This window comes from Strix uralensis, chromosome 19 (genome assembly GCF_047716275.1).
Source record: "Strix uralensis isolate ZFMK-TIS-50842 chromosome 19, bStrUra1, whole genome shotgun sequence".
NCBI lineage: Eukaryota > Metazoa > Chordata > Aves > Strigiformes > Strigidae > Strix > Strix uralensis.
This window is the reverse complement of record NC_133990.1, coordinates 2043185-2114984: the sequence shown is the minus strand read 5'-3', so window position 1 is coordinate 2114984 and position 71800 is coordinate 2043185. Positions and strand designations below refer to the sequence as shown.

General features: G+C 47.4%; 2 long non-coding RNA genes across 3 annotated transcripts; both read right to left on the bottom strand.

Moving 5' to 3' along the window:
- Positions 1-29133: 29133 nt before the first annotated feature.
- Positions 29134-30526, bottom strand: LOC141952035 (uncharacterized). The gene is made up of 3 exons (XR_012631536.1): positions 30498-30526; positions 30043-30132; positions 29134-29271 (listed from the first exon to the last, which is right to left on the bottom strand). It is a non-coding gene; the product is annotated as an uncharacterized LOC141952035 (long non-coding RNA).
- A 3041-nt stretch (positions 30527-33567) lies between these two features.
- Positions 33568-51422, bottom strand: LOC141952282 (uncharacterized). 2 transcript variants are annotated; one of them, XR_012631596.1, is made up of 3 exons: positions 51347-51422; positions 34393-34496; positions 33568-33877 (listed from the first exon to the last, which is right to left on the bottom strand). It is a non-coding gene; the product is annotated as an uncharacterized LOC141952282 (long non-coding RNA). The 2 variants fall into 2 exon arrangements; XR_012631595.1 differs by having other exon boundaries at positions 51285-51416.
- Between the last annotated feature and the right edge of the window lie 20378 nt (positions 51423-71800).

Here is a 71800-nt window from a genome sequence, read left to right as displayed (position 1 = left end):
ACTCAACAGGGTCTCAGGACACGGCCTGAGAGCACCAGAGGGAGAGAGGGCTCCTGCCTGGGAGCTCAGGATTCTGCTTGAGGGGGAAGGAGATGGGCACCAGAGGCATGTAGACATTCACAGAAAATGGTGCTGAGCCCTTCCCTGGGCTTGGACACTCACTCCCTGAGTGCCCAAAGGATGTAGGGAATGAGGACTGAGGATAGTACAGTGTGGTGGTTTAGTCCCTGCCCGGGTCTGAGACCATGCAGCCGCTGCCCCTCCCCCACAAAGGGAGTGAAATACAAAGCCCCGGGGCTGAGATAAGGAGAGGTTTAATACAACAGTGCAACAGCAACAAAACAAACAACAACAATAACAGTAACAGTAATAACAAGGAACAGAGCAAGATATGTACTGATACAGCAGTGAGAGCAGAGAGATAGCATAAATGCACGCGCTCCCCGATTCTCCCGCGCTCCCGCGCTTGGGCGCCAGGAGATGACGTCAGCATGGTATTGAATAACCCGGCTAGAGCTTCCCCCCCACTGCTGGGGAAACTTAACCTTATCCTAGCTAAACCAGGACATACAGGGAAGGCCTGGCTGTCCTGCCCCTGCAATTAAGCCGTGGCTCTGCCACAGTCAGGGCTGTGTCAGCCCCTCCTGTAACCACACTCCCATCACCCTCCTGCTTCCAAGGATCACGCAAGTGGCCCAGGGGAGGGTTGGACTCTCCTTCTTGAGAGTCAGATCACTCTTCCAAAACACCCAGATGTGCCCTCTCCCCTTGTTCTCCCCACAGAGGCCTCTGGCCCCCACAGCAACCTGCAGGGAGCAGTTCCACAGGTGCCTTGTGCATGGCGTGCCTCTGCCTGATGATCTCACCAACTGTCCTGAGAAATTGGGGCTGGCTACAGCTGCTGCACTTCTGCACACCATTCCAGCTTTCCAGGCCAAGTTACAGGTGTCATTCCTCAGGTGCTGAGCCTGATGCTGATCCCTTTTGTGTCTTCAGCAGCAGCCTGGACAATGGGGCAGAAAACACTCTCAGCAAGTTCATGGACAACAAACAGTCATCTGGGGCAGATCCAAAGGGGTAGAAGATATGCTCAAGGGGAGGGCTGCCCTTCAGGGAGGCTTTGGGAATCCAAAAGAGAGGGCTGACAGGGCACCTGCGAAGTTCAGCAACACAGGTGTGACATCCTGCAGTCTACTTAGAGGAAACCCACGGAATGGTACAGGACAGTCAGACTGGCCAGGCTGCAGCCCTGCAGGAGTGGATCTGAGTCATCCTGGTGAACACAGAGATGAGCTGGAGTCAGCAGTGCACCCTCACAGCAATGAAGGCCACTCACAGAGTGGCTGCAAAAGGGAGAGCACAACCAGCAGGTCAAAGGAAGTGATCATTGGCCCCCTCTGCCACTCTGGGTTTTCTCAGCCTGATGTTCCATGTCTTGTGTCTGCTCTGTTACCACCAGTGTAAGAAGGACACTGACAAAGTGGTCAGCCACTAGAGGAGGTCATCAAGATGACTAAGGAGCCTGGAGCACATGGCATGCGACAAGAGGCTGTTTGGACAGACCCTCTGGGATCACCCTTAAGTTACAAACAAAAACCCACCAGGGTATTTGTTGAGCCTTGAAAAGAGAAAGCTGAGGACAGGACAATGTGGTTTCCTTCAGGTGCCCACAGAGAGCAGAGAGAGCGTGGAACCGGACTCTTCTCAGATGTGCACAGCAAAGGGACAAGAGGCAATGATTGCAAGTTGCAGGAAGGGCATGAGAAAATAAGTGCTCTTACCAGAGAGGTCGATCAATAGGAGCCGAAGGTTCCCAGAGGGACTGCAGTGTTTCCATCCTGCGAATCGTTCACAGCTCCGCTGCACAAAGCCTTCAGTAACCTGATTGAGCTTAGCCTTTGGCCCTCCTTTGAGCAGGACCGATATCCAGACTGTTGTCTAAAAAGCAGATTCATCGCCCAGTGTGCAATAGGTCTATAATCACACACTCAGGAGAGACATTGCTTGTTATTGCTTATTATTGCTTTACTGCTTGTTGCTTATTAGGGTTGCACAAACCTAAGTGCTCGGTGGTTTCCCACAGATCAAGCACACCAACAGGACTTTTCCTGCTATATTTATACACAAAACTTGCAGAGTTAGTAATTTTCCAAGATCATCCTCTCTACGATGATTGTTAGTAATTTGCATACAATTATAATACTGCTGACACAATACTTCTGTTACTATGCATGCTCGGGGAAGGGTCTTCACCTGGCCAAGGGTCTTCTTGAACTACAGGCATGATTTTTAGTATTGGAATGATGGTTGTTCAGCTAAGGATACATGGACCTTGAGTCTGCTTGCCACACACACACACTCTTGAAGCAGGAATAATTTTCTGCATGTTGTGGGAACGGGTCTGTGTAGATTCAGCAGAAGTTATCACGTTGACAATACCTGTGAAGAAGCCAGGGGAACATCTGCCAGTGCTCTGTGCTGCTGGTTATGCCAAGTGCCCTAAAGCAGCTGAAGTAGAAAACCAGACAACAAATCCAAAGTGCTGCAGAGTGCAGTCTTCCTGATTTGGGCCTTTTTGTTCTAGTTTTAAAGGTATGAAATTGCCTCAATTGATTTGACAAGGAAGTGGCTGAGGAGAAACATGCATAGACTTGTGATCCTCTTTTGTTCTTCAGACCTGCCTCTCTCAGAGCCTCCTCCTGCTAAGTCTCAATGCCAAGGGGAAGATGTCTGGGAACTTAGTCAGGCCCTTGTTGGCCGCATGCTGCCCTCAAGGGTTTCTGGGCATGTGCCCAGGGTGCTCCAAGCCTGCTGAGCTAGGTAGAGAGGCATGCTCTCTCCTTTCCCCTCAGCTTTGCTTAGCCTCAGCAAAACCAAAGCTCTCTGAGGCATTTCTTGTGCAGTTTGACCTTGGACAGCCAATCTAAGCTTGGGTCAGCATGGATACAGCACTGCCTGCCTGCTGGCCTTGAGGTAGAAAGAGCTGTGTTATGCTCTCATCCAATGGGAAAGGCAAGGGGCCAAGAAAAGGTTTCTCTGTCCTGGCGTTTATCTCTCTGTCCTGGCTTTTACCTCTCTGTGAGGTTCCTGAATTGCACTTTGCAGGGAGGGCAGAGGGAGAGAAGAGCAGAAGGGCTTTATGTAACTTCCACCCTTACCCACAGCATTTTTGGCACTGGGTGCTTGGCAAACATCGTTGGTTAGAGCATGTAATAGGATGTAATAGGATGAAGGTTTTAATGGAACTTGAATTCTTGGCCGGTGGTTAAAGGACAAGTGCTCTAACAAGTGCTCTGTGCAGACTGAAGATGTGGAGCAGCACACAGGCTGCAGCCTTTCTTCTCCTCTCCCTCTGCCGTCCCTTCCAGCAACTGATCTAGCATCCTGTCAGAGATGGCAGACACAGCTTTTCTCTTTTCGTCTTCTTCTCCATCAGGCAAGAGCACAACACAGGTCTTTCCAGCTGAAGAACAGCAGGCATGCTGTCTCCCAGCTCGGCTGGTCACCCTGTAAGGCCCAGCAGTGTGTCCCCCAGTCACCTCCAGGCTCCCAGCCAAGGACTTGCCTCCCCAGGAGAAGGTGCCACAGGGGGAGCTTGAATTTTGCAGCACGTAAGCAAGGGTGAAGGGAATGGAGAGGGCCAGCATGTACCCCTGACTGAACAGGTTTTTCCTGACAGTTTGGGGTTAGTGCCTGGGAAAACTTTAGGGCAGGAAGCAGTGGCCACAGCCCTAACAATGCTCTGTGGCCTAAAAAGGCCTTGGGTTTTTTTATGATTGTTTCCATAACCATTGGCCTCTTCTCTCCTTCCCTCCCCTTCCCTCCCCTTCCCTCCCCTCCCCCCATGATTTTATACACAGGGCCCCTTCTCCGGCCCCAGCTCATGGACAACATTCCAATATTTCACACTAGAAAGGACAAAAAGCAAACTGGGAAAGCTGCTGGGACACCACTTTCTGTGAGTGAAGATAGCTTGTCTGGGAGATATCTTCACTCCCTGCCCTTCACTTAAGAAAGGACTGGCTCTTCGAAACCTTCACCACACTTCACCCTGGAGGAGGAGGGACTTTGACTGCTTTAACATGACGTTGCTTCATTTAATTTGGATTTCAGCTAAAACTTCTTCTGGAGCTCCTAAGCTGTCAACACCTTTAGGCAATCATGGCCATGGTTTGCTCTCATGCTTTTCTTTTTATCCATAGAGAACATGTGGGTATTTAGTTTAGTCTGAGGGCTTGGTGGGCACACCTGAGTGGCACAATTCTTGGCTGGTGACTCCACAGCAAGCTTCTGGCCTGTGCTGAAATTTCTTCACGTGTTTTAACCCCTTTGACACCCTAACCCACACCTCTGGTAAGGTCAAGATGGTTGTGATCCTCATGTTCTCCACAGCCCCCTGTGCTGCTACACCACCAGCCCTCCACCCTGTCTTCTCCACAGGTATCTTGGCAGGGTATGAGCCCTCAGCACAGAGTTGAGCCATGCAGTGCAGCCCAGGAATACAATATTGCCATTGCTGATAAAGGGCCATCAGTCTGGCACTGGCTTGTCAAGCTTTCTTTGCATGAAATTGTCTTGACCTGCCCAGAACTTTGTTTTCAGATGGCTTAGCTGTAACAGCAACTTTTCTAATGACCATGTGGCTATCTAATTTTGTTTTACTTTGTATGGTACAACCCTCTTTTTTGTTAGGGAGTTGTATTACTGCAAGAATACAACTCACTTGTATTACTGTATTGTTGTTGCTCCTGTAATTTTGTATTGTTATTGCAACAGTAATAGAGCTATTCTCTGTGAAATGAGACCCTCACTACTCAGGTAATGACACAATGTAGAGGAATAAGAGACTGAGACAGCAAAGGCCTTGAGAAGAGGGAGACAGCATGCAGTGTTGTGGTGTAACAGGCATAGGATGAGAGATGGGGCATAGGGTGGCCCTGGACATCAGGAGCCTAAAAACATCTCACCATTGGACAGTGAAAGAAATGCAGCCCTGGGGCTGGATAAAACCAGTTTCAGGGAGGCAACAAAGAGAACAAAGAACAAATGACCAACCTATGTAGAATACACCATATAGTACCCACAGATGTAGCGTGAACTTGCAGACAAGTGAAGAATGAGCAAGGTGTGAACATATATTAGCAAACATAAAAATGAGATAAAGAGGATCCTAGGAAGAATCACCATCCCCATCATGAGCTCAGTCCTCCTAGGGAAGGAGTGACAGTGCTGAGGACTTACCAGACATTTCCTCACCAGACAGATACCATCAACCTCAGCAATCAACAGAGCAGTGGAAGGGTGGGCACAACAGCACAGAGAGACATAGGCACTAGGAAGTGTTTGCATATCCGCCTTAGCTGTGTTGAATTATTTGAAATTTTTCCATGGTACTCTTTTTCTCCTTTTTTACTTTTTCTTTTTTTTCTTCCTCCCCTTCCACCCCAAATGATTTGATCTGGACTAATAAGAATTCTTTGATTAGACTTGTTTTTAAGTTTACTAAGAATAAGTCCTTGGCTTTACATATAAGGTGTTTTCTCTTTTTGTCCATCAACGTTTTTGAACATAACAGTGTTGTCCCAAAACCAGGGTTCTTCACCTGGTGTGTAAAGAGCCAATTAACACACAGAGTTGAGATATTTGTATTTATTACAGTTCTGTGCAGAGAAGGGTGCTGGGCATTTACAGTGCTCCTGGGGAGGTGGGGAAGCTTTGGGGGATATAAATCCCCTTCTTGAAGCTGCTAAAAGGCAAATTGCCAATCTGAACAGAAGGTAAGTGGCAACCTGTCTTGCAATCCATGATGTTTACAGATTACACAAGGCTGTAAGGAAACATTTTGAAAAAAACAATATGATTGTGGCAGAAGTGGATGTACAATGGCAGGCAGACTTGGTGGATATGCAACAGTTTTCCAAACACATTAATGGTGTTAAGTACATCTTAACAGTGATAGACATATTATCCAAGTATGCATGGGCCATTGGTGTAAAAGTCACAACTAGTTTTGCAATTGTCATGGCTTTTAAAGCAATTTTTAACAGACTGACCATGGAAACGAATTTTTAAACCAGACTTTTAAATAAGCTGTTAAAGCAGTGTAATGCCCATCATTTTTGTTACTAATAGTGAAGTAAAAGCCTCTGTCACTGAGCATTTTAACAGGATGCTCAAAACCAAGATATGGAGATATTTTACAGCACACAACACTTGTCACTACATTGATGTGTTGTCAGAGTTTATAAAGAGCTATAATGAGAGCATCCACAGAACTGTCAGAATGAGGCCTGCAGATATGAACACATCGAACACCACAAGGGTTTGGAAAGCTGCATCTGGGGGTGTGTTTAAAATTAAAGAATCTGCTTCTGACACCTTGTCCCTTGACCAACATCAGCACCATATGCAGGATGCTGCTCACATTGTCCATGTAAGGTGAGATTCTCTCAAATCACGCTGCCATTGTTGTGTACATACACACATTGTTGTGTGTGTAAGCACAACACTTACCTGCATTCAAAAGGCATTTGTACAATAACCCATACAGTAAGTGTCCCTGGCAGCCCGATGGAGCCATGGCATCGCTTATCATCCTGTGTTTGCTACTGGTGATCAGATGAGTTACCGTATAGGCACATCATTGCACACTTTTCTTAGTGCCTGAATAAAGCTTTGTCTTACAATGCATTCTCAGACTGCACTGCTGTTCAGTTCACAGAGTCCATGGCAATTTATTCCCAACCTGGCTTGCAGTAGATTTCAAATCAAATCCTAAATGGGGTCATTAAATGCAGACACTCTCTAACACAGGGTGAAATTTGTTCAGACCCTCTGTGTCAACACTCTTATTTAAGGACATTTTGTGGTGCTTTTGCTGTTGCTGGAGGGAGAACGGGAAGGAATGTTTTGAGTTTATTCTTAGTTATTCAGGTCCCCCTGGGAGCTAAGGAATGGGAAGGAACCAGAAACCTCCTCTGTGCTGTTGTGTTAAGCACCTTGGCACACACTAGTTCTCTGAAGCACCTGCAGGGATGTGCTAAGGCAAACTTTTCTCCCTATGCCCTCTACAGCCGCCTTTCAACACAGAATGCTCAGTGTTCATAGACATAACCCAAAGATTTTCTGGGTCAACACCCAAGGGCTCTGAGCAGTGCCATAAGAAGGCCTTTATGCCTGTTGTCAGTAGCTAGGAGAGAGTGTCTCCATAGCTGGGGATGTCAAGGAACCATTTTGTGCCCTTGTTACCCTGAACAAGAGGCCTTGTTCAGAGTTGCTTAAACTATATGTGCTTACTACTCATGGGAAAGAATGCATTGTTTACCAGGAATTGTAAGCTGAAAAACCATTTCCCATCGCACATTGCAGGCCCCACAAATTCTTCTCATCATACCCAAGACCACATAGTGTGTCCATTGTTATCCATACAAGTGTTTCTCCTCAAATACAAGGACAAATTGGATGCACCAGACAGGTCAGCCTGTTCTTCAAACTGTCAACAATAATTAGTAAGGTACTTCTAATCAGGAGCTGCTGTCCTTGAAGAAGAGAAACATCCTGGGACATGGAAGCTTGTTAAAATTGTTTTACATAAATAAGCTTAAGACCCTGTGGCAGGTGCACCTGCCCAACAAAAACAGGGCTTCTTGGCTGCTGAAGTGTAGCAGCTCCTGATTGCCTTTGTTCTCGGGGCTTCCCAGCAGTTGGGGCCTTTGGCCAATAGGAGCCGCTATTGACCACAGGTCAGATTCGGTCTGGGTATAAATGGAGTCCCCTGGGGAGCCATTTTGAGTTTGTTCCCTGGAGCAGCAGCTGCAGTCAAGGACTCTCCCCTTGGGTCGGGACGCCGCCCAAGGAAACTCCTTGAGGTGACTTGGTTTGGGATGCTGCCCTGAGCAGGTCCTTGAGGTTGAGAGTCCTCACTTGTTAGGTGAGTGATAGAGCATTTTGGGTTGTCATTAAACCCCTAGGAAGTGGTACTTTGTTCTGTGTTTTGGGTTGTCGTTAAACCCTAGGAATTTGTTCTCTTCTCTTCTCATAGACATTCAAACCTGTTATTTGTGGAGAGCTAGTTAATTGTGTTGATAATAAATTTTTAATTTTTGGTGGTTGGTTGTTTATTTGAGAGCCTCTGTAACAGACCTCTGCTCAAATACAGGCCCTTACGCTTTGAGCCTGCACAGAAAGTTAAAAAACCCACTGTATGTTACTAACCAATAAGGGATAGAAGCAATAAGCAACTAATTGATAATCATTATAGAAAACATGTAATCACGTAGTTTGGAGTGTATAAATACTTTGAAGTTCTTTGGTGTAGTGTGCTTGATTTGTGGATGCTTTCCACCTAGCACCCTGCGCAGAATAAAGCAATATCTCCTCTCTAAATTGATTTCTGGTTTTGAGAGTCTTTATTTCAGGTATCAAACTTATACATCTGTCAACACGCATGACTGAGGATGAGGCCTGCTCTCTACCTTTCTAAATGAACAGTGAATGCTGGAAAAAACAGCCATGAGAGTATGTCAGATCAATGAGTTACTTAGGCAAAGAGAAAGTATTAAGTCAATTTGATGGGAAGACTTTCAGGCCAGAATAGTACTATTGAAATTTTCTTCTTATTGAATCAATAACTCCTAAAGGATTATGATTAAATTTTTAAAGGGGAAACAATCTTAAAAATTATTCATAAAAAACCTGATTAGTAAAAGAATTGATTCAAACAAGAATTTGGAAACACAGGGCATTCTTAAAATTAAACTTCAATCAGATTTATTTATTATTTTAAATTGTACTTGCAGAAAAAGACAAAAAAATTCCAGCTGTAGCCAGTGCCAGGGCCTCTGCATGATAACTGGAGCACTGAGAAGGTAATGCAAACAAAAAGCCACAATGTTTGCCCCCAGAATCACAGCCTGCACAAGAGCTGATTTCAGTAAGTTAAAGACCTGGTTAGACTGTTCTTGAGGGCAAAAGGGCTGTGGGGCCCTCTTGGATCTTCAGAGACAACATCCTCAAAGCCAACAAACACAGCAGTCTGATGTGTGGGGAGTTGAGCAGGGCCTGGCAGGAAGCTGGCATGGATGAACAAGAACCCTTTGAATTACTGAGTTCAGGCTCCAGAAGGATGTGCACAGAGTGTGGAAGGGTGAGTGGGCTACTCAGAAGGCCCATAAGACATGGCTTTTGGGTGCAGGGATGGAGCCAGGAAATCCAAAGCTCAGCTGAAGCTGGAACTAAGTGAAGGATGGGTAAGGCAACAAAAAGGGCTCCTGTACAGGTATTGGCAGAATAAGGAAGACTTGGGGAGCTAAGGGAAATGTGGTCCCACTGCTCAGGAGACATAGTGACAAAGACATGCAAAATGCTGAGGAAAACACTGCTCTTTATGTTGTTTCTTCTTGGGTACAACTGCCCTCAAGATTCCTTGGTACCCAAATGTTATAGATATACATGAATACCAATATAAATTATAGAAGTATATATCAATGTATTTAATGTATACAAATACCTGAGGGGAGGATGCAGAGAGGATGGAGCCAGGCTCTTTCCAGTGGTGCCCAGTCCCAGGACCAGAGACAATGGGCACAAACTGAAACACAGGAGGTTCCCTCTGAACATCAGGAAACCCTTTCTCACTGTCAAGGTGAACAATCACTGGCACAGGTTGCCCAGGGAGGTTGTAGAGTCTCCATCCATGCAGCTATTCAAAAGCCAGCTGGACATGGTTCTGGGCAACTGGCTCTAGACCGCTCTCTTTGAGCAGTGGGGTTGTAGCAGGTGACCTCCAGAGGTCCCTTCCAACCTCAACCATCCTGCGATTTGGTGAAATTTTCTAGTAGTATCTGTGGTAGTGAAGTTTCAATCACAGTGGAGGCTGATGCAGCTGAGAAGCAGTGATGCCAGCTGGACACACGCCATAGACCTGAGGGGATTCACCCCAGGTTGCTAGGGGAGCTGGTTGGTATCATTGCAAGTCTGCTCTTGATCATCTTCAAAATGTGCGATAGGTTGACCCTGGCCAGTAGCCAAGAATCCACACAGCTGCGTGCTTACACTCCTGCAGTGACAGAGAGGAAGACAAGAGGAAAAACAACGGTGAGAAAACTCTTGGGTTGAGATAAAAACTTTAATAGGTGAAGGAAAGTGGAAAAACACCCAAGTGATACAAAAAGAATCACTCACCACCTCCCACAATAAGAATGATGTCCAGCTAGTCTCTGAGCAACAGACAGCCTGGAAGACAACACACACCCGCTCCCCCCCGCAGTTACTCCTTTCTCTACCCTAGTTTTTATTGCTGAGCCTGACACCATATGGTATGCATTATCCCTTTGGCTGGTTCGGGTCAGCTGTCATGGCTGTGTCTCCCATATTCTTGCCCCACCCCAGCCAACTTGCTGGGTAGGCAGAGTGTGAAAAAGAGAAAGCCTGAACACTGTGCAAGCACTGTTCAGCAGTAGACAAAACATTGGTATTTATCAATGATGTTTTAGTCACACATCCAGAGCATAGCACCCTGACTCCTATGAGAGATGTGCTTATGAGAGTTATACAAAGGGATAAAATCTCACAGAAGGCTTACACTAAAAATATTGTTCTAGACTACCATATACAACCCATTGGAGTCTACTCAGAGGAAACGTGGTTTATAGCTCTATCCTTTTTACAGAAGGATGTATAGCAAAGTTAATAGTCATTCCTGCTGGAACATTCTTGCCTCTAAATGGGAGATATGGATTTGATGGATGGACTATTAGATGGATAAGGAACTGGCTGTATGGCCACATCCAAAAAGTTACAGTTAATGGCTCAATGTCCAAAGGTCCATACTGGGACAAATACTAGTTAATATCTTCATAAATGACATAGCAGATCGAGTGCAACCACAAGGTTGCAGACAACACCAAGCTGAGTAGTACAGTTGATATGCTATAGGGAAAGGATGTCATCCAGAGGGACCTTGACAGGCTTGAGAAGCGGGCCAATGAAGGTCAACAACTTCGGTTGGGTCAATCTCCAGTATCAGTCCAGACTGGTGGATGAATGGATTGAAAGCAGCCCTGTGGAGAAGGACTTAGGGATACTGGCGGAAGAGAAATTGGATATGAGCCAGCAATGTGCACTTGCAGCCCAGAAAGTCAATCGTATCCTGGGCTGCATAAAAAGAAACATGGCCAGCAGGTCAAGGAAGATGATTTTGCCCTTCTATTCTGTTCTCATGAGACCCCACCTGTAGCGCTGCATCCAGTTCTGGGGCCCCCAGTACAAGAAAGATATGGACCTGTTAGAGTGGATCCAGAGGAGGGCCATGAAAATGACCTGAGGACTGAAACACTCCTCTTATGAAGAAAGACTGAGAGAGCTGGGATTATTTAGCCTGGAGAAAAGAAGACTCTGGGGAAACATTATTGCAGCCTTTCAATACTTGGAGGGGCTTATAATAAGATCGAGAAAGAATTTTTACCAGGGCCTGTAGTGACAGGACAAGGGGCAACAGTTTTAAACGGAAAGAGGGTAGATATAGATTGGACATAAGGAAGACATTTTTTTGTTATGAGTGCGGTGAGACACTGGAACAGACTGTGCAGAGAGGTTGTGGATGCCCCATCATTAGAAGTGTTCAAAGGCAGTCTGGATGGGGCTTTGAGCAACCTGATGTAGTGAAAATCATCCCTGTCTGTGGCAGGGTGTTGGCCCAGATGACGTTTAAAAGGTCCGTTCCAACTCAAACTATTCTATGATTCTACCTTTTGGGCAGCCAGGTTCTCGATCAGTGTAATTTTGAGCAGGACAATAAAATTTCTCTTTCCACTCTACTTGTGCCAGACTTGTGCTGCCAGGAACTTCTTCACATGTTTTCCTTAGCTGTGGTGATGGAACACCCAGACAGTACCACAATCACTATCATCCCTTCCCAAACTCCTTATCAGTCACACTACTGACAGTGGAAACACAGATACAGAAGAGAGACCCATGCACCATCCCAAGTCACAGGTACAGAGTTGCTTTGCAAGATAAAGTGCAAGCTGAGCCACCACAGCACGTGTCCTGATGTCACTGATGTGTCCTACAGTACAGATCAACTCTGGCACAGTCACATCACCCATCAAAGCTTTTTCAAGGAAGACAGCACCCCTAGGGAGAAGTGGAAAGCATGTAATCATGGGCTGCAGAAGGCTGTATCTTGGGCTCTTGCATCCAAATTGCAGAGGGTGAATTGGATACATCTGTACAGTGTTTTCTTGAGTGTGGGGATCTCTCCCACATGGTCTAGCTTTTCATGGCCTCTCCCTTAAGCTTAGCTCTCACAGTGGGAGGAAGGAGTTTATGACAGGCAGAGGCAAAACATGGGATAGGGACTTCCTTTAAAAAGGCTGGGCACAGAAACAGAAAGAAAAACTATGAGCTGAGCACACCTTCCCCTGAGCCGGGAAGTCCTGTGCAGTGCTGTGTCTCATAGTGCAGTGCACAGCATGTTCCTGTTCAGAATGAGAATATGTGAGAAGCCCACAAGACAAAAAAGTCTCCAACCTGATTAAGACTGACTTAAAAACCTCAGTGGCAGGAGTCAATCTGTAGCTCTGACCAGGCAGCCTTTATGTCAAACAGCCTCAGGGTAAAAAGCCTTGGAAATCTTATGCACAGAGCTTTCTTTCTGAACTTGGTTATTTATATGAGCACTTTAGTTGCACAAAAGTTTGCTTCTTAAGAAAAACTCCCCTCTGAAGCACTCTTCCAGTGGAGCAGTGCCAATGCCAGGTCCCAAATTACAGCAGCTTCTCCAATTTAGAAGACACTTTTTACTGAAAAAACTTTGAAAAGCAGCAAGAAAACATCCATTGAATACATTTAGGTTCTCACACAAACCATCAATTTGTGTCTAGTAGCTGGAACCTGGATGAAAGGAACAGAGCTGGAGCCTATGTGCTGGAAGGATTGAGATCACCCTTGGAGAACAACCAGCAGGAAGAAAAGGCAAGAGACTTCTTGGTCTTGGGCTCCACTGACTATGGGCTGAACTGGCTATAGATCTGCACTGCAAACTCAGTGCAAGATAGCCTGAGCTGAGTTTAGAAGGAAAGGCCTTCAAAAGACTTCAAAGGGCATCTTTAGAACAGATCATTTGTTTCATAAATCCATTTGCTTTAGCTATGCTTTGCAACACAAATCTTTCTAGTCAGAATGCAAGGTCTCAGAAGCACCCTATTCCAGTGGAATATCAGAACTAAAGCTGCATCAGTTTAACAGACACTTATCACCCTAACTGGAAAGGAATCTGGAAGACTAGCAACAGTAAATAGTCTTAATTGAATGCAACCTCACACAATCAGTCAAACTGATCCTCAAAGAGCAGAGTAACTACACCTTTGTGGTGGAAGGGCTGAGAACATCCTTGGGCATTATCACAAATCTGCTGCAAAAGGAAACATTTCAGCTAGAAGCAGGTGTTGGTGGAGAGACACTGTGTCTCCGAAAGATCATAAATCATAGAATCATAGCATGGTTGAAGTTGGAAGGGACCTCTGGAGGTCACCTGCTCCAATCCCTCTGCTCAGACCACCTCAAGCATGTTGCCCAGGACCATGTGCAGCAGCTTTTGAACATCACCAAGGATGGAGACTCCACAACCTCCCTGGGCAACCTGTGCCAGTGCTTCGTCACTCTCACTCAGTGAAAAAGGTTTTTCTGATGTTCAGAGGCAACTTCCTGTCTTTCAGCTTGCGCTCATTATCTCTGGTCCTGTCACTGGGCACCACTGAAAGGAACCTAGCTCTGTCCTCTTTGCACCCTCCCTTGAGGTATTTATGTACACTGATGAGATCCCCCTAAGCCTTCTCCAGATTGCACAGTCCCAGGTCTCTCAGCCTTTCCTCATATGTAAGATGTTGGAAAACCAAAGTTGAAAAACTTCTCAGCATTTGTCTTCAGTATCCCATTGACACTGTGTACATCGGGTTGTGCAAGTCTAGGAAGATGCGAGACTTCCTCTGGAACTGGCCTCAATATTAACTCTCCTTTAAAAAACAAAAAAAACCCTGTTATTTTAACACAGTGATGAAATAGCACACACCAAATAACTACTGTTCCTTCCTCGAATACATGGCACACTACCTGCCTTTTCTCAGCTCTGTCTCAGTCCAAGTTCCACCTTTGGACAATTCTGAACAAAGGTGTAATTTTCAAAGAGAATTTCTATCCCCACTCCTCCTGGGATGACAGCTCATAGTCATAGATCTCTCTCCTTTCAAAGAGTAGAGGACTGTGCTTTGACAGTGATCTAGTATCACAAGAAAGCCTTTCCACAATGAGAAGGTTGCACCCCACAGATGAGAATGACACAGAGGAAAACTGCACTGTTACAGTCCCGTTTTATCCAAGCCCTAACAAGCCCTCCACAGCATGAACCAAACTGGTTTGTATTTTAAGGACAGGCAAATGAAAATACCTTTAAAAACCTTTTCTGCAGAGAAGAATGGGTCTCTATAAAAGTAGAACAGGGGAAAGAGATGCTTGTATTTCCTGAAGAAAAACATTACTGCACACTGATATTTGCCTTCACCTAGGAGCAAAGGCTTTGAAGAGAAAATGAACATCTGAATCCACTACTCTCGCTGTCCTTTATGCAACTGCTCACACAGCAGGTCCTGCTTCTATGCATGGTCTCCACAAAAGGCTTAGTCAATCAGCAAATAAATAACATGGTTAGGGATGGGGTCAGGGGAATTTTGTTAATATGAGAGCAGGAAGATTCTCTTCACCACAGCATTAGCTTCACAGAGATTTTTATAATGGAAAGAGTTCCAAGCATTTTTGGTTTTTAACACAGGGGAGAACACTAATTTATGTAATCAAGAAACCACCCCTGTAGTTGTCAGAAATATTTACTGATGTGACCTATCTGGAGGTCCTGGAACAAACTTGTTTTCATGGTCTTCCAGCGCAAGTGAGCACCCTTCAAGATGAAAGGAGTCCAGTTCAGTTCACTGTCTGACACAAAATGAAAGAACCATTTGATTATATCAGCTCAGGATGCACTCTTTCAGAACTATCCCAGTGAAACAGTCCAATACATTGCTCACAAACGCTTCTTCTTGAATCTCAAAACAGTGAAATACATTCAAGTTGTGAATCACTCCACCAGAACATAAAGTTGTTCCTTGGCATATTTGAATCAACTTCAACAAGTCTTTCTTAACTCTAGGTGAGATTGTACACCAAATTATTTCTATCAGGTATTCTCTTGCTTCCTCATTTAACAAGCCAAAGAGGAATTGTACCACTAATATCCAGTTTGTATAATACCCATTATACTTTTCTAACACTTTTTTTATATCCTTCCCTAACATCTCCAATTCTTCTGTTTCCTCATTGTCCTCCAGAGCATAGAACAATGCTCCAAAAAACTCTTGAAAGCTCAGGTGAAGGAAGTTGCAGACACTCACACACTTCATACAGTTTCTTAGAGCACTGTCATGCAGAAAAAGGGAGAGGAGGACTGGATGATTTAAACCATACACCTCAATCAGCTTTTCATGAAACAAGATCTTCCACTTCCAGATTCCATCAGCAGCCATGCAGCAAAGTCTGCTCAGCCTCTTCATATCCTGCTTCAGACTGTCACTCCCACACTCGAGTAAACTGGAAAGGTACAGCACATACAGCTCTGTGGTTCTAGAAGTCTGGACAAGATCTTTCCCTTCATTAAGTGCTTGTTCAAGGACAGTGCAGATGGTCCAACACATGATTGGTACAAGGCACATGCCAAAGAGAGTGTCATTTCTTTTGACAAAGGTAATGGCTTTTATTGCTTTCTCTTCATCCCTGAAGAAATATGCGTCCTTCTCAGCATCTGAAAAGCCCATTATTTCTGCATAATACTCTCCCTTTAAACACTTCCCCAGGCTTTGAAGAGCTGTTGGTCTTGTAACGATGAGCAAGGAGGACTGAGAGAGAAGAGTTTTCTGAAATAAACTGCTCAGAATTATTTCCACTGGCTTCCTTTTCCCACAGTCAGAACACAGTTTATTATTTGGCTGATTCAAGGAAAATCTCATCTCATCAAAGCCAACGATGATGAACAGAAGTTTTTCAGGAGTAGCCAGGATTGCTTCAGGTGGTGTCTTTCCACAAGGACAGAAAGCTGAGATCAGATCCACCATACTCAACGTATCTGCCTGCTGGGAAAGGTTGATTTCACTACAGTTTATGTAGAAAGCATAGTCAAATTGTGCATTACTGGCTTCTCTTGCCCTGTCTAGCATGATCTTTCTTGCTGTCACTATCTTTCCAATCCCTGCACCACCCACCAGCACAATGATCTGTGGTGTCTGGCCTCTTTCATCAGGCCAAAAAAGTGTTTCTACAGTAACCACAGGCTGAGCATCTTCCCTTCTGACTTCTGCATTACGTTCTTTTAGACCCAGAACTTCATGTTCTTGTCCACTTCTCCCCAGAGGGTTCATAACCATCACCATCTTCATATATCTACTGCTTAGAGTCACATTCTCACTCAGACAAGTGTTCACCTCTTTAAATGTACAGAACTCTCTTGTTACATGATCTCTTTATTTCTGCCTGTAATCTAAACCAGTAAGAAAGTACAAGTCCCTAATTAGTGCGGATTTCCCATTAGCTCCTTGTCATTAAAACTATTCCAACAACACACTACCACCACACTGCACTTATTTTACATGACTTCCAAAGACGTTAACAATGGCTCAAGCTGGACACCCCTCTGAACAGGCATCTCTATGCTTTATTTAAGGAAGTGGGGGGACAACACCAGCTCCTCTTTACACATCTCCATTAGATACAGTCAGATTGGGAGGACGGGACACACTGGGGAGTAATACCTTTATGGGAAAGATGGCTGAGTACTTATTTGGAATAGAGTTGCTAAGCATACTCCTCCTTCTACAAAGCATTGTGGCATCTCTACTAAAGAAAGACACTTCCTGTTTCATTTCTCAAATGGAAGATGAATGGTTAACAGTGCTTTGGCCAATCTCCACTGCAATAAATAGGTAATAATGAAAGTTGCTTAGACACCTCCCTTTCATTACATTGCTGCAGACAGCAAGCAAAAGAAGGAAGATCTTTCAGACTAAAATGAAATTTATTAATAGAAAAAGACCGAAAATACATTATTGAAGAACCAGGTGGGTGAAAGTACAATAAAGACATAAATGTGACAGCTAGATATACAGTAAGAATTGTGAGCTCGCACAGACTGTGGGCTTATTTGCACAATTGTCATTTTCTTCTTTTCTCACAGCATAAAGAAAACTTAAAAAAAAAAAAAAAAAAAAAAAGGAGTAAATTACATTTATACCACCTGGAAATCTTTTGTATTTTAGTAGACTTGATGTACCTGAGAATGAACCCTGTATTCAGCCGCTCAAAACCTGTCAGTGTTTCCCCACACCCTGGAACACCCATCCCAGGCAGTATATTCCTGAAGGCAGACCCTGAACTGCCTTATTTACAAGCAGTTGCGTGAACACCACGCTCATCTTTCCCACTGTTCATTTCTGTTCCTCTCTCGCTCTTTCTTTCTATTCTCTCGCTCAAGTTTTACCTGAAGCTGAAAGAATACATAATAGATGTATTAGAACAATTTTAACATCGTTGGAAGCACTTTCAAATTGGTATGGGATGTTGATTCTGTCCCATACATTTGTCTGCCAGTCATCAAGGCAAAAATGACTGACTCTGCATAACCACACGTACAAACACTGATATGCGAGAAGTCTTAAAGGATACTCACATAAACTACAGAATTGTAATAACTTTGTTCTGTAATAGTCCTCATCTTTTCCAAATATTTCAGCCCATTACTTGTCCTATGCTTCATTTTCTCTTCTTTTTCAGTTTTTTTTTTTTTTACAAAAAAGATTTATTTATGAGAAAGTCAGCATTACTTCCTTGCTCACCTTGCACGTGCCAATTCCCTGACTGGGCAACTGTTCAAACAGAAAAAGAACAATTATTTATGGTTTACTTTATCAACTATAACAAAGAAGCCCCATGAACAATGCCCCAGGCTGGTTACAGGTGCCAAAACCACAAAGCTCTCTAAAAGAAGATGAGACCTGGGTATGACTGTACTCTTCTTTTTCAGCTCCTCTCTAATTACTCCGAATTACATTTTTGCTTCAGAAGAATATGGTGGTAGGCTTTAGTTAATTTTTATTATTTTTTTTTCCTCTAAATTTGAAGGTATAAATACAGTGGAAAAGCCAAAACAGTGTTTAGGTCACACTATGACTTTCAAAGCTCTTATCCCCTTCATCATTCTGTAATACGGTTCATGTAACCCCTGTGAGTTGCCCCTTCATAATTACCCAGGAAGAACAGCACAAATACACAAATACCAGATGGGAAGCCCAGAATGGAAGCAAGCATACAGAGAACATCAGGAGAGTGTCTTTATCTTTCAATTTCTCCCTCCCCATTTCAGTGTAAGGACTATGGGAACACACAGACTATGGGAAAAGAGTGACTGAGAACAAACAGCAGCAGAACCAACAGCCTTGTCCTTGGTCAGCTCCAGCAGACAGCGGGTCTCCACAAGAGCACAGCTCCACCCAGACAACGCTTACCCATGTCTGGATGCACTGCCTGGCCACACTGCCATCAAAGGAGCAATTTTTAAAAGGCTCAATATAATTTACTTGTGTTTTACGTTAGAGCAGAATTATTTATTATTTGTTTTATGTTATTTTTTTTTCCCTTCAAACAATGGGCCCTATCACGAACGGTTTAAAACCAAGCACACCTACACACCCTCCCTAGAGCCCTGCCAGCTAAAGGGGTGAGCCTCTGCCTCCTCAAGCACAGGAGACCAGCTAGATAAAGCTGGCCAGCTGAGAGTTCCCTGCTGTGGGCTCAAGTTTACAATTCAAACTGACTATTTTTTGACAGATGTTAAGTTTCCACATGAAGCAGAACATCATGCTATCGTGTAAAAAGGCAAGAAAAAAATTCAGCAAGGTTTTACTGCAAAGCTAATGGGTATGAACATTTCTCCCAGTTCTCACACAGAATTGAGGTGTTTCAGTAGTTATTGGTGTCCATTCCTCCGTTTAGAGCTTCCCTTCAAGCAATCCAAACTAGATGTTATCTCTGCACGAAATAAATGAATTAATGACAAAGACTCCTCAGCATGATAAGAGATAGTGCATCGGGGGTATTAGGATCAGGCTTTAATGCCCAAAACCAGTCTCACAGCCATGCTTGAGCCATAATGGAACTAGAACAAATACCAGTGCTACACAACATCAGCTGTCCAAGGAGTTGGGTCCCTACCCCCACCCAAAATAAAACTGAAGAACAATGCAAAGATTAGACAGGTTAATTCTCCTCCTCTATCAAGAGAAAAATAAGTGTTTCTGATCTCTATTTAAAGCTATTCATAAGCAAAGATACAACATATTCATCTGTAGAAACTTCCTTTCAGATCAGAGAAGAGCATGTTTAACAAGTTACACCTCTTCAGCACTTCCTATAAAATAAATATTACCTATAAAATGAAGGTAGTATTGTAAAGAAAAAAAGAAGAACTACAGGAGGCATATCCCATTGAATTTGGGCAATACCTTCCTGGCAGCTATTTCTGACCCTACAGACTTCTGAACCAACACCTACCACAAAAGGTTTTTTCTTTCTTCAGGTGTTAGCTAGCAGAGATCACTGTTCTTCGAATTTAAGATTGTTTCTCTAGAACAAGTGCACTTTCCACTCAACTTCCTTCCCCAAAAGGAAACACCTTAATGGTAACCTGCAGTGGCAAAGAAATTTATGTGTGCAATACCTCTGGAGGGACCAGACTTCAAATCAAATCTTTACAGAACCAAAATATCTAGGCTGTCTATAGGAGATGAACACTTCAGAGGGACACTCAAACTCACCACCTTAGCTTTCCCCTTTGAGTGAAACCCCAAGAAATTGAAGAAACCTGCGATCCATACACCAGCTGCTTATCCAAACACCAGCACGCACAGACCTTGCTAAGCAGACCCTTTGCTTGCGCTGCGCTATCAAGCATCTAAGGCCCTGTCTGCACTTCCACATCAGTGACTATCCCCAACATACTGTCGCTGTGTCTGATGGCTGCTGGTGGAATCAAAGGAGGCTCCTCTTCTGAGGTCAGAGAAGATTGTGACATGGGCAAAAATGAGGGAAGAGGAAAGGCCAGTGGTGGATTTGGACATGGTTGCAACAAATGCACAGCATAGTGTTTACACAGTGGAAAAGCAAAAAAGACCTCAACACCACCTGCTATCATCTCACTAGTTCCTAGACGTTGAAGGCTGTACCCCACTCCCACAGGGCAGAAGAGCAGAGTCCTTCAGCTGATGGGCTCAGGTGAGCCAAGGAGAGAACAGCTAGAAATAACACTGCCAAGTGATTACAAGTGGTTGTAAATTCAAACACGATTTTGATTCATTAATCTCCAACAGCTAAAGACAAACCTAAAGCAAAATCAACATGATTGTAGACTAAGCACTCATATCCTGGGGCTATTTTTCAGCCCGCAGAGAGAGAATGAGCTGATCAGAGACACACTTCATTGAGAGCAGCCACATTAGTGCTGCTTCAGCAAGCCTGCAGTTACTTCCCATTAACTAACCTGTTTTAGAAGCTGGTAATTATAATTATTATTGGTATATATAATTAGTATGGTATTATAAAACCATAATTAACCTTAGCTTCAATTTGAAGTGAAACCCATCCACCTTCTGATGATATTGCACCTACCCTACAAGTCAGTGCAAGTTTATGTCTGGTGTTTCGGTGGTGGTGTCCCAGTGATGAACTGTAACTCACTTTCCACTAAGGGGCACAAGCATTCCAGACTTCCCTGGGAAAGCAGCAGAGCAGAGGTACTGTTTTGCTGGCTCAGTGTACAGTGGCCAGTTGAAATCCTACCAGGTGACTGCAGGGAAGCCAGGAGCCCACTACAACTGGCCACAGGAGGAGCCAAGAGCCATCAGCAGCAAGCCAGCCGAGAAAGACACAGAGCAACACCACAGTGCCAGAGTCACACCCGCCAAGGCAAGCTTAGTGCTTCAGCAGCAACAACCTGAACCAGCTTAAAATATGAATGGTTTATGCATTTACATTTCTGAGTAGCTTGTTAGGTTACCAATACCAATATTCTGTAGAATTATGTCCCTTAAGTAAACTGATGAGATTCAAAGATAAAGGAAAAAAACAAAACGCCAAACAAACAACTGAAAAAAAACCCTTCAACCACTATTTGTTTAAATCCATCCATCTGAAATCTGTCTTCAGCAGCCCCACCTTCTACTGTTCACTGTTTTGTCTTACCATATACCTGCCCACATATTGTGATAGATCAGTAAATCTTGAGAACATTTACTACAAAATGCAGCTTTCCAGTATTGAATTTCATGTTATTGTTAGCTGATATTCTTCAGGGCTTACATGCATATATACAACTTATTGCTGACAAAAATCTCTCTCTAGTGAGATATGGCACATTACACAGATCAGGTCCTCCACATTTGTAAGAAAAATCCAAAGTTTGAAGAAAATAATTTTGATAAATTTTTCTCTGTTCTGGGGATAATATTTGAATATCACACCAATATTTTCTCTGTAGCAGTTTCACCTTTCAGTAGATTTTGTATGTTGATGCAGAAAGGTTCAGGTACAGTAGTTGGTACATAACTTCTCATGCATATACAAAAAGTTCCTCAAAACTGCCTTCAAAAATCTGTTTAAAGTTTCACTCTCCTTTAATCATTACATTTTAATATCCTAACATTCTAACAAGAGTCATGAAGCACTTTGCCAAATAAAACACAATAAAAATCCCTCTGGACAAAGTTTTTCTTTTTAATGGCTTGCAACACATAATTCATCTGAGAAAAAGCTACAAGGTAAGAAAACGACAGACTAAAGTATCACACTTTCCACTCACGCAGGCACATTGCTTATTGTTGGCATTGTTGTATGACTCCAGCAACACATTTCCTCATAAATATCAGCCCCTCAGAGACACCCCACTTAGTAAAAGAACTATCTCCAAACAACCACAGACAGCCAACAGTGCCTGAAGGTCAGCTGATAGATGGCATGGGTGTTAAAGCCCAGATCTGAGCGTATCATCTTCCCCATACCCCTAAGATACAGAGTTCAGCCAGTGACACAGGCGTCATGAAAATATTTGCCTGTGGTAATATTAATGTGCATCCCTCTATGGGTAAGAGCTGATCCTATAAAGTGAATAGTCGCATTCTCCCCATCAGAAAACCTCCAAGCTGTCTCACCAATATAGAGACTCTCAGTACTTCACTAGGATTCGCATTCACCTTCGTTACAGGTGCCTGTGAACAGCTACGACAGGCAGACACGCACACCCAGCTGTACACATCACAATGCAGAGAATTGCAGGAGGAGAAGAAAAGCAGAGAAACCAGAGAGAGAGATTATAAGCTTTCTTAAATCAATTGATACACTGGAAAAGGATGCAAGTTTTTGGGTACACTGTAGATCAATCTAAATCCAGACTGCTGTCTGTCATCCCACCTCTCCACTCCACAGCTGTGGCTGTGGCTCTGCTTCTCCCCTGCACCCTCAGCAGCGTTCAGGAGCCTGCACATATTCCAACAGTCAGGAAACAGATCTAGCTCAGCACCAATTCAGCACAGACTCTGAGCAAAAGGAGAAAAATCACCTCAGCCTGGGTTAGACCGGTTTAATTGCCACAGAACTACTCTATGAAAATACAGTTTAAGTAAGCGAGAAGGATCTGATCTGTATAAGGTACAGGATTTACCTCGGGGATATTGAAAGAAGCCAGCTCCTCCTCCTCTCTCCTCACAATTCTTCCCTTGGGCCAATATTTCTGACCACAGAGTGACATGATCAGACACTTGAACTGACTTATCAAGACAAAAATTGGCCCAGCAAAGGTTTAAATTTTTAAAAATTTTAAAAATTTTTAAAAAGCCTGAGGGGCTTTTCCCACGCAGCCCTGCGAGGGGCCTGGCAGGGCCCTGGAGGGAACCTGCCCCCCACCGGGGAAAGCTCCTCTCCAGAGTGCCCGGCCTCTGCCAGGGGCAGGCAGGGAGCAGGCGTGGCTGGAGGCTCTGGGGCTCAGCCCTGGGGATCACAGCCCCTGGTTTTGGGGCGGTTCTGGGGGCGGCTCTGTGCTGAGCTCCGCACTGGGGTGTCCCGGCACCCTCCCAGCGGCCTGGCTGGCTGCGGGCTGCCGCCGGCTGAGGCTCTATGCTGGGATGAGGGTGCGTATCCAGCCTAAATGGGGGCAGGGGGAGCGTGGCTTTCTCTGAATGTTCCTAATCAGGTTACTGTGCCAGGGATAATTTTGTAAGGTCTCTCTCAAAATCTCTTTTTTTTCCTGAGAAGTGAAGGTTGACAGTTGGAAATGGATGCTGAAAAGGCTTCTAAAAGTGGCTGAACTGCTGGGCCGGTTTTGCTGGCCTGTCTAAGCAAAGCGAAGTTCATGTCCTTTCCCCTTCCAGCCGGTGTATCCTGACCCTGCGGCAGTAAATCGAGGGGCAGTCACACAAATGTTCTTCCCCAGTACCCGCTCTGCCCGTGCGGTGACACTGATGAGCAATCTTTAGTTTGTAGGTCAGGCTGCATTTGATTCCGTGTGCTTGTTTATCACTGCCCTGGAGTCGTTCAGGGCAGAGCTGGTGACTGAGTGTGCAGTGCTAGTTCGTACTCACTGTTGACACTGACCTTTGGGCTTCTGCACATTTTGTCTGGAATAATGTTTTTTCAGTAGCAGTCTAGCTGCTGTCTAGCAGTTCCTGTCTCCTCGGTGAATTCTGTTCCAGGCTCCTTGTTTTCATGATGCCTGGGTCAATCCCACTGTTTCTCTGTCCTGCTGCATTAATTTCTACAGTCACTTTCTTTGGGTGGAAGAGTCAGGACGGTTCCACTGTAAAAATGCACAGACAGGGTCAGATTAAAGGTTGTTTCTGCCTCACCTCGCACATGACACGTGTTCTGGTTCTCGTGTGATGGGTAGGTATCGGCTTGTCAAATTACTCCGCAGAACAGTTCAATTCCTCAAAGCAGCGATGCTGATGGGAAGAGCTTACGTACTTCATTGCTGGTGGCTCTGTGCTTTTCACTCTGCAGGCTGGAAACGTGATTTGTGAGTGGGCTGTGGCTTTAACAGGGGAAGGCAAAGCTGCTTCTCTGTGTATTTCCTTTCCAGCTCTTCCCTTATCCCCTCCCCTTCTTTCCCTCTCTGAGGCTGTTTTTGTGGTGTACCGTCACTGATGAAATGAGCTCCCACACCAAACTGAGGGAAAGAGAAAAGGGGCAAGGTAAGAGGTGTCACAGTCCTTAGTTTGCAGATTTAATACATACACCCTGTTCAGAAAATACAGCGTGTCTGTGGGTCACTGTGTGGAAGGATAAACTTTTAGAACAATGCAGCAATATTATACTTAGGTCAAGAAAGATGTTATTTGTGCATGTTAAAGCCAAAGGCATCCCTAATCAGCAGAACAAGTCGATAGCCTTCTCTGAGCGAGGACATCCCGGAGCAATTAGACCTTGAAGAGGGTACATTGCCAACTGGGCAAGCAGACTCAAGGTCCATGTATCCTTAGCTGAACTATCCCCATTATGGTGCTAAAATTCACACCTATAGGTCAAGAAGATCCTTGCCCAGGTGAAGACCCTTCCCTTGAGCACGTGTAGTAGTAGAGTATTGTGTCAGCAGTATTTGTATGTAAATTACTAACAAATCATTGTAGAGAGGATGGACTTGGAAAATTACTAACTCTGCAAATTTTGTGCATAAATATAGCATGAAATGTCCCGTTGGTGTGCTTGATATGTGGGACACCACCGAGCACCTAGGTTTGCGCAACCCTAAAATAAATAAGCAATGTCTCTCCCGAGTGTGTGATTATAGACCTATTGCACCCTGGGTGACAAATCTGCTTTTCGGACAACCTGCAGATTTTTATTATTTATAGCCATTTCTAGAAATACAGGACTTCACACAGTGGGTTCACACGGTGCTGTGCTTCCTGTCAAATGAATCATTTCCATCCTTGATACAGTCTAGAGGTACCAAGTGCCACCTGATGGATTAAGATGGAATTGAAAGAAAGTGGTGCCCATGTGATGGTAATCCTGCCACAAGACACGCTGCTCACGGAGCTGCAGTGACTCTGTCAGAGGACAAGGTTTTCTGTGGTGTTTCTGTATGTGATACCCAAGGGATTTTTTTCCCTCTGTGTGTGTTTCTGTGCAGGCACATGCCTGAAGCAGAGGTGTTTCTCTGTGCTGTAAGGGGGACTGGTGACAGTTGGGTGGGTGGAACACGTGCAATCACGGAAGAAACTTCCTGCAGGTGCACTGCGGGGTAAAACAGCTCATCTGGTCATTTACTGCCATCGAGAGCTACCGAGTGATTGGGAAGATACTGGGTTCCCCCTCCTTGTGGTTGGCACTGGTCCTTACTGGGCAGCCTCCCACAGCAGCCAGTGCTGTAGCCCCATCAGTTGTTAAGCAAACATCTGCAGCTGGAAGGTGTGGTATGTTCCTCTGATTCGGCCGTTCCCCACCTTGGGTAGCAACACATTTAAAATACCAAAATCTGCTCTTTTTATTGCTGTTAACATTCAAAATTTTCGTTTGATCTAGACAGCACTGTATCTGGAAAACATCATTGTTGCATTTTTGAGAATAAAATAGGTTCCCAACCTTCCCCCTGCTCCCCAAACTGTAGGATCCAGACGTCTTCCCCCACCCCTCTATGTGTAGCCTGGCTTTGTTTGTTTTGCTGCCTCACACCAAGAATACAGCAAACAGCTGAGATGTATGCTGTACGCTCCAGGCCAAAGGAAGTGTTAAATGGTCCCAGTTTATTTTACACGGCCACGCAGCCACGCAGCACGGTGTATTTGGGAAGGAACACCGAGGTGATGTATCAGAAGTTACTGAAAATGAGGTGATATGGTAGTGGTTTGTTTTCAGTGCCTGGTTCAAGAAAGAACGTACTCAACTATTCTAAGATATGGATCTATCAGAGAAAAATGAGTGCAAGGTAAAAAGCATCATGGTGCATTTACCACCAGATGTATGTTTTCATTTCATTCAAACTAGAAAGTAAACAAAGATTGTACATGCAGAAGAATTCAAATAACTATCTTTGTTTCCCAGTGAACGTACAAGCACTGGGGAGCAGTTTGCAGGATCAGAACGTCAGCCTGCTCTGGGTGATAAACCCTCCAGAGAGGAAAGAGAAACCCCACTTTTTTAAATACAGCTCTACCTACCTTAATATTTATTCTTGTTAGACTGTGTTGGCAGTCAGACTCTAAACATGTGATTACACCATTAAAAAATGAGATATTTAAGGATTATTTACAGTATTAAATCCTCTCACAAGCAGTGCACTCTATTGCCCTGTGTATAGTATAATGGCATGACTGGTAATTTTCCTCTTCTTTTCTCAAACAAGGATACATTTGTGAAGGTGAATCCAGGGTGCAAGTGGTGCCCCACGACACACCAACCTGTGAAAACCCAGACATCTGCTGTTGCAAACAGGAAAAAGCTACAGGCCCTTGCTTCAGACTCTGCAAAAGCTTTACCAAGCCCGAGGAGAGTGACAAAAAGCGAAGAAATGGCACAGCGTCACTACAGGATGGTGGGTGAGATTTCCATCCATGTTTCTCAAACGTAGCAGCCTCATTTTGTTTGCTGTGGCACTGGAACCAACCTGCAAGACCAGTGTTCTTTACTGCCCATGGTACTGTACTGCAAGTACTTTTTAAGTCCCAAATGAAGTTGCCAAAACTCTAGTTAAGCCTCTGCATAAAAACCTACAATTTTCCTCAGTGCATCATTGCTGTCAAAGAGTCAAGTCCAGGTGTGTGGCATATCATTACCCACACCTCATTTGGGTATGATTGATTTTGAGTTCAGGCTTATCTGCTGTTAGAGATTTTAATTTTCTAGTCAAAATGGAAAACGCTGATTGTGTGCATTCTTCTTCTCTTTCACAGAGCATTGGACTATGTTTAGTAATTTGTTGTTTACAAAAATAAATTATGGGTGTCTATGAAGTTGGAGGTACTAACGTTCTTGTGGATGAATGTACCAGTGGAGGTAACTTTTTGCATTTAAATCAAGAGAAGTGTAACTTAATTTCACTTAAAATGGGCTCTTTTGCCATTATACCTTGAAGGAGCAGATTCTAACCTTTTAAACATTTAAAAAAATAAAATAAAACCAAATCCATGAAGAAGCGTAGGTGGAGCACCTGAGCTGCTGAAAGGCAGATAATCTCTCACTGATATCCACAAATAGCAGAACTTTTGCACTCATGGCCTTGAAATCCAGAGACATTAATGTTAAATACTGGCAGCTTAAGAAGCTAGCAGTCAATGTAGAAAAGAATCTTTCCCCCACCACCCTTTTTTCCTTGGGTTTTTTTTTTTTTCATTTTTAAGTTGCTAATTTTATGAATACTGATGTATTTGAAACTTTGTCATATCCTAACCAGTTTATGACAAATGTGTGGCACTTTTCTGCTTAGAGAGATTGTGAGAGATTGAGTGGAAAATGGTTTAATGGAACAAGTGTGAAGGGATAGAAAGGAATAAAAAGTCTTGTATACATTTTTGCCAGTTTAGTGGTATGAAAATTCCTGTAATGAAATTCCTTCAGGCTCTGAAGGAACTGTGAAATGTGATCAATAAAAAGTTTTTCATGCTATGTAGTTGTGATATATGGAAGACCAGTTCTAAAAATCTCAATCCCCTTCATCCCATTCTGCTTTTGCCATCAGAGGAGTAATTTTTATGCTCCTTAAGGTTTATTGACTACACAGAAAGAACAAGTAGTAGGTTTTGGTCTACCTGGCTCCTGTCCCCCAGCACTCCTGCCGGGATACCCCACTCTAGAGCTTCTTGAGTGCAGAGAGATCTTCAACTAACACCTGTCAAAGCAGAGGACAGAGAGCTTGAGAATTAATTAGAAACTAATTTAACCCATTGTTTTATCTATAGAGCCATTTGTTTCTGAAGAAGTCCCTCGTATGCTATGTGTGATTTTTTTTACAGTTATTTATTTATTTGTTTGTTTGTTTATTTTCTGCAGACTGAGTCAGTACCACTGAGGGTGAGCCGGGAGGAGGTAAGAGGAGAAGAAACGAGATGCTGAGGAAGTTTTATTATGGCAGGAAATGAGACGTATGCACTAGCACGATCTGTGCATCCACTCTCTCTCGTAATTATTTCAAAGACTTGATCAAGTTGGGCAGAAGTTCGCAGTCTGTGTCTGTGTGTGCCCCCAGGAGAGAGCAGCAAGGCCTGGACCGGGGATGTTCCTGGGGTGCGGAAGGGGCTCTCCGACAGGCCGGTCAGACGGGCTCCCCACACCCGCTGCATGGAAATTCTGGGTTAACCCACAAACAGCCAGCCTGGCTGCTGGCAAGGTGCCAGACCAAACCGTTCTATCTGGTCCTCTGTCCCCACTATCGGGAAGGTCATGGAGGAGCTCCCACCCCCGGGCCCTGGGAGCCCCCAAGAGCTGTCCCAAGTGTTGTTGGTGGCTCCACACCCCCCGCCGGCAGGCTGGGCAGTGGCCATGTCAGCGGGCATTCCTGCCCTGCCTCCAAGGGGTCTTCTTCACTTTGGAGACCAATCTTCTACACTGATCTGAACTGCCACATCATTTATTTATTTCCCCCTGTGGAATGGCTGGAAAACAAAGGACATATTGTGAGCAATCTAGACCAAGGGGCCTCACTGTAACAGCAAGCTGCAGCTGTGTTCAAGGACATAAGCAAGGCCAAGATAGATTTAGAAACTACATTCCTGGGCAAAAGATAAAGAAGTTGGACTGTTGAAAGCAGGTTGCCTACCTAGTGGGAGAGCAGCGCGTGGACACCACACCGGGACCAATCATAGAGGGCAGCGTGAACAACTAGCTTTAGCCTATTAGCAATAAGACAGCGGCATGTGAAGCTTGTGATAATGTATAAATTGCTGTGTATCCTTTAATAAAGTGGCATCAACTTGATCACATTGGTCGTATAAGTTGTGTCCGGGACTTCTGCGTCAACATCCCCCCACTTTTCTTTTTTATATCCGTTCTTCTTCTCTGATTTCAGTCAAGGCTTTCTGGTTTTGCCACCACCCCGTGCACCCTCACTCAGTAATTGCAGGTGTATGCTGGGTTTCCCCAGTTGCTCTTCACAAGAATTTTGACGTGTGAAAAGGCTCTGGGAAATGACTCGTTCTGTGAAGACACGAGGGAAAAGGAAATGGAGGTGTTAAGAGCGACAGTGCAGTCAGTATCTCCCTGCCAGCCCTGCTCCTGCTCAGGAACCAGCTCCCGAAGGCGGGTGGGAGTGGCTGCTGCCATCGGGGTCACTGCTGGTGCCGGGGCTGCTGGGGAGGCCGGGGCACGGGATGGGGGAAGGCTCCTGGCCTCCTCTGCTTGCCGGCCCGGCTGGGGCTGCGTCCCCCTTCCCCCTGCCCCTTGCTCTGCACCGACAGAGAGGCCAGAGAGGGGCTCTGTGCGTGGGGCAGCTGGTGCGCAGCCCCCCAGGCCCCGCTGCCTGCTCTGCCTGCCTTCCTCCTGGCAGGGGGGAGCACTGCAGAGAAGGGGACGCTCTGCTGCAAGGAGAGGGCCTTGTCCAGCTGCCAGGGGGCCACGGGATGCAGCGACAGTGCTGCCCAGCAGCTCTGGCCACCGGCCGTCCCTGTTTCTCCAGGGCACAAAGGCGCCGTTTGGTGGAGGGGCCGTGTGTGCAGCTGGCCCTGCTGAGGGTGGTGGCTGCAGCCAGGGCTCTCTCAGGACTCGTGCTCCCACAGCATGACACTGCCCTTGCTCCCCTTTTGCTGGAACCACCGCCTGCTACTCAGCCCTGCCAGCCCCGCCAGGTCTCTCTGGGCACTGGCCCGGGGCCCTGTGCCCAGGGAGGAAGCGTTCACACACCCCCTGCCATGGACTCCCAGTCAATCCTGGTTTGCTCCCCGGCATCCTGCCCCCGCGCATGGAGCGTACCTTCAGAGGGAAGGTCTGCATGGCGTGTTTTGTCACGTCATAGGTGAACGTCATGAGCAACACTTCCTCCTCTCCATCAGGGTCCACTCCCTTGGGGACATAGCACAAGGAGAGCAGTTCAGACTCGTCCCCACAAAGAGGGGACGTGCGCACTGGCTCAGCCCTGTCAGGTACCCAGCCTCTCCCGGGCTCCAGGAGCAGTCTGTGACTGGCCAGGGCGGAGGTCGTCCCCGCCTTGAGCCTTTTGGTCAAGAACCCTGAGGTGCTTTGACCAGAATATGTCCTGAGAGGGATGAAACTTCTGGAGCCCTTGATGTATCCCCACAGGGCAGCGCAGTGTTCAGCAGAGAGCAGGACACACACCCCAGAGGGTGCACAAAAGCCAGCAGGCAAGTCCCTGTCATGGCTTTTCCCCAGGGCCAGACCCCCACCAGAAGCGCCCAGCAGAGACTTACGAAGACAGCGACGTCTCTGGGGGCGCTGGCGATGCTCCCAGAGACACCTCTTTGTAGATGTGCTGCAGAGTGACGGCAGTCAGACAGACTCGTGCTGGAAGCCTGATGACCACCTGGCCCTGGTGCCCTGGGAAAGGCCAGCAGTTCCCTGGGGACACATCCAGCTGCAACTAGAACGAGAGAGCAGTGAGGGGTGAGAGTGAGTTGGGGACAACACAACTGCTCGTGCCGCTTGGAGCACAGGACCAGTGTGTCTGGGGAGGCTATTGCAGCTCGGAAATGAGGCACCTGTGAGGACACAGACAGAAGCAGGAGGTCACCTTCCCTGCCTGACAAAGGGAGCTCTCAGTGTTATGGAAAAGAACACTGGTTATGAAACCACCCAGTCAGGACCTTACAGAAACACCTCTCTGCCCAGCAGCTCTGCAGGGCACCCCCCACCTCCCACCTCCCACCCCTGAAAAGGCACCGTTAGGGACAAGTGTGGAAAGGGGGTCACCAGGGAGAAAGTCTTTCACTCAGCTGGGACAGAGGCCTGTGGGCAAGGTGCAGCAGTTCCGCTCAGTTCAGCTCTGTTCCCCTCCTGAGGGGAACCGCTGATCTCTAGCAGGCCCAGCCCTGTGTGTGAGCTTTGGTTTCAGGAACCTGATCAGCACTGTGGGCTGGAGCAGCACTGCCGGGGGCAGAGGGGAGAGCCCTGAGGTCGGTTCCAGTTTCACAGGAAGGAAGGAAACCAGCACTGATGAATGAGTTGTGCTACGGTACCTGCAAAATAGCATCAGGAGGTTTGGATGGAAAGAACAACCCCACAACCCTGCAGCCCCAGTTCTCTCTGCAGGGTAGGTCTCCGAAGTTCTCTGCGTGTCGATGGTGGCACCTATAAGGAAGGGAGAGCAGGTGACTGCAAGAGGCCACAGACCAGGAGCACTTGGTGCTCAGACACTATTTCTGGTGCCGCCAAGCAGCTCCACATCTGTCAGTGCTGTTCTCATCCCCAGGCCGTGGGGGTGCTCGGCTGCGCGGGGCAGGGACGGCATCCCTGTGCCTGGTGACTGCTGCTGCCACGGCGCCACGAGGAGAAAGTCTGAGGGTGCTGGGAAGCAGCAGGCGCTGGGGGAATAACAGCAGAGCAAAGCTGAGGGCTCACTGCGTGGGCAGCAAAGGGTGACCCAGCCATTCCCTTTCCGGATGCAGCCAGAGGAAGAGCCCCTCCATCAGCACAGGAACATGTGCGGGGGCAGCGCCAGAGGCACCCGTGCAGGGGCCAAGGGCAGGACTGGGAGGGAGCCCAAGAGAGCTGCTCTGCCACAGCCTGGTTCTGGGACCCCATGGAGCATTTCAGCTGCCCCATTTTGGGGAGCACAGCCTCCTTTGGGGAGTGCTACAGACAAGCACAGGGCAAGGAGACAGAGCTTCTAGTGTCCTTACCAGAGCTTTTCAGGGCCCAGTCAGATATTGTGATATAGACTTTTGAAGGCACTGCCTGGTTGTCTTCCTGAACTTCCTGGAAAAGCTGTGAATGAACACAGGAAAGGACCATGTCAGTGGGCAGTTCAGCGTGGCTACTAGCGCCTGCAGAAGCAAAGGGTCAGTGTCAGAGGTGCAAGTCAAGCCTCGTCCACAGAGCCAAGAGACACTCTGCTGCTGGTGTGAGCCACGAGGACTGAGGAACAGTATCTGTGGCTGTGGCTATGGCCCCGAGGAGTGTTGATGAGGGTCCCCACCCTCCTGTCCCCACCCTCCCATCCCCACCCTCCATGCTCTGCAGGTAAGCCAGGAGATGGGCTCAGGCCCCGCCAGCGATGGGTGACCCCATGAGCACGCCTGGGTCTCACCACTGCCTCCGGGGCCTGGCCAGAGCAGCCAGAGGCCCCAGCGTGCCAAAGGAAGGCTGTCGGATGCCTCCACTGCCTGAAGCAGCCCAGATAAACTGGGCCCAGAGAAGGACCTGTGCAGCACAGAAGCTCACCCAGCAAGCCCCTGGCAAAGGCTGGCTTGCTGCAGTCAGCAGTCTGAGCCCAACAACCCCCCCAAGGAGTGCTTTCTCAGAGGTTCTGCCCAACCAACCCTCCTTCCCCAAAATGCAGGGTCACCTTCTTTGCACTGTTGAGCTCCGCTCTCAGCCGAGCCATCTTCTCCAGGGGAAGCTGCCTCTTTTGGGTTTGCTCTGTCAACAAAGTGTGCAAATTCCTGCAGGAAGACAAAAGCCGCTCTTGCCAGAGAGCTGCCCATCTGGGGAGTGTCTGAGCTCAGCAAGCAGCAGAGACACGTCTGCTTTCCCAGCTTTGCATGTGCTTCCCTTCCTCACCAGGTCGAGCAAAAGGGAAAGGCAGGAGGGAAGTACAAGAGCCCTGGCTGTTAGGAAAATGAGTGCAGGTAGCACGAGGTCAGCCAAGACTTCTGCACAGACCCAATTCCAGCTCAGGAAACATCTCTTACCGCAGGGTCTCCAGGTGTGCTTCATACATGCGTCTCAGCTCCTGAAAGGGACGAACACTCTGTTAAAGTATCCACTACCAGAGCTGCCAGGGCTTCCCAGGAGAGGCTTCCCTAGGAAGACACGGCAAAAGCTGCTGCTTCTTTGGGTCATCCTGCGTGGGAGCAGAAGAGCCTGTGATTTATCCAGCCACTGTCAGCAACGCTCCCTTGCAGGAGGTCCCTGTCCCACCAGAGTCACCGACCTCCACCAGTCCCGTTGCGCACTTGCTCCACGCTGGCAACGAGGTCCAGCAGTAACCACCAGCTGCAATTCAAATCACCAAGAGACAGTTATTTGCCTGGGGTTGCTGGCAATGCCTGCAGTCACCTTGTCTCCTCCCTGGGGGCTGGGGCAGCAGGTTAGCTGAAAGGTGGGTAACGCGGGGTGCAGAGAGAGGACGTGCCTCTGACCAGGAGCCATCCCCCCAGGCTTGAGGGGACTGCGCAGGCATGCTCTTCAGGTGTGCTCAGTGCCCCAGAGCTGCTCCCCATTTCCCCTCACTGCTTCAGTGAGCACCGAGACCAGGCTGCACAGGCTAGGAGAGGCACCTCTCTACCAGTCCCCCTGCACGGCCTCTCTGGGAGCCCCCAGTTTGGGTTTGGAAATACCTACACCCTTCTCTCGCAGGTTTGCAGACTGAGCAAGCCATTTGCACCAGTGGCCAGAGCAGCAGCATGGCTGGAGACTCCCAGTCTTACTGGTAGTCCAAAAGCAAGTCCCAGTCAAGGACATACCCAGGAAGAACTTGGGCCACGGGAGTTTCCACACATAGTGGCCCAGAAGGAAAGCTGGCCAGCAGAAAGCTGGCACCCAGCATGTTCGCTCACACAAACTCACCAAGAGCCACTGCGAACAACAGGAAGGCGGCTTGCAAGAACCTCTTTGTGAGGCCATCTTTTGCCTGAAAAAGAGGGAGTCCTGTGTCTGTCAATGAGCAAAGTCTTGAGCAAACCCCGTCACAGGTGGATTTCCATTTTCAGGCTGAAAAGCCTCTGTTTTGGAAGCCTGCTGCTGATAGAGCTGACAGAGCAGCACCCAGGAGGAACATGATTTCCATGTGCACACTGTTCCAACACTGCCGGCAGCTCCCGCACCAAAGTTTGGGCCTCTGACAAATGTGTGGGAGCAAAGCTGCAGAGGGGCTTGGCTCGAGCTTCTCCCTGAGAACGGCCACAGCATGAGCAGTGCCCGGCTTCGATGCCCAAGTGGGACCCCCGAGCTGCTGGCTGGGGAACACCCCCTGCTCTCCCTTTGGAGAAGCGGGCACCGAGTCCTACGCGCTCCCTCCCTGGGGCAAAGAGCAGGGCAGCCCCCACTTCTCCTGCCACTTGGGACATTTGGCCAGAGCTCTGGCACAGAGCGGCTCTCTGAGTTCACCCCCCAGGACTTCCCAGCAAGCAGCAGTGCTGAGCTTACTTGCAATTTCCATGGCCTTGTTGCAATTCGCAGGCTCTTGAGTGTCTGAGCTGGGAGTTGATGGCAAAAAGAATGTCACCCGCTTCACCTTCGTGCAGGGGCTCCTATGAGAAAAAAAAGAGAGATGCTGATTGCCGAGCATCCCCATGCTGTGTGAGCTGAGGCCTGGGCCAGAGGTCGGCCTTGGGAAGCCTCTGAGGGGGCCACCCCCGCTGCATCGAGAGAGGGCAGCACACCTGGGCTGTTTCCAGGGTCCCCCCCCTCTCCCCTCCCCATCCTTTGCTCTATAGGCCTGCAGTGGGAGAAGAGGAAGCAGGCTGGCAGCAGCAGCCCCCGCTGTGGGAAGCCCACTGGCAGCAGAGCCCATTTCTCACCCCGTCCCTCCATGTTCCCTGGCCCCTGGCACCAACCTGCCCCTCGGCAGGCACCTCTCCATGGCCGTTTGCAGAGGGCGCACAAGCTGCTGTCCCCCACCAGGACTCCCCACTGCTTCCCCTGGGCACTGGTGGTCCTCCGACCCCTCTCCTCCCCACAGAGCTGCCCTCCTCAGCCAGGCAGGACAGCGCCTCAATGGCCAGAGGGAGCCAGTGTCAGGCCCCAGGGACTCGGCCTCCCCATGCAGAGACACCTCCCCGTGTGGCAGCACCAGGTCCCCACAGCCCCTGCTGCACGCCGGCTTTTGGCCAGGAGAGCCAGCCAGGCTCTCAGCCCAGCCCCCCCCACAGAAGGGGCTTCGCAAGCCACAGGCTCTTCTTCAGAGGCCCCTGGCTCTTCCCCATGCTGCTCCGTGCCCCACTGCCCATGTTGGGCTGCGTCCCTGCTGCCCCCCTGACCCAGCGCCCCAGGCAGCAGCAGCCCACTTCTTACCCACTGCTCCCTGCCGCCTTCCCCGTGGGCTGCGGATTTGTCTTGTTCCCCAAGGAGCCTTTGGAGGCCCCTCGGCATCTTCTCTGGGGTGCTTTTGTCCTCACCATCTCTGGTCTAAGGCAGCTCCCTGCTCCACTCGTCCCCTCAGCCCCAGCAGTGTCACCTGCCCAGGGCAGCAGCCGCAGGGCATCTGTGGGCTCCTGCCCGCGCACCGCGGGGCTTGGTGGGTGCCAGCTCTGACCTCACAGTGGCAGCTCTGATGTCACAGTGGCAGCTGATGTCACAGTGGCAGCTCTGATGTCACAGTGGGGCTCCCGAGGGCTGACCAGGGCGGGGAAACCCTGTGGGCTCCCCCAGACAACACAGTTGCTGCCCACCCAGGCACAAACGGACTCCCAAGAGAGAGGAATGACATCTAGAATGGGGAAGTTCTTGTAAAGTTTTTCATGCTACGTAGTTATGATATATGGAAGTGAAGGGAAGTTGCTACAAGTGTACTTGAAATTACAAGACCTCGAGTTCTTGCTAATGTATAGGGACTAGTAAAGTCAGACATTTAGTTTTAACTTTAACTATCATTTGTGTTTTACTAGCTCATATTTTTCCCGTGTTTTACTGCAATGTATATAATTTCATTTATACTCTTCCTAACTAGTCTGTAGTCATTACCCACTTGTAAGATGTTTTGAAACCTGTAACTCCTTGCCTAATGGAGATAAGACAGGCCTTGGACAGTCTGGTAAACTCCCTGAGTACATCCCTGACAACAGGGACCTAAAAACAAGACTCCAGTGTCGAGATAAGCGACTAGAAGCTGGTTTAAACCACCCCCTTGGAACTGAAGGAGCTGAAGGATGGATGAGGTCACTCCATGGGAAACCTAAAGTTCAACTAGTGGACAGTGTGAGGAAGACAATGTGGACCACCAAGGGGGGGAGAAGACCCTCAGTCTATTTTCACTACGCATGCTCAGATTATGTAGATGAATGCTGAGAACCCATTAACATAAGACTGCCTTTTCCAGGGAATCTGATGCATATGTGTGCTTTTTGTGTATATTAGTCAGAGTGTTTTGTTAGTAAGTGTGGCACTCATGGTGGAGCGATCTCCAGTGCTGCCCAGCGGTGCGAATAAAGAATCCCTGCTGAACAGTTATACTCAGTCCTGACTGTGGAGTGAAGCTCTTCGTTTCAGAAGTGTAAGTTCTACAAGAGCACTTCATTTTATGGGGGAACAAGAGACACCAGCTTAAAGAAACAAAGTTCATGGACGTGTGTGGTGGTTTAGCCCCTGCCGGGGTCTGAGACCAAGCGGCCGCTGCCCCTCCCCCACAAAGGGAGTGAAATACAAAGCCCCAAGACTGAAATAAGGAAAGGTTTAATACAACAGTGCAATACCAACACAACAAACAACAACAATAACAATAACAGTAATAGTGATAGCAATGAACAGAGCAAAATAGCTACCAAATACAGCAGTGAGAAGCACGATGTACAAAACCACGAGTGCACCGTGCTCCCGTGCCAGGAAAAATGTGACCTGCCAGGATGTGACGTCCACATGGTATCTGAATAACCCGGCTAGAGCTCCCCCCCCACTGCTGGGGAAACTTAACCCTATCCTGGTTAAACCAGGACATAATCCACCCCTTTATTCTATACCATGTGCGTCACATCCAGCTGCCACTTAGCAATTAGCATTGACAAAGAAAAATTAACAAAAGCACAGTATAACTCACAGTGTGTTTTCACCCACAATCAAGTCCCCTTGTGGCACGCATCGGACCTCTCCATCCTTCTGCATCACCCACCAGGTGCACCCAGGTCCTTGAGCAAAAAAATCCCGTGGATGGGTTTGCCTTTGCCCAGCGCAGGACTAACCCAGACCATTTTTCCCAGCAGGTCCCTCATGCGCACCACAGGGACTCTATCCCCGTCCACAACACGTGGAAGTTTTGACTGAGTCGGGCCAGCTCGATTGGCAGATCCTCTTGTGTTCACTAACCAAGTGGCCTTTGTCAGATGTGTGTCCCAGTGTTTGAAGGTTCCACTCCCCATTGCTCTCAATGTAGTTTTTAATAGTCCATTGTAGCACTCGACCTTCCCGGAGGCTGGTGCATGGTAGGGGATGCGGTAGACCCACTCGATGCCGTGTTCTTCTGCCCAGGCATCTATGAGGTTATTTCGGAAGTGAGTCCCGTTGTCCGACTCAATCCTCTCTGGGGTGCCGTGTTGCCACAGGACTCGCTCTTCAAGGCCCAGGATGGTATTTCGGGTGGTGGCGTGGGACACTGGATAAGTTTCGAGCCACCCAGTGGTTGTTTCCACCATTGTGAGCACGTGGCGCTTGCCTCGGCGGGTCTGTGGCAGTGTGATGTAGTCGATCTGCCAGGCCTCTCCATATTTATATTTCATCCATCGATCTTCATTCCGCTGGGGCTTCACCCATTTGGCTTGTTTGATTGCAGCACACGTCTCACATCCATGGATGATCTCTGCGATGGTGTCAATGGTGAGGTCCACCCCTCGATCTTGAGCCCACCTATATGTTGCATCTCTGCCTTGGTGGCCCGAGGTCTCATGGGCCCACCGGGCTATGAACAGTTCACCTTTACGCTGCCAGTCCAAGTCCACCTGAGCCACCTCAATCTTAGCAGCTTGGTCCGCCTGCTGGTTATGTTGATGTTCATCAGTGGCTCGACTCTTGGGTATATGGGCGTCCACATGGTGCACCTTCACAACGAGGTTCTCCACCTGGGCTGCAATGTCCTGTCATACTTCAGCGGCCCAGATGGGTCTGCCCTTGCGTTGCCAGTTGTTCTGTTTCCATTGCTGCAACCACATCCACAGGGCACTTGCCATCACCCACGAGTCAGTGTAGATATAGAGCCTCGGCCACTTTTCTCGCTCAGCAATCTCCAAAGCCAATTGGATGGCTTTCACCTCTGCGAACTGGCTCGATTCACCTTGTCCCTCAACAGCTTCAGTGGTTTCTCGTGTGGGATGCCACACTGCGGCCTTCCATTGTCGATGTTTTCCCACAATGCGGCAAGACCCATCAGTGAACAGGGCATATTGTTTTTCTTCCTCTGGCAGCTCATTATATGGTGGGGCCTCCTCAGCACGTTTCACCTCTTGTTCCAGTGACATCCCAGCATCTTTGCTCTCTGGCCAGTTCATGATCATTTCCACTAATCCTGGGGGGTCGCGGTTCCCTATTCGAGCCCGTTGTGTTATCAACGCAACCCATTTACTCCATGTGGCATCTGTTGCATGATGTGTGGAGGGAGCCTTTCCTTTGAACATCCATCCCAGCACCGGCAGTCGAGGTGCCAGGAGGAGCTGTGTCTCAGTGCCGATCACTTCTGAGGCAGCTCGAATTCCTTCATACGCTGCCAGTATCTCCTTCTCAGTCAGGGTATAGTTAGCTTCAGAGCCTTTGTATCCCCGGCTCCAAAAGCCTAGAGGTCGGCCTCGGGATTCCCCATCTGCTCTCTGCCAAAGGCTCCAGGAAGGGCCATTCTCCCCAGCTGCGGTGTAGAGCACGTTCTTAATCTCCTGCCCTGTCCGGACTGGCCCGAGAGCCACTGCCTGGGTAATCTCCTGCTTAATTTGTTCAAAGGCTTGTTGTTGCTCTGGGCCCCATTTAAAATCGTTCTTCTTGCGGGTTACGTGGTAGAGAGGGCTCACAATCAGGCTGTAGTTTGGGATGTGCATCCTCCAGAACCCCACAGCGCCCAGGAAAGACTGAGTCTCCTTTTTAGTGGTTGGTGGGGCCATGGCTGTTATCTTGTTTATCACCTCCATTGGGATGTGGCGACGCCCATCTTGCCATTTTATTCCTAGGAACTGAATCTCCCTTCCAGGCCCCTTAACTTTCTGTCGCTTGATGGCAAAACCAGCCTTCAGAAGGATTTCAATTACCTTCTTTCCTTTCTCAAAGACTTCCTCAGCTGTGTCCCCCCATACAATGATATCATCAATAAACTACAGGTGTTCTGGAGCCCCACCTTTCTCCAGTGCAGTATGGACCAGTCTATGGCAAATGGTGGAGCTGTGTTTCCACCCCTGGGGCAATCGATTCCAGGTGTACTGGATACCCCTCCAAGTAAACACAAACTGCTGCCTGCACTCTGGTGCTATTGGAATGGAGAAAAACGCGTTAGCGATGTCAGTCGTGGTGTACCACTTGGCTGCCTTCGACTCCAGCTCATACTGGAGCTCTAGCATGTCTGCACTGCAGCACTCATTGCTGGCGTAACTTCATTCAGGCCACAGTAGTCCACGGTCAGTCTCTATTCGCCATTAGGTTTTCTCACTGGCCATATAGGGCTGTTGAAAGGTGAGTGAGTCTTGCTGATCACCTCCTGGCTTTCTAGTCGACGGATCAGCTGATGGATGGGGACTAGAGAATCTCGGTTAGTACGGTACTGCCGCCGGTGCACCGTCTTGGTAGCAATTGGCACTCGCTGCTCTTCAACCTTAAGTGACCCCACCACCGAGGGGTCCTCTGAGAGGCCGGGTAAGGTGGACAATTGCTCAACCTCCTCCAGGGCAGCTATACCAAAGGCCCACCGGTACCCTTTTGGGTCTTTAAAGTACCCTCTCCTGAGGTAGTCTATACCTAGGATGCACGGGGCATCTGGGCCAGTCACAATGGGGTGCTTATGCCAGTCCTTCCCAGTTAAGCTTACTTCAGCTTCTAATAGGCTCAGCTGTTGGGACCCCCCTGTCACTCCGGAGATGCAGATGGATTCAACCCCACTGTGGCTTGATGACATCAAGATGCACTGTGCATCAGTGTCTACCAAGGCCTTATATTCTTGTGGTTCTGATGTGCCAGGCCATCGGATCCACACCTTCCAGTAAATCCGATTATCCCTTTCCTCCACCTGGCTGGAGGCAGGGCCCCTCTAATCCTGCTCACCATCACTCACTTGATCTAAGAGTGACTCCTGCAGGAATGACTTCCTGGTCCCCTCAAGAGGGTCAAGCATACTGTTGGCCATTCTATTCTGTCTGGGGGATTTCTGACTAGACACTGGAGCTGCATCTCTCTTGGAAGACTCCCCTTTCATGGTGGTCTTCCCTTTCAGTTGCTGTACTCGTGCAGCTAGGGCGGAAGTGGGCTGTCCATGCCACCTTCTCGTGTTTACCCCATTGTCGCGGAGGAAGAACCACAGGGTGCCCCATGGTGTGTACCTTCTACTGCCCTTCTCTTGTGTGGGGAAACGCCTGCTTCTAATAGCTGAGACATCGGCTCGTGCAGGTGGAACATAGGACATGTCCTGTTCCACTTTCTGGAGCCTCTGAGACAGTTCCTCTATGGCTGAAACCAAAGCATGTTGGGAGGAAGGGAGACTTCCCTCATAGTGCCGGAGTTGCATAGTCACTTCATCCACTGTCTGAGTGTCTCGCCACCAGGATGCTGCTGCTAATGCTTTGGAATGTCCCTCTGGTCCACTTTGCAGGAACTTCCGCCACATCAGCTGTGTGCAAGGGACCTGATCTGGATCCATTGGTGACTGCTCATCATTCAGATCACCATAGATCATGTCAAACACAGCCATTTCCCTGAGGTTTTGGATGCCTTTCTCCATGTCAGTCCACTTGCCTAACCAACATAGAGCATCATCCTTGTAGGGGTACCTCTTCCTCACAGCGAGCAGGAGTCACTTCCAAAGGCTGAGGGTTTGAGCCTGTTTCCCTATTGCCTTGTCAATACCAGCCTGCTTGGCTAAAGGTCCCACCTGCTTGGCCTCTCTCCCCTCCAATTCCAAACCAGCAGCTCCACTATCCCAGCACCGGAGCAACCAGGTGCAAATTTGCTCACCTGCAATGCGGCTGAAATCCTTCCACATATCTCGCAACTCACTGAGGGATAGAGATCGGATGATTACCTCCGGCTCTTCCTCCTGCTCTCGTGATGGGCCTGGTTCATTATCACCCTGTGCACTGCGAGGGGATTTTTTGGTATATTTGGTTTTCCGTATTGGGGCAACTGATATTGGTACTCCTTGTCCCTCCGGCTCAGCTGCTGTGCTGGTGGAGGCGACCGGTACTGGTGCTGCCTGTCCCCCTGGCCCAGCTGCTGTACCAGCAGGTTCACTTTCAGACCCTGCAGCTCTTTCGCCCCCTTGAGGGCAGTGATCAGTGTTAAGGGCGATGCGGTAAGCATGGGCAAGCCCCCAGCACATTGCAGCGAGCTGCATCTCCTGGGGTTTGTCAGATTGGCAGCACACCTTTTCCAAACACTCCACCAGTTTATCAGGACTCTGCACTTGTTCAGGAGTAAAATCCCAGAACGTTGGGGGTGACCACTCACTCAGGTACTTGCCCATCTTCTCCCACATACCTAGCCATTTATAACTATCTGCCCCCGGGGCAGGTTTCCTGGTGGTGCTATTGTTGGAGAAGTACCGCATGGCCCAAAACAAGATCTGGCAGACATTCAGAAAGCACAGAGCCACAAGCACAGTGGCCTGGGTGCTCCAGGGATAGCTGAAACTCTCAAAAACCGAGAGAATCTCTTCCCTTGGCTCACCCATAGAGGGGGTGAGACCCCAAACAAAAGACCAGGCAGCAAACAGGTATCGGTTCACCCCCACAAGCAGCAAAACAAGCCCATTATAAGCAGACAGTAACCAGTGTAGCAAAATAAAGCCCTTGACACATTTTCCACCGACAATAAATGCCAGTACTAGGAGCACAGAGTGGACATGAGGATTAATCCAGCCCCACCACGCAAGCAAATTGGCCAGCATTGCAAACATTTCTTATCAAACAATACAAGTAAAACCAGAAAAAATTATACTTAACAGATTGCTCTAACACACTTCTCCTTTTGTCCTTATTTCAGTCTTCTCCAGCCTCACATTGGAGCGCCAAAGTTGTGATGGTTTAGCCCCTGCCGGGGTCTGAGACCACGTGGCTGCTACCCCTCCCCCACAAAGGGAGTGAAATACAAAGCCCCAAGACTGAAATAAGGAAAGGTTTAATACAACAGTGCAATACCAACACAACAAACAACAACAATAACAATAACAGTAATAGTGATAGCAATGAACAGAGCAAAATAGCTACCAAATACAGCAGTGAGAAGCACGATGTACAAAACCACGAGTGCACCATGCTCCCGTGCCAGGAAAAATGTGACCTGCCAGGATGTGACGTCCGCATGGTATCTGAATAATCCGGCTAGAGCTCCCCCGCCACTGCTGGGGAAACTTAACCCTATCCTGGTTAAACCAGGACAACGTGTCATTTCATCAGTGCCAAAGATATGCTGACAATGCACAAACTACACTATACACACACCCCCACACCTCTGTGGGTGTGATCCTAATCCTTTCTGTATCCAGAGGCTTTTGAGCAGTGTCACCATGTTCCTGTGTTAAAGAATGCAATTTAAGGCAATGAGAACCACCTCCCGGTAATTCTGGCACACGTCGCCTACCAAAGACTGACAGAAATCTGTACAACACAGACCAACTCTGTCACCCCAACCAAAGCCAAATCAAGTGCAAGCACCTACCACCAGTGCTCTCAAACATAAACCCCAGATTCTTCTAGCACTCCTACCCCACAGAATGCACTGAAACAACCCCTGAGAACAGGTTACCTCAGGGCAGGATTTCTCTCCTCCACTGATGGTTCTACCCCTGTCCCTGTAAGTGGCAGCCTGCGAGTCTGCAGAGCGGGGAGGAGGAAGGCAGCCTGCTGCAGCAGACACAATGTCGTTGCATTCCTGGAACAAGACACAGCAGACAGAGCCAGCAGTGCCTTTTAGTGTGTCCAGTGCACACGAGGTGCCACCAGGAAGGACCTGCAATTTCACACCTGAAGCATAACGGTGATTTCTGGTGAGCCCCATGAACTTCTTTCACTGGAACCATGACTGCCTGCACACTCCAAAATTATTAGCTCACACTCATTGCTTAATAGCTCCTCAAAGTCTGCTAACAATCTCCTGTTTTAAGCAGTTATGGATGTATCAAAGGGAGGTTATCAAGCAGACCAACCAAGAGATAATACCAAAGAAAAATGGACAAGGCTATGGAGGATTTCTTCCTAGGTTCTTCCATTACAGTGCTTCTGATGGTCTCAGGCAATGGCACAAACATCTGAAGAAGCTACTGAGGGGTACTGAGAGATCACATTTCAGATAGTACTTGCTAACCATGTATGTTCTGCACACTTCTGGAATTATCTTCCGTTTATCACAGCTGAGGAGTTTACAAGCACCCATATTAACAACGGACCAGATGACTTTTGTCCCTGATAATTCGATTCCCCCATCCACATCTCAATATCCCACAGAACTTTTGTTTCTTTGTTTGTTGAGCCCCTGGGGTTATGTTCATCATGGATATTTATTTACTTTCGTAACTACAGAAGATCTCATCATCCATACACACAGGTAAGCATTGTGGTGTACTGTAGCAATGAGTTCCATACCGTAGCTATTCATCATGGCAAAATAAACTTTCTATAGTATTCAGGTAGGTTAAAACCCTTTAAATTGCAAAAACATTGCACAGTGTTTAGTTACAGGTCAGTCAGAGAGGATTTTGTCTCTAAAGCCCTTGGCAGAAGTCTATTTCTTCCAACACCTCAAGCTCCATAGCACTGTAAAGCGTAAAGCGACAATCAGGAATCTAAAACCCCGGCACACAGACACACGCACACGGCTCTGGTCGGTACCTTAACCTCTGAATATGCTTGCAGCTGCCTGATGAGACAGGACATTCATTATTGATTTGCTTTTAATTCATTTAATTAATTAATTTAAGCATTGAAGTGTAGTGTTCCCTGCAATCCATGATCCCACTGACTTTAGTAGGTTTTGGGACAAAGTTCAACACTCTGCAAGTGCTACCGGTTTGCCCTGCATGGGGTACGAGAGGATCCGCTCAGTCTGGATCCGAAAGAGGTGCACCAGGATCACTCATCTCTGAGCTGCCTCTCATCATCCTGCCTTGCAGGCTGCCTGGGAGAAACTCCCAGCTTGTAACCACCCGCCCTGTCCCAGGCAGAGTATCCTCCACCTGCTTCCTGCTTCCCCCCAGCTCCTTCCAAGGGGAATAAGGATGCTCCTTTCCCACTCCGTGCCCCTCCCCCGATACATACTTTTAATCCAAGGATGTCACAAAACTCTCCCATTTCAGTATTAGATCTGCTGTCAGCCAAGCATGGCCCAGCCACTGTAATTTAAAGTCAATCACACTTTTCCTAATTTGACTGCTCCAGACAACTTCCAGGTTTCCACAAACACAGTTCTTGAACACACCCAGCATCTTCTGCTATATAACTGCTTTTCTGTAAACAATTCCTTATTGCAGCAAGGAGATTTCATTCACAATTACTGCCTAGTGTAATTTTCAAAGGATTTCTCAAAGAATAGACAATTATTTATCTATGTGTTTTTTCTGCTGAAGACTTAAACATCATCCTCTTCTACAGGAGACAAACACTGAGCTTTTTGCTGTTATGAAGATGAGTGTGAGCCACTGGATATTTACCAGGCAGTAAAATTTGTTATTTCCAAAAAAATCACGGCCCCAGATGACAGGCTCTTCTCAGATATGCACTGATCTCCCTGGATGCACATGGAACCAAGACCACACATAAGAAACCAAGCAAATGAGAAACTGTGGAGGAACTCAGCCTATGGAGCCATGCAGGGAAGTATCAAAGAAAAACCCAGCTGCCTGTCCTGGTTTGGGGAACCACAGAGGCAGAGGTTTCAGTCAATGAAGAGCAATCTAAAGTTATTGATATGATGGTGCCAAGAAATGCCATGTGATAGGTTACGTACACATCAGCAGTTACTTGTTAAACAATCCAAGGGAAGGTATGTGTGCATCATCTGTGCAAAGACATTTGCTGGACAAATGCCTAACGCTACAGAATTAGTTAATGCAGTGAAGGATAAAGCTACAGGGTACCTGAAGCCAAGAAAAATGCACCTCTGTGATCACGTTCACTTGATAGTGACAGTGCAAATGTGACAACATTTAGCAGGGAGCCCAGAGAGCTGCTCCACGGACACCAGCGTGCGTCCAGATTTGCCTTCCCACACTGTGATGGACCCACGGCCACCACTGACAGCAGCACGAACACACCCTGAGCCAAGAGACTCTCTCTTAGAAGGGAGCTGGGAGCGTCAGTGCCAAGGACTGCAGGGATCTGCCAATCCCCGCTGCAGCTGCTCTCAAGGATCCAGATTCTCAAAGGTTTTGAGGTCTGAGAACAGGCTGAGACCAAAAGTCACTGCCGTGCGAGCGGTTGTGTCCAGAGCCCCTGAGCACATACTCCTGCTGGGCCTGTCCCAGCTGCGGAGGGGACACGCGGCTGTTTCCAAAGGGACAGGTTTGACAGTCCTGACATGCTCAGTGAGGTGAGCGGAGGGTTATGTCACGTCTCACACAGAACGTTCTGTTCGTGTTAAAGAATGAGCCCAATGACTCAGTTCACCAGAGGATGCTCATGGTGGAAAATTAATCCTTCACTCTAAGAAGTGTCATTTCCTGGAATAAGAGATAATAATATCAAATATATTCAAAACGCAAGAGTGTCCAGCTGGTAGCTCTGGATAGGTGATCTCTGCAGGATGAGCTGTTGCCTTGGAAGTAAAACAGCAGTAGAGAATCTGTGAATAGAGAGTATTTGTTCTGCTACACCCAGAGTTACTGGGCTCGTAAGTAACACAGCAAAAGTATCAAATTTTTTCAGTGTTGCATACATTAAACTGAGTGTATATATACAGCTGCATATTTACAGAGCTGCATGTGGTTTTATTGCACTATTCAATTAAATATATTCAATATTTCTGTGTTGACTTTTCTGAAATAGAAAGAAATACACAATGAAATTGTTCCAGAGTGATGCCACAGAAATATTTACGCTACTGAGAAGATGTGAGGCAGGATCTAACAGAGAAGAGGAAAACTATCACCAAAAAACTCAGATGTCACAAAGTTTAATTAGAATGGAAAACAACGCACATTTTCTGTCTAAATTTCTATGATATTTATTTCCTGTGGACTGTTTGTACACAGCAATCCTGAAACAGGCTGTCATTCCCAGGTCCACCTGCAATTAAGCTGGTTGTTTCCACATGGAGTGACCCTCTTGGAAATTAAAACATTCCAGAGAAGCAGAGTCTCTAACAAGCAGCTAGGAAACTGCTTTAATGAACACTGAATCTCAGATTTAACTCCTTTAACAACAGAGCAAAGGAATACTCCAGCTATTATTTACTACTAGACTGTAGGGATATAAATGTTAACATCCCCTTTTTGATTTTTTTTTTAAAGAAATCATACTGAGAACTTGTTTACTCCAGGAAATAACAGATATCATTACACTCCTATAATTATGCAAAACATTTCTCAGGAATGGGTAAGCTTACTCCAGAAGGGTGGTGGCTTTTTCCGTTTTAGCTTATTTTGCTTTGAAGACAATTCACTGCAGAAAATTCAGCCACTGCTTTAAAATTATTAAACCTTCCAAAGCTAAAGTCTCTTCTGTCTGTTTTTATAACTGAGGATTATTTTTACAAATTAACCTCTCATGTAACAATTTTGTCCTTGCTGATGCAGGACACATAAGCAGTACAGCACAAAGAGCTGCCTACATCTGCTAGACAAACTCAGATACGCCTGCTCAGATCCATGTGTGCCCGCTGGTTCAACCAGATGCTGAATTCAAGAATGAAGCCAAATCAAATGGTTTGACCCCACTTAGGACTTTGCCAAATCCAGTTTTCCACCAACAGACATTTCGCGTGTGTGCAGCCAAAAAAAAAACCAGCCCACCTAGTAATGAGCAAAGGGAAGAAAAGCAGCCTGATGTTATAGACCCCGAGCTACCGACTGGCCGGAGCTATGAGGGCACCGCACGGGCCGGGTCGCTCCTCTCCGCGGGCACTCAGCTCTCATGCTCTTCTCTTTGCACCGGCTGGCGCTGGGGAGGCCATGGAGCAGCCTGGGCCATTTCCTGCCCGACGGCCGTGGCTCCTGCGCCCTGAAATGCCGTGAGGGGTGCGCAGCACCCCAGCAAATGGGGGCAGGGGCCTGGGATGGGGCCACCACGGGAGACAAGACACCGGCGAGCCGGGGTGGGCTCCAGCATCACCCTGCGGGTTTCCCCCGCAGGCAGGAGGCACAGACCCCTTCCAGGCAGGGGACGGGATGTCCACGCCTGGTCGCTTCATTTGGCTGGGAAGTTGGCTCGTGTGCACCTGCAGAACTAGTTCTGTCAGTGCTAATGGAAAAATAGATACTGAATGTTTTGTTAATCAGACCTTCTCAATCTTCAGAAATATGTCATGGGAAAAGCACTACCATGGAACAGCCAAGGGCCTCATCAGCTATAGAGGGCCCCCAAATAACCCACATACGCTGCTGGTAGATTCACTTTCCACCTTTTGCATTTTCTTTTACCTTCCCCACCACCACTTCTGAAGCAGCACAGGCACTGTGCAGTTGCTGCTTTATTTCCTTCACCACCACCACCCTCCAGCTGCAACATTTTCTTCCAGTTCCAGCAGAGATCACACCTGCGCTGGGCAGCACAGACTGGCCAAGAGCACAGACACATCAAACCAGTGATACCAACCTGCCTGTGCAGCATCCACCACCAGAAGCCACAAATAGGAACAGCAGCAACAACTGTAGTGTCGCTGCAGTCAGACACAACACCTGTATCAATCTGTCTGTGTTTGTAACACAGCAAACTGCACTACACCAGTAAAGAGAGCAATCTCATCTTTATAAGGATTAGAGGTCTTTTCCAAACAAGAAAAAGCACGTTTGGATTATCTTCTTCCTGAGAGTTTTCAGTAGAAAAATTAACATTCACCATTTTAACTATTTCTACACATAACAGAGCATGGCAGAAATATGAATTCTAATGCAATTATTTTCAGGAAGAGAAGAAATATCCCCAAACACTTGCTACACATCTTTAATGGAAGAGATAGAAAGTACTGCAAAACACAGGGCCAAGCTGAGTGCTCTAGTCAAGAAAAAGGCTTCACATCTGTACAATTGCTCTATAACTGTCCTCAGAGGGGTTTTGTCCCCTCCTCAGAAACACAAACTTCCAGTCACTCGCAAATACAAAGTACTGACCTGAGTGAACCACAGTCATTCCCAAATTATTTCCCCAGGGCAAATTATATCTAGTAAGGAAGCTGCAAGTAGTTTCCACAAATTACCAAGAAAATTCCACCCTCCCTTTTCCTCATCACACCCAGTCACCTCGTAAGGGAGGAGCGGCTTCTCTGGGGCAGAGGAGCAAGGCTCTGCTTTTATTTATTTTCTAACATGAACAAAACCTGCTTAGGGATGTAGAGCTCCAAAAAAATAATTTCTATAACGCTATCCAGGTTGTACTTCCTCTCTCTCTGCCTCCAGTATCACCGACACAAGAACACCCCACGTTCTCTTTCACACGCACACTTGAGACGCTTGTTGCAGAGACAAACCCCTGCAGGTGAGTAAAGCCTCAGCTCCTCGTGGAGGCAGATCAGATGCAGCAGTCCCGCCATCCAGACCCCTCTCAGCACAGGCCTCCCAACAGCTCTTCAGACACCCCTGCAGAATTCCTACTTCTCATTTCCGACACAGCCATCCACAAATCCCCACCTCTGACTCCACTCACCCATACACCATAAATTCTCTCATACAGTTTGGGTCCAAAGAAGTGACTGCAGAAGCCCGGACCTTAAGTACCATAAGCAGAGGCTGAGTAGGGCATAAATACAGAGCACCTTTTCCACCTTATGCTTCAAAGTTACGACAAATCCACAAGAAGAGATCTCGACTCTATTCAGTCCTTCCTTCCCCCTCCATCCAAGTTACAACAGCCATCTCCTCCGGTGCTCAGATGCTGGAAGTCTCCACTCCTGCGTTCCTAGATTAGAGGTTCAACTCAGCTTAGGTACATCAATGCTTTGCTTAAAATAAATGCAATTGTAAAGACTCATATTGGCTTAAAATCTCCCTGAGTCAAACGCACACTTGTGAGAGAAAACGGGAACATACATAAAAGAGTATTTTTAAAGAAATTTCTAGGTAATTATTTGATAGAGAATGAACAGAAGTTTGTTTCCAAGATTACAGCACAGCTATATAAGGAGTCTAACAGCAGTGGACACTGCCAATTTGATGCTTCACACACCACCTCCACAGTAGTTAAATGAAGTCAGCAGAGTGCCAGCTTCTCCATCAGCAGAAATACATGGTATGACCCCTGCAGTGGATGTCATCATGTCAGTAAAAGAGTTTTGTACACTTAGAGCTTGTGCTCACTTCTTCCTGGCTTAAGGCAGCTTTATATCAATGCTAGAGAATGAGAGCATGACTTCAGAAAAAACATGCCAACTAATGAAAGTGGCACAACACTTGTATCACCTAGGAGCACGGCAGGTGTGGTGCTTCCTCGCTGCTAACTCCAGACCAGGGGTAACAGGCTCCAGCAGAGTCTTCCAGCCCCAAACTGGAACAGAGAGACTCACCGGCTGCAGCTGCAGCTGCAGGGGAACACAGACATGCATGGCAAGAGACAGTTCTCTGTCAAGTCAGCAGCTGCCTGACCAAAGCCAGGCTGACCTAGGAACCTGCGTGCAGAAACACGTTTCAGTCGGTTTTCGTGGCTGCCCTTGTGTGGTCTGTAACTGGCCGCTGCGTCCTGAGCAGCCTCTGTCCCAGACGACACTCTTGCTGAGAGCAGGACATTTCATAGGTCAGACGAGGCTTGTCGTGAGGTCAGTGACAGGCGCAGTTTATCTGGGTATGAGAAAAACCCCACAGCCAGGCAACAGACCCCTGAAGGGGAACTACTTAACACAGAGGCAGGAGCAGTGGAGACTGAGCCTCTTTTGCAAATACACCAGATGGAATCCACAGAGATACCTGAGCTGTGGTTAGGAGCATCAACACAATCCTCAGACATATCCCTGCTCATCTGGTTTTGTATCTGCATGACTTTAAAGTATACTGAAGCCAAATATTTTGAGTCACGATCAATCAGTACTTCAGAAACACACACAAATCACTTTCAAAAGTATTCTATTTCCCCCCCCCCCGTATCCTCCTAAGAGTATCAGAGTAGCATCAACAAACAGCAGGACAGCAATTCTCCAGTAAATAACCAACCTCATGGGTATTTCTCTTCAGTCATATCTGTGTGGGTGTGTGCTCAGATTGTACATCCATGATGCAGCTTTTCATACTCAAGTGTAATGCTTTTGGTTTCTTCTAATGTATCTGTGAGCACAGTTTACTTTTTATACATTCCTGTAACTACAGAACTGACACATTTGTGAACTGTTCAGAAAAACTCCTGTTAGTAACAAGGGAGTAGGAGATAGGCCACAGGCAAATTTGTTAAATAACGTAAAAGAAAATTCTATTTCTCCTTAGAAGTATTACGTCCTTAGGTGCAATCACTAGCTAGAAGTGTATTCAGCTTAGTACCTCTTGAGAAGGGGATTATTTTCTAAAGTGCCCAAGAGAAGTAACAACACGCACACATGCAATTCTGGTAGGTAACTCAACCGAGCAGTTTAACCACTCTTCTGTTTCATTCTCTTACAAAATCACCCCGTAGGACTGAGATCTTCTCTGGCTTTAGACATGTAAAAGTTGACATGACTTTTTAACTTCTCTAGGAAGCGACAGACACTCCTCAGAAACAATTTATCCCACTTGCTCTCATACTGGTCTCAGGATGTCCTGTGGCTGAGCAAATATTCACTTTTCTAAACTTGTTTATGCACACAGCAAATGGGAAATTTAACTGGACACGTTTACCTTTCTCATTTTCAGAGAGGTCAAGAGTAATTTAACTGATCCTTCAAAGAAGAATCAATTACATATTTTATTCATATAAAGTTCAGCTATTCTCCGCATCCAGTGCACCACTTCTGCTGCTGTTTTCAGTCTTTCCTACAAGGTGCTGGGGACAGGAGCCGGACCTGTTAACTTCCTCCGTAATCACAACTGCTTTTGCACTCACCCTAGACCTCCTGCACCAGCACGCCTCCCTCTGATTCCAGGGCACATTAGTGTTACACTCACGTCTGTGCCTGGACCATAAATACTCTCCAAAAGCACCACATGCCACTCCGTGCTGCTCAGCTCCTATGCCAGAGTCTGGAATGCAAACCAGCAGCAAACAAATAGAACTAATAGAAAACTTTTTGACCTTAAAAGGCTTTTGGTTTAAGAAAACCTCCACCCCACAACAGGGAGTGCCCTACTACCAAAGCTCCAATACACCCCGTCCCCTTCAGCCACTTTCCCACTCTTCTGCTGGTATAGATTGAATTTCATTCCACCTGCTGATCCCTGTACAGCCCCTCCAACTAATCTGGGCAGACAAGTTCATTGACCTTTACACAGCAGCCTGCTTGGTAAGGGGCAGGTTGGGATACTGCTGGACTTTGGGAAAGTCAGCTCCTGCTCCAAGGTCCCGAACAACCTGGATCATCTCTCTGAAAGGGAGGAGGGAATTTTCTGCACCATCCTGATGTATCGCCGTTGAATGTTAAATTACTTTGTGACCTGTGTAAGGCATCTGGAAGCAGAATATGATCACTGAGATGGCAGATCCTAATGCGATATACCCATCACTATTTGCTGCTGTGGTTACAGTTAGCAAAGGCCACAATAAGATGCATTCTACTAGATTAGGGGGAAACAAGAAACTAATGATTGCCATATCATTGTCCTATCTTCTTCCACTAAAGAGTTCAAATTGGTTTAAAAATTGGTATTATTAGACCTGACTTCAAAGGCAAGAGGCATTTTATCACTCAACATTTTTACCAGTGATAGAGCAGAGAGAGTACAGCAAAGCTCAATGGGGAGGAAGAAAATAACTTCTTAAGAAAAAGAGCAGAGGCACTTTAATTCAATTTAAAACTATGCATAGCCTAGCAGATACACACTGGCCAAAACTGACTCATGTCTTTTAATGCATAAAACAGCACTGAAGGCTGCCCTGCAATCAGACAACTACAGCTGGTGACTTGAGCCATGATGTTAACCACCGGCAAGTCAGGCTGGGTAGACGGTCTCAGAGCTCTTCTCCCACCTCTGCCGACTAGTGCCACAGCAGGCAGACCCCCCCGGCAGGCTGAGGGCCCTGTGAGTGCCTGCACCCACCACCTCTCTCCAGGGGCCAGAAAGAGTCTGGAGATTCAAGAGATGCCCCCAACCTCAGGGCAGCACAAGAGAGAAGCCAAATGTGCAAAGTCCTGCTCAGCATGCAGCCCTGACCAGGTCTGCAAGAGCAAGGAATGAGTTTACCCAGGAACTCTGGAATCATCTGTGACTCAGAAGTCCTGCTGTCAAGCAACAAGAGGAAGAAAGTGGTTGACTAAAGAAAAACCTCTGGCCTTCTGTGTTCCCTAAAACATTTTTTTTACCCCAGGTCTTGACTGAACTCCCATGTTCTCTCCTCCCACACTCAGTCCCTCTAAAAACAAAAAAAAGAAAAGTGTGCCGGTCTCATACAGCAAGGCTCTTCTACAATTTACGTTTATTTCCATGTGCCAAGATCAGACAGAATGAATGACAGGCTCACTCACTGTCACCTTTTCATGTGTTATTTCAGAGTTAACATATACATCAAGCTTCTGTACACCCAGCTGCTTGACATAAGTGCCCAGAGGTTTATTTTTCAGCCTGCCTAACACTCTTTCTAATCTTTTGGATTAGTGACATACAGCATAGTCTTCAGTATTTAAGATTTTAAGTCCTCATGACATCTGCCAAGAAAGGCAGCTGTGGTGGTTTGACCTTGGCTAAATGCCAGGTACCCACCAAGTCGCTCTATCACTTCCCCCCCTTTCCCCTTTTTTTCTCAATAGGGCAAAGAAGGGAAAGAAAATAAGATAGGAAAACAAAACAACCCTTGTGGGTAAAACAACAGCAGTTTTAATATAAGCAAAGCGAAGCAAAGGTCCGCGCGCGGAAGCAAAAAAAGAAAACAGATTTATTCTCTACTTCCCATTAACAGGCGATGTCGGGCCTTCTCAGGAAGCAGGGCTCTGATACGCGTAGCGGTTGCCTCGGAGGACCAAGGGTGACCCCACCCCCTTCCTCCTTTCTCCCAGCTTTATACTGAGCAGATGTCATATGGTCTGGAATATCCCTTTGGTCAGTTCGGGTCAGCTGTCCTGGTTGTGTCCCCTCCCAAGATCTTGCCCACCCCGTCCCACTGTGGGGGGGGGGAAATGTCAGAAAGAGCCTTGGTGCTGTGTAAGCACTACTCAGCAGTAGCCACAACACCAGTGTGCTATCAACACCCTGCCAGCTCCCAGCATAAAACACAGCACCATGAGGGCTGCTACAGGGGAAAACCAATTCTGGCTCAGCCAGACCCGATACAGCAGCTCAGGTAATATTTTGAACAAGATTAATCTTAGAATCATTTATATAGAACAGGCGCAACAACAGAAAAGCATGCAAGATTGGAGGGAAAAAATGAGCCTCAAAAAAAGGATGCTGCCAGGATTTAGCAATGACCTTAAAGATTCAAAGCAGCAGGAGAAAATAACCAGAGCATGTAATGCCCTGCCACACCCTCTCCTTCTGCCAGACACTACAGGAAGGGAAAGTAATCTCAGAGGACCCTGCTAATGGCTCTCCAGCCTTTTACACAGTCAATGCAATACAAAAATCCAGAAAATAGGGGTTCTCCTGCATAATTCTTTATTCATAGGCATTCTGCTTTTTCTGCTCTGCTGCTAACCTTGGTGTCAATCTGAAAATGCTTTCTGGAGCATCTATCTGTAAGGATGCATACTTGTTTGCAATATCCCCAGTAAAATTATCTGAGCTATTCATGACTCGGCTCAAGTCAAGGCTTGACCCAGCTGATCAGGAGCCTTCGGTGCTCACCATGTCTGCGGATCATCCTCTGATGTGGCTGTAGCAGAAGACTGCCTCTCCTCCCAGGTGGAGCAAGAAATCACCAGAAACAGAAAAGCCCCAGGAGGTGGCAGGAGGAGGAGTGCTCCAACACTTACCCAGCAGCCACAGAGCATCTGCTTGGGCAAGTGCCCTACCTGAGGGCAGGTACAGACACATCCCTGTGCAGAACCCCTGGTGAGGCAAGCTCTCTCCTGCAAGCCGCTCCTGGCATCAGGATGCTGTGGAGGGATTTGAGGCACTCACACCTCCCAGAGCCTCTGCCTCAAGCAGCTGACCTAAACTGAAGCATACTTTGTTTTCCAGACTAATTTAAAATAACTGTGCAATCTAGAGTTTTCTGTTTCCATTAAAAAAGGAAAAGGAGATTCTGATTCTCAAGTCTCCTGATAGGAAACAGTTTCCAGGTTTAAAAAGGGCTCGAGTGTTTATAGTAGGATTTGGGGTCAAAAATCTTAACTCTGCATTGCTGACACACCCTGGTGAGCTGCCACAGCGGTGAGAAATGGGGCACCTTGTAACCCAGCTGGCTAACGCCCTGTTGCGCTCCAGCTGTGAAGCCCATTGCCATGCTGCAGAACAAGCACAGGCTCACCTCGGCGGTTCCGAGAGGACTTCCAAAGCCACCTCGGTCCAGAAACCAGGAACTTCTCTCTGCCACATCCCCCTCCCTGGGATCAGAGAGCTGTCTGTAGGCACCTCACTGATGTGGGCACCATGGACATGGAGACCAGGTTTGACTCCAGTCCTGAGCTGAGCACAGGGGTCACCACGTGGAGATAAAAGAATGAAAAGACCGCAGCTCGGGTGCAAGGGCAAGGAAAGTGGGGAGAGCTGCTTCTTCAGGAACTCCAAAGGATAAGAGAAGTCTTGTTTTGTTAAAACTATGCATTGTTTCTACTGGCAGATGCTGTTATTTATCTGCAGGGTTCTAGGGAACTGACATTAAGAAATCCCCATCGAGGGGTTTTCAACATGCAAAGAAAATAAGGGATTTTGAAAAAATATAAAAATCTTACACTTTCTTTGTTTCTTTTTTCTAGGACACCTCTGTAACAGGCTGGCAGCACCCTGTGTGCTGTGCTCACCCAGCAGCACTAACCTGTCCTTTCCTGGCAACCTCTGTTCATACCCCAGCTGCGAACAGTCCTGGGGGCAACAACAAGAGCAATGCAATTCAGCATCATTTGCTGCTTGGGCAGGCTTTTGAGGAGAGGGATGGTTTTCTTTGACTCATTGACACTAAACATTTGGTACGTTTTATTTCTGAACAAGGCTCAGTGAAACAAAAGAAACTGCTGAAGTAGAAAAAACAAAATCACGTGCATATTTCTTTCACATTGCTACTGATTGTTTCCAAAAGTCTAAGCATCTCTGATTTTGTTGTTAGGAGATGTATCTGGACAGCTGAAAAAGTTACTCCAACCTTTTAGATACTGCCCCCACAGTTAGTGTGCAAGAATATTTTATCCATGTAAATATTATTTGCATATGCAAAGGAGGTTCATGTTGCTTCAGTCAGTATTTGTCCTTCTCCAGATCACCCCACGATTGGGGGTCTCTATTGCTCTGTAACACAGCACTTACTACGCTTGGAGGGCAGATGTATCGGGCTGAACACTTCAGACCCTTGCCCAAACCAGAACCTACGTAGCAAGGTGGGCAGGTTGGTGGATGTCACAGGAGTATAACACAATCCTGCTAGTAGTCCAGCCAGAATGATTGATTACTAATACTTTCCAAAAACCCACAAACAAATGTGTATTTCAAGCCCTTAGAGATAATAACTCACTGCTGCTGTTGTTTCTGGGGTAATAAGACAAAACAGTATTAATAATATAATTTAACAGCTAAATAACAGCAGCACTCCAGCTAATGTGCTAGCCATGTCCCCATTAGATAGAAACTGTGGTGTACCAAAAACTCATTCAAATCTGGGCAACCATTTGTAAATATTGTTCTAGCTTCAAATGATGGCAGAGATTATTAATGATCCAGTTGCAGGGCTACATCTGAGGGTAAAAAATTTCTTATTCCTCATTGGAAAAGAGTAATTGATCCCACTGGCTTTATAATGTTGTATTGAGTCTGGCTGGGACGGAGTTAATTTTCTTCACAGCACTTTGTATGGTGCAGTGTTTTAGATCAGTGGCCAGAACAATGCTGATAACCCCCTACTGGTTTAGCTGTGGCTGAGCAGGGTTTGCACAATGTTTCTCACTCTGCCCACCCCCCCCACCCCCCCCCCCCCAGTGAATAGACTGGGGGTGCGCAAGAGGTTGGCAGGGGACACAGCCAGGCAGATGACCCCAACTGACCAAAGAGATATTCTGTGTCATGTAACACCACGCTCGGCAGTAAAAAGGGAGAGGAGGGGATTTTAGGGGGGGGAGCCATCTTTTGCTCAGGAACTGGCTGGGCATCAGTCTACCCAGGGGAGGTGCTGAGTGATTGCCTTTGCATCACTTTACTTGCTCTCTCTCTTCTTCCACTTCTCCTTTGCTTATTAAACAATTATTATCTTGATGCACAAGTTTTCTTGCTTTTACTCTTCCTTTCCTCTTCCCCTGTCCCACTGGGGGTCAGGGGGAGCGAGCAAGCAGCTGTGTGGTGCTTCACTGCCTTGCAGGGTTAACCCACAACACGTATGAAAACCTAATGGAGTCAGAAAAGGTTAAAAAGCGTGACTCAATAATTTTTGCCTCCATACTCCTAACACCCACCCACCTCACCCCCAACATGCACAGAGCTGTGTGTTTAGGTTTGAGATTCAGGCAGAAATCCCAATTCTCACAACACCCTGCAAGAAACATCTCTGCCTGGATTTGGGGAAGGCCCCAAAGGCTGCCCCTAGTCATGGCTGGGCTGACAGCTCCACTAATAGAGAAAATATGCTTCCTGTAAGCTCTTCTACATTAGTGAGAGGAAGCATTTGAATATCAACAATGTATCAACTATATAGCTAGAGCTGATAGAGCATATAGAAATGCTTCCTCTTCACTAATACAGAAAACCACAGCAGTGCCACACACCCGTTTTGCCTCTCATCTTGCACCAGCAATGCTTACATTTTCAGAAGTCTGTCTTGAATTCCATTTCCCTACACCAAAGCAGGATGTGAACTTATAGACAGTTTTCCTCTGAACACAAGGAAGTAGTTGAGAAGGGTGAGTGCAGAAGCCCACAGTATGTGTATGAGGAACAAGAGACTGCTGGGCTCTGCAGATGACAGTTTTGTACCATCCAGAATTTGCACATGAAAGAAAATCTGTCAGTCCAAGAAAAAACTGTCTTCTCCTGGTAACTTCATTTAATTACTCTCATTAAGAATAAAATTCAACTCCTCCATCGGCCAGCTCAATGCTGATGCAATGCTCCAGTCCTGACATAGGGACACAGAAGCAAAGGAGTTTTATGGCTCCAAGCAAGTAAATTTCCCCCTGATCACAGAGGCAATGGGAGCCACATTCTCATCTGCATTCCAGGATAACCATACAAAATTCTGCTATTACAAGGAACTCCTCTGTCACAGAGCCACAGCCTGTCAAACGGCACAACGGTGTCAGCCCTCAAGGCTGCATCTACAGGGCTCAGTAGAACCAGGCCACAGATGGGTTTCTGGCCCCGAGGCCAAGGGGCAGAGGCTGCCCTGCCTGATCGCCTGTGGGGCCCAGTGGCCCCCAGGCACACCCACCAAGGGATCAACCCTGGGCCAGTGCATGACCACCGGTGAGAACAGCCCCTTGCATGCCACCACCCAGCCCCATCCAGACACTCGCACGGGCCAGCAGCACACCAGGAACCAGCTCGGAAGAACGGGTGAGCAGCGTCCAAGCTCATTCCTTTAGCAGAACAGGTACAGTCTGAGAGGACCTGGGAACTCTGCATGAGAAAGTACAGCACTGACAAAACCCTGAATGCTCCATTAGATACCGCACACTGATGCTACTGTGGCTGTAGAAGTCACATGGCAAAAACCCCACCCTCCAGATGGGACAGATTCCTTGGCCCATGCAAAATGTGCATCTGCAGCAGCTTTGCTTCTCCTTGAGGTATTTGAAACAGCCCAAAAGGGATATCAGAAACCAAAATCTGGAGGATTATATGCAGGGCATAGGAGACCAACATATGCTGAAGCATGCAGTTGTATGTAGGAATCAGGAAAAGCCTAGGAGGGAAACAAACTGAAGGAGGATTCAGCTTTATGTTGCATTAGCAACAATATAAGTTGTCTGTTGCAGCTCTGTGCATTCACACTTACAGTTAATAATAACTAACAAGTTCCCTTCGAGACCCACTGCAATAAGATGAGCGCTTAATAATAGCCCAGAACAACAATCCTTAATCATGCCTCGTGTTGTAAAAATCCCAGTGTCAGGCTTTCATGTAATTACACCCTTGATAGGCAAATGTGAGTCACAAGTGTTAACAGCAACTACACAAAAGCACGTTCCTCTCTGGGGTGGCGGGGGTGAGCAGACCAGAAAGACCTCCATAATTTAGAGGCAGAAACACAAATCATGAGAAGATGCAGACAGGGAAGAATGCCTGTATCTTTCCTCATACAGTTTTACAAATTCCACCTGAACACTTTAAGGAAACCTGTGAATTCAATACAGAAAGGAAACCTTCACCCCCGACCTGTCACCCCCTGACACTCACTCCCATGGGGAAAGCCCATGCAGGTACAGGCAACGGCACTGATGCACGCTCTGAGGGCAGCCAGTCTCGTCGCCTTCCCCCTCCCCAGCAGCCAAAAGAGATTCCCCTGAGCCCTGACAAGGGGCACAGCACAAGAACCACTGCAGGAAGTCAGCCCCAAGGTCCCTCAGCCCAGCACACTGCCTGCAGCGGTGGCACAGCCTCCCAAAACGGGTAATACCAGCAGAGAGGCACAGCTGCCATTTTCTCAGAAGAGCTTCCCAACATCCAACATGCTCTTCTTGCCTGCCAGAAGCTAATCTGAAAACAGATCCAGAAGGGAAAGAAAATAGGATGGGCCTTATTTACTCAGGAAGGAGACTGAAACTGTTGCTTACAAAAATGCAGAGGTGCAAACATTCAATTTAAATTTCCACTAGACACACACAGTCAGTGGACCTGCTGGCTCTCCAAAACCTCAGACAGAATAAAGCTAAATTTCCTATCACGGGAACTCAGTGTACATGAGCTGCTGAAACTTGGACATCTATACACTGTGCATTCAGCCAGCCAGGGCTGTGTGTGATCCTGGGGCCTTGAGAGGAAGCATCTGAATATAACAAGCTGTGAATGGAACTCTGCGGCACAGGTAAGGAGCAACGTGCTATTGGCACATTTACTACAGTGAAATACTCCTGTGTTTGTTGTTTTGGGTCGCCAACAAGAAAGAAAAAAATACAGCTGTCAGTTACATTGTGCAGTTACATTGGCAGGGATTTTGTTACTCCTTTCCTCTGGGTTTTTAAATTCTAGAAATAAATTCAAACATTTAATTAGACTTTGATGCCTCCAAACTTTGACAGTGGAGAGCTGGGTGAGCCTTGTGGTGTTTTTGTCTTTTTAGAATGCACCAAGCAGTTCAATACAGGTCCCAGGAAAAAGGTAAATAAATCACAAAATACGTAATTAAAGCACCTGCCATTCTTACAACTCAACCTTAATTCCACACCATCACACACTGACAATAGTCACTGGCAGTGTCTGGGTGGCTTCTGCCAGATTGAACTCACCATCAAGAAAAAAAATTGTCTTTTATTTTACAAATAAGGCACTGGCATTACTGCTCATGAGCAATCCACAGACATCCCCCACTGTCTATTTCTGCTATTTCCTCTATTAACAAGAACCTCGAGAGCATTTCCAGTGCAGGTCATGGGCACCAAGTCACCTATATCCAGATCTGCCGTAATCTCCCAGATCCCATAAAGGGCCACACCACCGGCTAGATGGAGACCCTGAATAAAACAAGGGAGAACTGATTTCTGTGCCACTCTGCCACAAACCTTGGCCAAGATGCTTCAGTCCTGAGCCCAGCACATGTGTATCTGCTACTGCCCAGCTGCAGGTGGCAGCTCCTTCAGGCCCAGCACCTCATGCCCTTTCAGCTGGGTGCTCTGCTTTGAGCTCCTCCTCCATCAAACAGGCATCAGGACTTTTACTTTCCTTGGAAAGTCTTCCAAGAGTTAGTTAGTGCTTAAAACTGGGATCTGTGCTTTTATATGGACTACAGAAAAGGGCATTTCCTTCCTTAAAACGCTACTGTGGGACCAAGGCGAGGCCCCAGCTGCAGCCCAGGACTGCCTAACAGGCTGCTCAGCTGTTGCATGGCCGGGCCTATGGCAATGCGAGCGGTCCTTGCCTCCACCCCCATCCTGCCCTCTCGGCAGGCAGCTTCCAAAAACTGTATCCCGAGAATTGGAGACAAGGAAAAAGATGCCCTGAAACACGGAAGGAGCATCCTGAACTGCTGCTGGGCCTTGGGAACACTCTCCTCTGGACTATCTGGTCATCCCCAGGGAGGGCACGTCTATGCTGTGTGGCCCGAGCCAGACAGCCCCTGTGGTGTGAGACCACGTCCTGTGCTGGCTCTGCCAGCCTGCACCCCAACGGGTGCACGTCTATTTGGGGAACACACTCCCCAGGGTAATCAGTCCAGCCTAAGATAATTAGCCAAGCACACTTGGTCCTGGATTTGCTACTGCATACAGAGCCAGCTTAAGCCTCTCAAGGCTCAGAAGGCAGACTTCTCTTCAACAGTGTTTATCCCCAGGCTCCAACCTAGCCAAGGAAGGTGACACTGATACTTTCAATAGGTTTCATAATTCAGCTATTTTCAGATCTTTGTGCCAAACTAAAGATCTTCATTTTCTGAAACATGATTTCAAAAAAGAACAAACAACCTCCCTCCCCCCCAAAAAACCAAAACCAAACCCAAACCAAAAATAACTTCACCAAAACAAAAACTTTCTGCAACCACACTGACACATCAGGGCTGATCTAAAGTGCTTTCCCCAGCTCCAGAGCAGGCTGGCAGATTGCTTACCAGTCCAGGCACAGCAAGAGCTGGCTGCTCCTCAGGGACCGGGCTCTCAGGGCCAGCAGGGCCTATCCAGTAAGGCAGCGGGGCAGCCCCAGAGCTGGCTACAAGTCCAGATCACCAGGCAAGCCCATGGTGGCAGAACAGGTCCCATACCTGAAGGGAAGCTGCTACAAGTATCATACCGAGCCAGGAAGCTCAGTCAGGATCATGGCCAGTGCTTGTAGCCGAGGTCAGACACAGTCCCACAGTAGCCAGGCAAGCCCACAGCGACAAGAGAACCGATGAACAGCCAATGTGCTGGGGCCTGGGGCCAGGAAGTGCAGCGCTCCCACAGCACTGCTCAGGGAGGGAGGGAGAGTCTCAGGCTGAGCCTAAATGGAGCTGCTGGGCTGCGGGCAGGGTGGGGGAGATCCTGGTGATGTCTCCCTGAAATTTTCTACTCTGCTCTGCTGAAACAAGAAATAGAACAATGACAGGGCAAGTTACTGATTTAAGAATGTTGTGGTGAAAAGACCAACATGGAGATAAGGGAGTGAGTTGCTCCAACTTTGCATAATCGATGCATGGCTTGCTAAGGACTGTACCCTTGAAAAGGAGCTAAAAGGCTGCCAGTGGGAACTAACTTGCAGGAAACAGAGTCTACAATTCAGAGTTACACAGCAGGTATGTTTTACTCCGGCGCCGGGGTGCAAGGGATTTCTCCGCAAAGCTTGCACCCCAACAGCACATTTTAACAGAAACTTATCGAGTGTGGATATACATATTCATTGTATTACATAGCACAAATATCCATATGCATAAGTGAGGCTGGGTTAGCTCTAGAGGCTGGTGTCAGCAGTTTATGTTCTCTTTGCACCTGCGCATTGCCTCCTGGGGGGCGTCTTCGGGGTCTGTTGGAGGAAGGCTCACAGTCCTCCTCACCTTGTACTGCGTCACAGGCAGATTATCTTCAAACAAATCCTTTGTCTCCTTTTCCAGTGAAAACAATGATATATCGAGCACGAACTGAAAGATGGGATGAGGAAGCGAGGACTGAGTTCAGCAGGCTGCATCAAAGGAGTCGGGGAACTTGTTGCAGAATTCAGGAAGAACTGACCCGTGGAACTGAAGCCCTCTCTCAGAGCAAGAACTTTCAACTTCTCCTACTGAAATGGCAGATTTGTTCCGGAGCTACAGAAAGCATTTCCTAAAGAACTGGAGGCAGGCAGCTGTGCAGCTGTAGCCTGGCAGGTTTGACACCAGTGGTATGCAAGGCTCTGGGGAAATTGTGAAGGGAAGAATTAACCAACAACATGAAACTAAGTAGACGGAGTCCTGCCTACGTTCAGTCATGATTCGCAGAAACAGACTCTACAACTCAGAGAGAGTTATACAGCAGGTATGTTTACTCCGGCTAGGGTGCAAGGGGATTTCTCCGCAAAGCTTGCACCCCAACAGCACATTTTAACAGAAACTTATCGAGTGTGGATATACATATTCATTGTATTACATAACACAAATATCCATATGCATAAGTGAGGCTGGGTTAGCTCTAGAGGCTGGTGTCAGCAGTTTATGTTCTCTTTGCACCTACGCATTGCCTCCTGGGGGGGGGGGGGCGTCTCCAGGGGCCTGTTGGAGGAAGGCTCACAGTCCTCCTCACCTTGTACTTTTCCTCGGAGCACGCGCAGATTCTCTTAACCAATTTCTTGAATAACAAGAGTGTTTTCAGCCAGTTTCTATCTTATCTAAAAGTACCAGTGTATCCACTTCTACCGTCCATATATGGCTATCTATTAATTACCAAGACTAAACTAGTTAGAGCACATCTGCTTTCCAAGGACAAAACATATTTTTTTGCTGAACACTGCAGTTCTTGGTAGGTTTCACAGTAAACTGCTTTGTTTTGATGAACACAGTAGTCCTTTGTAAAATTCCACAGAACAGTCTGGACAAGCAGGATTATTAAGCAATATTCAGAGATCATTATAAGTTGCTATAAGTAAATAAGTTGCAAAGCAGGTGATCATTTCCTTGTATCACCAACAACAAATCACGCCTGGGTGACCGACATTTTAGTGAGAGTAAATGACAGATACACTCTCTAAGTACATGAACTATGGTAGATCAAATCTGCCTGGAATGGGATAACATACACAGTGACACAAAAATACATTGCTTTTTTTAAGGTGGAGATACTGGAGAAGTAGTACAAGAGCTGGGACGTGGAAACGGGATGCCTTACAAAGCCATTTGAAGGGAATGTGTAATAATGGTGTAGGCATGGGAATTAACATCAGGGCAATTCTGGAAGAGAAAAGAGGCTGCATGGGATCAAGGAAAACTCACAAACATGGTGTGATTTGGCGGAAAGGGGCAAAAACCAGAGTGTTACAGCATAATAAGGTGTTTACTGATATATAAAAATTCTGATCCACCTTGCCAGGCACAGAGAAGGTGCTAGCAGGGAATTCTCTGCCTGCCTTTCCCCAGTGCTCTGCAAGCTCTCCAGGACAACATAAAATCTGGGGCTCTGTGCTTTCTTTCGTTCTGAACAAGTGTTACTGTTTTCTGCACAAAAGCGATTCTGCCAAGCAATGTGAACACTTCTCCTTCCTAGGCACAGAGAAGGTGCTAGCATGGAATTCTCTGCCTGCCTTTGCCCAGTGCTCTGCAAGCTCTCCAGGACAACATAGAATCTGGGGCTCTGTGCTTTCTTTCGTTCTGAACAAGTGTTACAGTTTTCTGCACAAAAGCGATTCTGCGAAGCAATGTGAACACTTCTGCTTCCCAGGCACAGAGAAGGTGCTAGCAGGGAATTCTCTGCCTGCCTTTCCCCAGTGCTCTGCAAGCTCTCTAGGACAACATAAAATCTGGGGCTCTGTGCTTTCTTTCGTTCTGAACAAGTGTTAGTGTTTTCTGCACAAAAGCGATACTGCGAAGCAATGTGAACAGGCACAGAGAAGGTGCTAGCAGGGAATTCTCTGCCTGCTTTTCCCCAGTGCTCTGCAAGCTCTCCAGGACAACATAAAATCTGGGGCTCTGTGCTTTCTTTCGTTCTGAACAAGTGTTAGTGTTTTCTGCACAAAAGCGATTGTGCGAAGCAATGTGAAAACTTCTGCTTCCCAGGGACAGAGAAGGTGCTAGCATGGAATTCTCTGCCTGCCTTTGCCCAGTGCTCTGCAAGCTCTCCAGGACAACAGCAAATCTGGGGCTCTGTGCTTTCTTTCGTTCTGAACAAGTGTTAGTGTTTTCTGCACAAAAGCGATTCTGCGAAGCAATGTGAACACTTCTGCTTCCCAGGCACAGAGAAGGTGCTAGCAGGGAATTCTCTGCCTGCTTTTCCCCAGTGCTCTGCAAGCTCTCCAGGACAACAGAAAATCTGGGGCTCTGTGCTTTCTTTCGTTCTGAACAAGTGTTAGTGTTTTCTGCACAAAAGCGATTCTGCGAAGCAATGTGAACACTTCTGCTTCCCAAGAACAGAGAAGGTGCTAGCAGGGAATTCTCTGCCTGCCTTTCCCCAGTGCTCTGCAAGCTCTCTAGGACAACATAAAATCTGGGGCTCTATGCTTTCTTTCCTTCTGAACAAGTGTTGGTGTTTTCTGCACAAAAGCGATTCTGCGAAGCAATGTGAACACTTCTGCTTCCCAGGCACAGAGAAGGTGCTAGCACGGAATTCTCTGCCTGCCTTTCCCCAGTGCTCTGCAAGCTCTCCAGGACAATAGCAAATCTGGGGCTCTGTGCTTTCTTTCGTTCTGAACAAGTGTTGGTGTTTTCTGCACAAAAGCGATTCTGCGAAGCAATGTGAACACTTCTGCTTCCCAGGCACAGAGAAGGTGCTAGCAGGGAATTCTCTGCCTGCCTTTCCCCAGTGCTCCGCAAGCTCTCCAGGACAACATAAAATCTGTGGCTCTGTGCTTTCTTTCGTTCTGAACAAGTGTTACTGTTTTCTGCACAAAAGCGATTCTGCGAAGCAATGTGAACACTTCTGCTTCCCAGGCACAGAGAAGGTGCTAGCATGGAAATCTCTGCCTGCCTTTGCCCAGTGCTCTGCAAGCTCTCCAGGACAACATAAAATCTGGGGCTCTGTGCTTTCTTTCGTTCTGAACAAGTGTTGGTGTTTTCTGCACAAAAGCGATTCTGCGAAGCAATGTGAACACTTCTGCTTCCCAAGAACAGAGAAGGTGCTAGCAGGGAATTCTCTGCCTGCCTTTCCCCAGTGCTCTGCAAGCTCTCTAGGACAACATAAAATCTGGGGCTCTGTGCTTTCTTTCGTTCTGAAGAACTGTTACTGTTTTCTGCACAAAAGCGATTCTGCGAAGCAATGTGAACACTTCTGCTTCCCAGGCACAGAGAAGGTGCTAGCAGGGAATTCTCTGCCTGCTTTTCCCCAGTGCTCTGCAAGCTCTCCAGGACAACATAAAATCTGGGGCTCTGTGCTTTCTTTCGTTCTGAACAAGTGTTAGTGTTTTCTGCACAAAAGCGATTCTGCGAAGCAATGTGAACAGGCACAGAGAAGGTGCTAGCAGGGAATTCTCTGCCTGCCTTTCCCCAGTGCTCTGCAAGCTCTCCAGGACAACATAAAATCTGGGGCTCTGTGCTTTCTTTCGTTCTGAACAAGTGTTAGTGTTTTCTGCACAAAAGCGATTGTGCGAAGCAATGTGAAAACTTCTGCTTCCCAGGGACAGAGAAGGTGCTAGCATGGAATTCTCTGCCTGCCTTTGCCCAGTGCTCTGCAAGCTCTCCAGGACAACATAGAATCTGGGGCTCTGTGCTTTCTTTCGTTCTGAACAAGTGTTAGTGTTTTCTGCACAAAAGCGATTCTGCGAAGCAATGTGAACACTTCTGCTTCCCAGGCACAGAGAAGGTGCTAGCAGGGAATTCTCTGCCTGCCTTTCCCCAGTGCTCTGCAAGCTCTCCAGGACAACAGAAAATCTGGGGCTCTGTGCTTTCTTTCGTTCTGAACAAGTGTTACTGTTTTCTGCACAAAAGCGATTCTGCGAAGCAATGTGAACACTTCTGCTTCCCAGTCACAGAGAAGGTGCTAGCAGGGAATTCTCTGCCTGCCTTTCCCCAGTGCTCTGCAAGCTCTCCAGGACAACATAAAATCTGGGGCTCTATGCTTTCTTTCCTTCTGAACAAGTGTTACTGTTTTCTGCACAAAAGCGATTCTGCGAAGCAATGTGAACACTTCTGCTTCCCAGGCACAGAGAAGGTGCTAGCACGGAATTCTCTGCCTGCCTTTCCCCAGTGCTCTGCAAGCTCTCTAGGACAACATAAAATCTGGGGCTCTGTGCTTTCTTTCGTTCTGAAGAACTGTTACTGTTTTCTGCACAAAAGCGATTCTGCGAAGCAATGTGAACACTTCTGCTTCCCAGGCACAGAGAAGGTGCTAGCATGGAATTCTCTGCCTGCTTTTCCCCAGTGCTCTGCAAGCTCTCCAGGACAACATAAAATCTGGGGCTCTGTGCTTTCTTTCGTTCTGAACAAGTGTTAGTGTTTTCTGCACAAAAGCGATTGTGCGAAGCAATGTGAAAACTTCTGCTTCCCAGGGACAGAGAAGGTGCTAGCATGGAATTCTCTGCCTGCCTTTGCCCAGTGCTCTGCAAGCTCTCCAGGACAACATAGAATCTGGGGCTCTGTGCTTTCTTTCGTTCTGAACAAGTGTTAGTGTTTTCTGCACAAAAGCGATTCTGCGAAGCAATGTGAACACTTCTGCTTCCCAGGCACAGAGAAGGTGCTAGCAGGGAATTCTCTGCCTGCCTTTCCCCAGTGCTCTGCAAGCTCTCCAGGACAACATAAAATCTGGGGCTCTGTGCTTTCTTTCGTTCTGAACAAGTGTTACTGTTTTCTGCACAAAAGCGATTCTGCGAAGCAATGTGAACACTTCTGCTTCCCAGTCACAGAGAAGGTGCTAGCAGGGAATTCTCTGCCTGCCTTTCCCCAGTGCTCTGCAAGCTCTCCAGGACAACAGCAAATCTGGGGCTCTGTGCTTTCTTTCGTTCTGAACAAGTGTTACTGTTTTCTGCACAAAAGCGATTCTGCCAAGCAATGTGAAAAATTCTGCTTCCCAGGGACAGAGAAGGTGCTAGCAGGGAATTCTCTGCCTGCCTTTCCCCAGTGCTCCGCAAGCTCTCCAGGACAACATAAAATCTGGGGCTCTGTGCTTTCTTTCGTTCTGAACAAGTGTTACTGTTTTCTGCACAAAAGCGATTCTGCGAAGCAATGTGAACACTTCTGCTTCCCAGGCACAGAGAAGGTGCTAGCATGGAAATCTCTGCCTGCCTTTCCCCAGTGCTCTGCAAGCTCTCCAGGACAACAGCAAATCTGGGGCTCTGTGCTTTCTTTCGTTCTGAACAAGTGTTACTGTTTTCTGCACAAAAGCGATTCTGCGAAGCAATGTGAAAAATTCTGCTTCCCAGGGACAGAGAAGGTGCTAGCAGGGAATTCTCTGCCTGCCTTTCCCCAGTGCTCTGCAAGCTCTCCAGGACAACAGAAAATCTGGGGCTCTGTGCTTTCTTTCGTTCTGAACAAGTGTTACTGTTTTCTGCACAAAAGCGATTCTGCGAAGCAATGTGAACACTTCTGCTTCCCAGTCACAGAGAAGGTGCTAGCAGGGAATTCTCTGCCTGCCTTTCCCCAGTGCTCTGCAAGCTCTCCAGGACAACAGCAAATCTGGGGCTCTGTGCTTTCTTTCGTTCTGAACAAGTGTTACTGTTTTCTGCACAAAAGCGATTCTGCCAAGCAATGTGAAAAATTCTGCTTCCCAGGGACAGAGAAGGTGCTAGCAGGGAATTCTCTGCCTGCCTTTCCCCAGTGCTCTGCAAGCTCTCCAGGACAACATAAAATCTGGGGCTCTGTGCTTTCTTTCGTTCTGAACAAGTGTTACTGTTTTCTGCACAAAAGCGATTCTGCGAAGCAATGTGAACACTTCTGCTTCCCAGGCACAGAGAAGGTGCTAGCATGGAAATCTCTGCCTGCCTTTCCCCAGTGCTCTGCAAGCTCTCCAGGACAACAGCAAATCTGGGGCTCTGTGCTTTCTTTCGTTCTGAACAAGTGTTACTGTTTTCTGCACAAAAGCGATTCTGCGAAGCAATGTGAAAAATTCTGCTTCCCAGGGACAGAGAAGGTGCTAGCAGGGAATTCTCTGCCTGCTTTTCCCCAGTGCTCTGCAAGCTCTCCAGGACAACAGAAAATCTGGGGCTCTGTGCTTTCTTTCGTTCTGAACAAGTGTTAGTGTTTTCTGCACAAAAGCGATTCTGCGAAGCAATGTGAACACTTCTGCTTCCCAAGAACAGAGAAGGTGCTAGCAGGGAATTCTCTGCCTGCCTTTCCCCAGTGCTCTGCAAGCTCTCTAGGACAACATAAAATCTGGGGCTCTATGCTTTCTTTCCTTCTGAACAAGTGTTGGTGTTTTCTGCACAAAAGCGATTCTGCGAAGCAATGTGAACACTTCTGCTTCCCAGGCACAGAGAAGGTGCTAGCACGGAATTCTCTGCCTGCCTTTCCCCAGTGCTCTGCAAGCTCTCCAGGACAATAGCAAATCTGGGGCTCTGTGCTTTCTTTCGTTCTGAACAAGTGTTGGTGTTTTCTGCACAAAAGCGATTCTGCGAAGCAATGTGAACACTTCTGCTTCCCAGGCACAGAGAAGGTGCTAGCAGGGAATTCTCTGCCTGCCTTTCCCCAGTGCTCCGCAAGCTCTCCAGGACAACATAAAATCTGTGGCTCTGTGCTTTCTTTCGTTCTGAACAAGTGTTACTGTTTTCTGCACAAAAGCGATTCTGCGAAGCAATGTGAACACTTCTGCTTCCCAGGCACAGAGAAGGTGCTAGCATGGAAATCTCTGCCTGCCTTTGCCCAGTGCTCTGCAAGCTCTCCAGGACAACATAAAATCTGGGGCTCTGTGCTTTCTTTCGTTCTGAACAAGTGTTGGTGTTTTCTGCACAAAAGCGATTCTGCGAAGCAATGTGAACACTTCTGCTTCCCAAGAACAGAGAAGGTGCTAGCAGGGAATTCTCTGCCTGCCTTTCCCCAGTGCTCTGCAAGCTCTCTAGGACAACATAAAATCTGGGGCTCTGTGCTTTCTTTCGTTCTGAAGAACTGTTACTGTTTTCTGCACAAAAGCGATTCTGCGAAGCAATGTGAACACTTCTGCTTCCCAGGCACAGAGAAGGTGCTAGCAGGGAATTCTCTGCCTGCTTTTCCCCAGTGCTCTGCAAGCTCTCCAGGACAACATAAAATCTGGGGCTCTGTGCTTTCTTTCGTTCTGAACAAGTGTTAGTGTTTTCTGCACAAAAGCGATTCTGCGAAGCAATGTGAACAGGCACAGAGAAGGTGCTAGCAGGGAATTCTCTGCCTGCCTTTCCCCAGTGCTCTGCAAGCTCTCCAGGACAACATAAAATCTGGGGCTCTGTGCTTTCTTTCGTTCTGAACAAGTGTTAGTGTTTTCTGCACAAAAGCGATTGTGCGAAGCAATGTGAAAACTTCTGCTTCCCAGGGACAGAGAAGGTGCTAGCATGGAATTCTCTGCCTGCCTTTCCCCAGTGCTCTGCAAGCTCTCCAGGACAACATAGAATCTGGGGCTCTGTGCTTTCTTTCGTTCTGAACAAGTGTTAGTGTTTTCTGCACAAAAGCGATTCTGCGAAGCAATGTGAACACTTCTGCTTCCCAGGCACAGAGAAGGTGCTAGCAGGGAATTCTCTGCCTGCCTTTCCCCAGTGCTCTGCAAGCTCTCCAGGACAACAGAAAATCTGGGGCTCTGTGCTTTCTTTCGTTCTGAACAAGTGTTACTGTTTTCTGCACAAAAGCGATTCTGCGAAGCAATGTGAACACTTCTGCTTCCCAGTCACAGAGAAGGTGCTAGCAGGGAATTCTCTGCCTGCCTTTCCCCAGTGCTCTGCAAGCTCTCCAGGACAACATAAAATCTGGGGCTCTATGCTTTCTTTCCTTCTGAACAAGTGTTACTGTTTTCTGCACAAAAGCGATTCTGCGAAGCAATGTGAACACTTCTGCTTCCCAGGCACAGAGAAGGTGCTAGCACGGAATTCTCTGCCTGCCTTTCCCCAGTGCTCTGCAAGCTCTCTAGGACAACATAAAATCTGGGGCTCTGTGCTTTCTTTCGTTCTGAAGAACTGTTACTGTTTTCTGCACAAAAGCGATTCTGCGAAGCAATGTGAACACTTCTGCTTCCCAGGCACAGAGAAGGTGCTAGCATGGAATTCTCTGCCTGCTTTTCCCCAGTGCTCTGCAAGCTCTCCAGGACAACATAAAATCTGGGGCTCTGTGCTTTCTTTCGTTCTGAACAAGTGTTAGTGTTTTCTGCACAAAAGCGATTGTGCGAAGCAATGTGAAAACTTCTGCTTCCCAGGGACAGAGAAGGTGCTAGCATGGAATTCTCTGCCTGCCTTTGCCCAGTGCTCTGCAAGCTCTCCAGGACAACATAGAATCTGGGGCTCTGTGCTTTCTTTCGTTCTGAACAAGTGTTAGTGTTTTCTGCACAAAAGCGATTCTGCGAAGCAATGTGAACACTTCTGCTTCCCAGGCACAGAGAAGGTGCTAGCAGGGAATTCTCTGCCTGCCTTTCCCCAGTGCTCTGCAAGCTCTCCAGGACAACATAAAATCTGGGGCTCTGTGCTTTCTTTCGTTCTGAACAAGTGTTACTGTTTTCTGCACAAAAGCGATTCTGCGAAGCAATGTGAACACTTCTGCTTCCCAGTCACAGAGAAGGTGCTAGCAGGGAATTCTCTGCCTGCCTTTCCCCAGTGCTCTGCAAGCTCTCCAGGACAACAGCAAATCTGGGGCTCTGTGCTTTCTTTCGTTCTGAACAAGTGTTACTGTTTTCTGCACAAAAGCGATTCTGCCAAGCAATGTGAAAAATTCTGCTTCCCAGGGACAGAGAAGGTGCTAGCAGGGAATTCTCTGCCTGCCTTTCCCCAGTGCTCCGCAAGCTCTCCAGGACAACATAAAATCTGGGGCTCTGTGCTTTCTTTCGTTCTGAACAAGTGTTACTGTTTTCTGCACAAAAGCGATTCTGCGAAGCAATGTGAACACTTCTGCTTCCCAGGCACAGAGAAGGTGCTAGCATGGAAATCTCTGCCTGCCTTTCCCCAGTGCTCTGCAAGCTCTCCAGGACAACAGCAAATCTGGGGCTCTGTGCTTTCTTTCGTTCTGAACAAGTGTTACTGTTTTCTGCACAAAAGCGATTCTGCGAAGCAATGTGAAAAATTCTGCTTCCCAGGGACAGAGAAGGTGCTAGCAGGGAATTCTCTGCCTGCCTTTCCCCAGTGCTCCGCAAGCTCTCCAGGACAACATAAAATCTGGGGCTCTGTGCTTTCTTTCGTTCTGAACAAGTGTTACTGTTTTCTGCACAAAAGCGATTCTGCGAAGCAATGTGAACACTTCTGCTTCCCAGGCACAGAGAAGGTGCTAGCATGGAAATCTCTGCCTGCCTTTGCCCAGTGCTCTGCAAGCTCTCCAGGACAACATAAAATCTGGGGCTCTGTGCTTTCTTTCGTTCTGAACAAGTGTTGGTGTTTTCTGCACAAAAGCGATTCTGCGAAGCAATGTGAACAGGCACAGAGAAGGTGCTAGCAGGG